Source organism: Pleurodeles waltl, chromosome 9 (assembly GCF_031143425.1).
Source record: "Pleurodeles waltl isolate 20211129_DDA chromosome 9, aPleWal1.hap1.20221129, whole genome shotgun sequence".
NCBI lineage: Eukaryota > Metazoa > Chordata > Amphibia > Caudata > Salamandridae > Pleurodeles > Pleurodeles waltl.
Window position 1 is genome coordinate 308,016,941 of NC_090448.1, and position 72,089 is coordinate 308,089,029.

A 72,089-nucleotide genomic window follows, 5' to 3' on the forward strand; every position below is an offset into this window, starting at 1 on the left:
TGTTAAGTCCCTGTTTAGCATTTTCTTTTAGAGTTTAAAAGTTTGTTAAAAGTTTGAAATTAGATTCTAGAAACAGTGTTAGATTCTTTAAAAAGTCTTCCAACTTTTAGCAAAATAATGTCTGATACAGAGATGAATGTGGTGGAACTCGACACCACACCTTACCTCCATCTTAAGATGAGGGAGCTAAGGTCTCTCTGTAATATCAAAAAAATAACCATTGGCTCCAGACCTACCAAAATTCAGCTCCAGGAGCTGTTGGCAGAGTTTGAAAAAGCCAACCCCTCTGATGATGACATCACAGAGGAAGAAATTAGTGACTTGGAGGCCAATGTCCCTCCTCCAGTCCTAAATAGGGAGAACAGGACCCCTCAAGTCCTGTCTCCAACTGTGTTAGTCAGAAATGGTGAGTCCCTCACAGGAGGGTCCCACATTTCTGAAATCACTGAGGATGCTCTCAGTGAAGATGACCTCCTGTTAGCCAGGATGGTCAAAAGATTGGCTTTGGAAAAGCAGCTCCTAGCCATAGAAAGGGAAAGAAAAGAGATGGGCCTAGGTCCCATCGATGGTGGCAGCAACTTAAATAGGGTCAGAGATTCTCCTGACATCCTAAAAATCCCCAAAGGGATTGTAACAAAATATGAAGATGGTGATGACATCACCAAATGGTTCACAGCTTTTGAGAGGGCTTGTGTAACCAGAAAAGTAAACAGATCTCACTGGGGTGCTCTCCTTTGGGAAATGTTCACTGGAAAGTGTAGGGATAGACTCCTCACACTCTCTGGAAAAGATGCAGAATCTTATGACCTCATGAAGGGTACCCTGATTGAGGGCTTTGGATTCTCCACTGAGGAGTATAGAATTAGATTCAGGGGGGCTCAAAAATCCTCGAGCCAGACCTGGGTTGATTTTGTAGACTACTCAGTAAAAACCCTAGATGGTTGGTTAACTGGAAATGAAGTGTGTGACTATGTTGGGCTTTATAATTTGTTTATGAAAGAACACATTTTAAGTAACTGCTTCAATGAAAAGTTGCATCAGTATCTGGTAGACCTAGGTCCAATTTCTCCCCAAGAATTGGGAAAGAAGGCAGACCACTGGGTCAAGACTAGGGTAACCAAAACTTCCACTGGGGGTGACCAAAAGAAAGGGGTTACAAAAACTCCCCAGGAGAAAGTGGGTGACACTAGAAACCAAGAAAAAGAGTCCTCTGTAGGCCCCCAAAAACCAGAACAGGTGGGTGGGCCCCAAGACACAACCCAAAACAAAGGTGGGTACCAGGGTAAGAACTGGGATGCCACTAAGGCATGGTGCCACAACTGTAAACAGTCTGGGCACCACACCAAGGACACTTCTTGTCCCAAAAACAAACCCCAGAACAAAATGCCAGGGGTAACCAGTGTAGCCAAGGGAGATGACTCCTCAGATGAGGAGGTCTTCATAGCTTTCAACTGGAAAATGGGCCCAACAGGTGAGTTGGAGATTCCAGAGGGAAGTAGACACTTCCACCACCTACAGGTGAATGGAATCCCAGCCACTGCCCTGAGAGACACTTGTGCCAGTCACACTATTGTGCATGACAGGCTGGTGCTCTCAAACCAGTACATCCCAGGTGAGATAGCCAGAGTAAGAGTGAGCCTAGACAAGGTCACTAAGAGGCCTGTGGCTTTAGTACCCATGGAAGTGGGTGGCACTCTTAGCTGGAGAAGGGTAGTAGTCAGTACAGACCTCCCCCTTGATTGTCTCCTTGGAAATGACTACCCAGAGGTTAGTCAGAGCCCAAGAGAGGAACTGGTCCAGTGCCAGTCCTCTCCCAAGGATTCTGGAAGTCCTGCCTCTGCAGTAAATGCAAGCAGGCCCCAGAAGAAGAAGAAAAGAAAACAGAGTAGGAAGGGTGGACAACCTTTAGCCAAGGTTACAGCAAGCCAAGGAGATTCTGCTCCAGTAGGGGAGAACTCCAAAAATGGCCCTGATAAAGTCCAACCTGACCCACAAGAAGTCCTGGCTAGTCAGGCAACTGTTAAATCTGAGTGGGTGGCTCCTCAGCTAACAGAAGAAAGAGTGGAAGAAGGGTGTTTACTACAAGATGTGGTAACCCCCCACTCTAATACAGCAGACAGGCAACCTGAACCCAAAGAGGCCTGTAACTTAGCCCCTTCCCTTTTAGGTGAAGAGCTAAAGGTGTGGTTCTGGGCACTGACAGCTGTCAGTGGCCTCTGCTGGGTGTTAGCCTTTATGGCTGCACTATCCTTAGCATGGTGGTCTGACCCCATGCCAAATAGCAAGTTAGGCCCCCTGACCCTATTGGTCATGGTGGGGTTACTCCAGCTCTGGGTAACCTCTCTGGGTAAGCTAGGGGTAACCCTGGCCAAGATAAGATTAGCAGAGGTGGATACCTCTAAGACCAAAATAGAAAGAATGGGTGGAGACATTGAAGAGGCAGACAAGAGGCAATTCAGACTAGGTCCTATCACTGTGGAAGTAGGTCAGTTCCCCAAAGGGAATGACCTGAACAGAAGGATGTAAGGCAGAGTAGGCCCTGCAACTAACCAGCCTATTTCTCCTACTCTTCCTCGCCTGACAGACTAGGAAGACTCTCCCAGCTTGGGCTGAGTCTCCTGGCCTGTGGGCTGGGGGGGGCTTGTGTAAAGAAATGGCTCCCTGTTGCAGTTACCCCCCACTTTTTGCCTGATACTGATGCTGACTTGACTGAGAAGAGTGCTGGGACCCTGCTAACCAGGCCCCAGCACCAGTGTTCCTTCACCTAAAACGTACCACTGTATCCACAATTGGCACACCCTGGCATTCAGATAAGTCCCTTGTAACTGGTACTTCTAGTACCAAGGGCCCTGATGCCAAGGAAGGTCTCTAAGGGCTGCAGCATGTCTTATGCCACCCTAGAGACCCCTCACTCAGCACAGACACACTGCTTACAAGCCTGTGTGTGCTAGTGAGAACAAAATGAGTAAGTCGACATGGCACTCCCCTCAGGGTGCCATGCCAGCCTCTCACTGCCTATGCAGTATAGGTAAGACACCCCTCTAGCAGGCCTTACAGCCCTAAGGCAGGGTGCACTATACCATAGGTGAGGGTACCAGTGCATGAGCATGGTACCCCTACAGTGTCTAAACAAAACCTTAGACATTGTAAGTGCAGGGTAGCCATAAGAGTATATGGTCTGGGAGTCTGTCAAACACGAACTCCACAGCACCATAATGGCTACACTGAAAACTGGGAAGTTTGGTATCAAACTTCTCAGCACAATAAATGCACACTGATGCCAGTGTACATTTTATTGTAAAATACACCCCAGAGGGCACCTTAGAGGTGCCCCCTGAAACTTAACCGACTATCTGTGTAGGCTGACTAGTTTTAGCAGCCTGCCACAAACCGAGACATGTTGCTGGCCCCATGGGGAGAGTGCCTTTGTCACTCTGAGGCCAGTAACAAAGCCTGCACTGGGTGGAGATGCTAACACCTCCCCCAGGCAGGAATTGTCACACCTGGCGGTGAGCCTCAAAGGCTCACCTCCTTTGTGCCAACCCAGCAGGACACTCCAGCTAGTGGAGTTGCCCGCCCCCTCCGGCCAGGCCCCACTTTTGGCGGCAAGGCCGGAGAAGATAATGAGAAAAACAAGGAGGAGTCACTGGCCAGTCAGGACAGCCCCTAAGGTGTCCCGAGCTGAAGTGACTCTAACTTTTAGAAATCCTCCATCTTGCAGATGGAGGATTCCCCCAATAGGGTTAGGATTGTGACCCCCTCCCCTTGGGAGGAGGCACAAAGAGGGTGTACCCACCCTCAGGGCTAGTAGCCATTGGCTACTAACCCCCCAGACCTAAACACGCCCTTAAATTTAGTATTTAAGGGCTACCCTGAACCCTAGAAAATTAGATTCCTGCAACTACAAGAAGAAGGACTGCCTAGCTGAAAACCCCTGCAGAGGAAGACCAGAAGACGACAACTGCCTTGGCTCCAGAAACTCACCGGCCTGTCTCCTGCCTTCCAAAGATCCTGCTCCAGCGACGCCTTCCAAAGGGACCAGCGACCTCGACATCCTCTGAGGACTGCCCCTGCTTCGAAAAGACAAGAAACTCCCGAGGACAGCGGACCTGCTCCAAGAAAGGCTGCAACTTTGTTTCCAGCAGCCTTGAAAGAACCCTGCAAGCTCCCCGCAAGAAGCGTGAGACTTGCAACACTGCACCCGGCGACCCCGACTCGGCTGGTGGAGATCCAACCCCTCAGGAGGGACCCCAGGACTACTCTGATACTGTGAGTACCAAAACCTGTCCCCCCTGAGCCCCCACAGCGCCGCCTGCAGAGGGAATCCCGAGGCTTCCCCTGACCGCGACTCTTTGAATCCAAAATCCCGACGCCTGGGAGAGACCCTGCACCCGCAGCCCCCAGGACCTGAAGGACCGGACTTTCACTGGAGAAGTGACCCCCAGGAGTCCCTCTCCCTCACCCAAGTGGAGGTTTCCCCGAGGAATCCCCCCCTTGCCTGCCTGCAGCGCTGAAGAGATCCCGAGATCTCTCATAGACTAACATTGCGAACCCGACGCTTGTTTCTACACTGCACCCGGCCGCCCCCGCGCCGCTGAGGGTGAAATTTCTGTGTGGGCTTGTGTCCCCCCCGGTGCCCTACAAAACCCCCCTGGTCTGCCCTCCGAAGACGCGGGTACTTACCTGCAAGCAGACCGGAACCGGGGCACCCCCTTCCCTCCATTCTAGCCTATGCGTTTTGGGCACCACTTTGAACTCTGCACCTGACCGGCCCTGAGCTGCTGGTGTGGTGACTTTGGGGTTGCTCTGAACCCCCAACGTTGGGCTACCTTGGACCAAGAACTGAACCCTGTAAGTGTCTTACTTACCTGGTAAAACTAACAAAAACTTACCTCCCCCAGGAACTGTGAAAATTGCACTGTGTCCACTTTTAAAACAGCTATTTGTCAATAACTTGAAAAGTATACATGCAATTTTTATGATTTAAAGTTCCTAAAGTACTTACCTGCAATACCTTTCGAATGAGATATTACATGTAGAATTTGAACCTGTGGTTCTTAAAATAAACTAAGAAAAGATATTTTTCTATAACAAAACCTATTGGCTGGATTTGTCTCTGAGTGTGTGTACCTCATTTATTGTCTAGGTGTATGTACAACAAATGCTTAACACTACTCCTTGGATAAGCCTACTGCTCGACCACACTACCACAAAATAGAGCATTAGTATTATCTCTTTTTACCACTATTTTACCTCTAAGGGGAACCCTTGGACTCTGTGCATGCTATTCCTTACTTTGAAATAGCACATACAGAGCCAACTTCCTACAAGGGCCATTGTCTTTTGCTAGGCTTTTGATCGCAAAGGAGCCGGCAAGCATCTCTAAACAATTGATATGCAATTTTGACTCCTCTAGTGACCATGTACCTCCAGTTGAGATTGGACCACACCAGGCTCCCCAGCCCGAACGGCTTGCATCTGATTCTAATACAAGATCTAAGGCTGATGCAAAGATGGTCCTGCCGTTCCAGGCGTCTAAATGGTCTATCCACCATTGCAGTTCTACGCAAGATTCTTGATCTAGGGTAATAATGTCTGAATAAGCGATATCCTTTTGAATGCCCCGGTAATGAAGTGGACCTGGAAAAATGGCTTGAATTGAAAAAGACAGAAGGCCTACTATCCTTGCTAGGGATCTGATGGATATAAGAGAATTGCCTACAATTTGAAGAATTTCAGATTTTATGGACTTTACTTTTGCTGGGGAAGATGTAGTGTAGCCGAGACGGAATCCACGAGAAAATCTAGAAATTCTATTTGCTGAATTGGAACTAGAGAGGATTTTTCATGGTTGATGATAAAACCGAGGTCGGACAGAAGAGAACAAGTTAATTTGGCTTGAGATTGAAGAGAAGAAAAATTCTGGTTCATAATCAGAATATCGTCTGTAAATGATCAATCTGACTCATTGTGCTCTGAGAAAAGCTACTACCAGTTTCATGAGTTTGTGAAGTACCATGGAGTGGAAGAGAGACCAAAAGGAAGAGAGGAGAAATGAAAAGTCTGGTTTAGCCAATGGGATTGTAAATACTTCCTGGAGTCCGGATGCATGGGGACGGTGAGATACACATCCTGTAGATCCAAACAAACCATCCAGTTGCTTTGATGGAGAGAATCTCGGAGATGTAAGATGGCCTCCATTTTGAAATGGCGATAAACGACAAAGTGATTGAAATCTTTCACACTGATGACTGGACGCATCTTTTTGTTCTTCTTTTGAACCAGGAATACTGAACTGACAAAACCTGACAAATCGAGCTGACAAGGGACAATTGCCTGTTTTTGGAGAAGGGTCTGGATTTCTGACGAAATTAGGATTGTCATTTCCATAGAAAACTGGGCAGGATGAGGAAGCACTGACTTAAAGGCTCTCAGTAAAGCTCGATAACATAACCTTGAATGGTGTTTAATACTCATGGATCCGCAGTAATCGACTGTCAATTTGGAAGAAAAAATAAAAGTTGACCTCCTACAGTAGAAAGGCCAGAAAGGCGACTTACCGGGTTGAAAGGAATATCTGGAACTCCTGTTGCATTTGTTGCGGAATCCACTGCCTCTCTGTGGGTAGAACTTTGGTCTATACTCTTGTTAAGAGGTGTTGAATACACCATGGGAACCCTGGTTATTGTACGAGCGGCCAGCAAAGCGGTTCCTGCCTTTGCCAGCCCTGGCAAAAACCCGACTGGAGAACATGTTTTTAAGGGGTTGTTGGACTTTGTCCAGGGAAGTGAAAGTTGCAACATATTTGCTAAGTTCCTTGATGACAGAGTCCCCAAATAGGAGACCTTCTGTCTTGATGCCTGAATCCGTGATGGCAAGATTCACCAGTTTGGGGTCAAGTTTTAGCAGGAGTTCTTTTCTGCGCTCATGTGTGATCACTGAGTTGGCATTACCCGGTAAACATATGGCATGCTAAACCCAAAAAGATAAGTCAAGTGGGCTAATGGGGGAATTATCCAACCTGACTGCCTCTGCCAGATGAAAAATGCAAGTTAATGGCCCCACAACATCTAAAAGGTTTGTCCTGCCATGTGGGCCTGCCTTATCCACACCTTTGCGAGGGTCCTTGCCAAACTTAGTAAAGAAGGTAAGAAGAGAAGGGTCAATGGAAGGAGTTACAGTTATTTTTGACTGCAGGGAAGGACCAGGGCATTCTGATCTTAATTTGGCTCTGGTCTGTTTGTCCAGAGGTGTGCACAGTGTGGAAGCTTCATACTCTCCAACATGATCCACAGGAAACCATTCTGTGGAATGCGGGTGAAGGATATCATTTGGGTCAAACATAGGGACCTCTTCCATATCAGTAATTATTAGGTTTGGAAGTCTCTTGAGGTGAATATTTGGCCTTCTTTGGGGGGGGGTAAACAGGTCTCCGTTATCATTATCGGACTTTCCTGTGCCGAGTCTGCATCTTGTATGTCCTCATCAGTATCAAGAATTTTTGAAAAAAATATAGGAGAGGATGTATGTTTGGATTTTGAAGTACATTTGAGAGATTATTTATTTTTTGTAATCCCCTCCCGTAAGGGAGGCCTGTGAGGAGCCATGTCCTCTGCCTTTTGTGAGGAACCCTCACCAGCCAATACTGCCATTTTAGGAATTTTTGGGGAAAAGGGGTGCTTTCTACTATCCCCCACAGACTGGCACATAATAGGCTTGGAAACCAAATTAATTACTGAATTTTCCAAATTCTTTGATAATTTATCCATAAAGGCAGACACTGCCTGCTCCACAGAGACTTGAATAAAGTTCAAATTGTCTTTATTGGCATCTTCTTCCTCATTCAGTGTATGTGAAATAGGAGAACTATCAATCTCCATGCTGACAGTCTAGTAAAACTGTAATTTCAATAGAGGCCGGTGGGAAAAGGGTTAAATTCCTCAACCGGAGGAAAAACAGCTCGACTTCACATATGGGCGGAGAAAAGGGAGGGACCAGCAAAACAAAAGGCAACCTTCTGGCAAATAGCAGTGTTAACGCCAAATTTATTAATGATTATTCATGTATTCTGAGTGTTGAATTTGCATAGAAAATTAATTAACTTAGAGAAAAATAATGCACGCATTTGAAGGTTTGCCTACCTGAATGGCCACCAGTGTTCACAAAGTGTACTTATTAATAGCTTATTCCCAGGAGAAGTCAATGGATGCACTGACTGGAGTATAAGCAGCAACAAAATTGATACCTGACAAGCCAAACTATGGGATCAGAAGGAGAGGAGCCAATCATCGACATGTAAACCATATGCTGGTAAAAGTGTAGATTGGGGGGTTGTTTTCATTGGACTAAACGCAAACATGCGATTCCTTGACCAATAAGGATGTGGGAAGTAGTTTTAGGAAATCTAACTTGACTGGACTGAGAGGAGGACGCCATTTGTCCATTTTTCCCTCTGCCATTACGCCATTTTTTTTTTCCGTCCTGAGAAGAGATGTGTTTAACTTTACTGCTTATAGAGACTTTGCTTTTTCTGAATTTTGATGCTGAATCCTGATGCCTTGCTGACCGAACTGATGTCAAATTGACGAAGACTGTCACAGTTTTCTGAACTATATTGAGGATCGTATAAAGATAATGTTATTGATTATTATGTCTATTTGCTTTTGTTTCTAGGTGCCAACCGCTATTTTTGATAGAGCCATAGTTAGATGTTTTCCAAATTTTTGTTGACTACATTCTTTTGCATGAAGTCCAAACATGCTATTCTAATCTGATGTTAGTTAGGGTTCTCACTGATTATGCTCGCTACATGTAATAACAGTTGAAGTCCTTTTCTTTGCTGAATGTAAATGTATGTTATTGCGTTTGCACACTTATTCTTGCTATTAATTTGTACTGTAACCTTAAAATGTATAGTGGCTCAAGCTTTGATTAGATTGGGATTCTTTCGCCGATTTGGTCAGCTAGTGTTGTTTCTGTATGTTTATCAATTGATTTTGAGACTAAGTTACGTGACATTAGCATTGTTAATATAGGGAAATAAACATTCTAACTTTTATACCAAGCTGTGGTTATTCATGGTCGCGAGGTCATGGTGTGTGGAAATTACTGACTCCTATTGATTGTTGATGTCATTGATTGTTATTGCTATAGATTTGTATTGGTATGGGGTTACATGGTGGGAACTACTGGAAGCACAGTCAAAAGGTCCATCGGCCTATTTGCATCTCCTTATAAGTTAACTTATTAAGGTCTGACACTCTGACAGTAGTGGGACCGGCAGCGGCAAGGATAGAAGAATTGAAAATCTGAGGCATCAGAAGCAGTTAAACTCAGTGGCGGCCCGTCCTTTAGGGCGGAGGGGCCACGCCCCCCACCTTTTGCCCCTCATGAAGAGTGTCTGTCAGGCTGAACAAAGGTGTGACCTGCTCGGCTCAGCAAAGGTGCCTTGAGGCCCTCCCCTGGGTGACGAGGAAAGCATCACCAATTGACACTCTCCCTGGGCGTTTCAGTTTAAGCCCTGAAGTGCCCAGGGCGAGTGTCAATCAGTGACACTTCTTAACAGAGTGGGGTGGGATCAGCAGTCTCACTGACCCTATCCCACTCTGTGACGAGGCTGGGACTGCTGCCTTTCCTCATTGGCTGACCTTAGAGGGAAGGCAGCAGTACCAACCCTCCTTGGACCTGGAGGCTGAAGGTAAGTGTGTGTGTGTGATGTTTTAAACTGAATGTTTGGTGCGCACGTGCATGTTTGAGTGTGTTGAGTGTTGTTAATGGATGTGCGTGCATGTGTGTGTGAAAGAATGAGTGTGTGCAATCTTTTAAAATGAATGTTTGGTGCGTGCGTGCATGTTTGATGGTATGAGTGTTGTTAATGGATGTGCGTGCGTGCATGTCTGTGTGAAAGAATGAGTGTGTGTGTGCCTCCCTCCTAAAGCTGCTAGCCGCCACTGGTTAAACTTGGAGCCAGGTAAGAAGCTGACGTTTCCCTTAACCGTCGTCGAAAATGGTGACTGTAAGGCAGAGGTGAACGTCAAATCTTCAAGAAGCAATACCGTGCGATGCAGGAGTGCTGGGTACGGTCAGCTACAAGCTGACTGGGGGAAGTGAGAGTACTGAAACCGCACAAAGAAAAGGAATGAGCTTAAGCCAATAAACTTTAAAACTTCAGTATAAGCAATAAATGGCAAAAGTATTCCGAAAATAAATTTCTCTTGACTGCGAGCAGCAAGAAAAGAGGGCTGTTCACGGTCAACATAAGTAATATGGGGTTATCTGGCTAGAGATGGGTGTATTACTATGAACTACTTGTTTCTTCTGTAGTAAAATATATATGTTTGACCACTGACTTTGTGTTGCACCACTTCGCATTTGGATTAGTTGCTCAGTGTTCACCAATTGCAGATTACAATTTGTATTCAGTTAAGCTGCCTATTCACTTTATTGTGGCGTTAGACATTGCGTTGAGCTGTGTTTTTCCACATGGTAAACTGTGCTTGTTGTTCATATTCTCTCTCACTGAACAGTTAGTCAGTCAACATGATAAAAAGTACATATTTTTTCCGTGCAGGGAACAGTTTGGCCTTGGGAGGAGAGCCTTGAAATGCTGGCCAGTTTTCAACGTTCTTCTTCCAACTCTGACCTACATGTTTGAATATTTCTCTTTAATGGGAGTTTTTTTTTTCCAGAAAGCCCTTTCGGTTCTTTAAGGTATAAAAAAGGTGCACTGCTCAGTAGCGAGGGAATTTCCAAGACCACGGTCAGGATTAGACGTTGAATGCCTGACACACACACTTGTCCCGTGAGGGTGGATATCTCTTTCTCGCAGTTGAACGGGGTCATCTTCTTGCTGGCATGAGAAAGATGAAGAGCTTGGCAGACCCTACAGTGATGAATTTTTACTTTAGTCTTTGCTTTGCAATTATGCTATAATCACATATATTTGCTGTGTACATTGCAGTTGAGAATAATTTTTGATATATTTTTCTTTCACTGCTGTGACTATTTTTAAACGTGTGTGTTGCAGGTGATATGCTAATATGAGAATATGCTAATGAGTTGTGTATATTTACTGATGAGAAAATTTGATATTTGATTAACAGTAATTGAAAATGACGTGTAATGTGCAAAATATGCCCATGTGGTGTGGTCACCATCTGCGTTAACTGTACTAAATAATGTGAAAGTGTAATAATTGTACTAATGTGCTATAATGATAGATATAAATTTATGTTATGATGCTTCATATTCTTAAATTAGCTATACCAGAGGCCTAGTCGCCACTGTGCCTTGCTTGCTTAAACGTGGAGACACGATGAGCTACCGGAACTGGAACTGGAGAAAAAGGGACCTTGAACTGTACAGAGTTCACCATGAAACCCTGCTAGAAAAATCTGCAAACTCATCAACAGACAGGAGACGATCAGAACAAATTGATACAATTATGTGTAAAGTAGGCTAAATGTACTTTCCCAGGACTTGAACAATGGAGCTACAAACTAAGAGCTGGGAGCAACAATTTTGTTACCTGAAGAACCGGATGATGTACTAATCGACAAGAGGACCAATCATGTTAATGGAACTTGATTCTCAAAATAACATAGACAAGTGGTAAACAAAGACTTTAGGTTAGAGTCATAACCCCTGATAAGGTTGACCAATGGGTAAATTGTGGGACGGACTGAGAGACCCTAATAAAAAGTCATGACATGAGGAAAGAAATCAGAACGGTTAGGTGAAAGTTGATGACGACAGGAGACGCTGTCCGAAGTGGTGAAACTTGGGCTTGCTTCCTGTGAGCCGGAGCCTTGCTGATGACTGATGACCTGGAGACGAAGACTGACTTGTTGCTGATCTATCTTGGATAGGTAGCTTTAACCTGACTGACTAATGAATGTTTTTTCTTTCTAGGTCCCAACTGCACTGTTTTAAAATGTTTTTCTCTTCTAGTTAGGTTTTTCCAAATTAATGATCTTTGACTAAATTGTTTTCGCATGAAGACCCACATGCTGATGCTAATTGGAAATAAGTAGGCTGACAAGGGCGACTTAGGGTGACTTAGACTGACTGACTTATATTTCTGAATTATTCAATTGATCATGAATTGCTATGTATTTGCTTAATGTTGGTTGCATATTAATAATGTGCTGAGAATTCATTGCTTATGTTGCTAATAAAGATTGGAAATCATGATATTGCTGAATAAAAGTTTTGGATTAGAATAGCAACTAATAGGGAATATAACAAACTAACTTCCATATGAGTGATGGTGGTTTTTGATTAGATTAATTCATGGTATTTTACGTTGATTGGATTGATTTGTTGTAGATGTCCTTTACTCGCTAAACTTAACTAGGATACCCTATGCGATTCAAAAGATTAATCAACCTATACGCGTCCCCTTGTAAGTTTATTTACTAAGGACAAGGCGCGCTAGCAGTTTTTGGTAGCAGCTTGATGGTTAGTTTCCTTAGGGAACTAGTTAAGTGCTGAGTAAAGGTTATGGTGGTAGTTTAAATTTGAGTATAGTTGTTTAGATTATGAGGTTTGAATTTTGTTTTTCTGAAATGATAATGGTAACAAAGATGATGTTTCCTTAAGTCCAGAAATGTCTTTCCCAGATCCTGGATCCCGTGAGTAAGGTTGGATATGTTCCCGGCGTATTTGAGATAGTATGAGAGTAGTAGAATTGTGCTTGCCTAAGCTTAAGCAGACCGCAGGTGAATTGTGATGTGTGTGAGGTAAACAGTAGGGAGTTTGCGTACTCCAGTTTAGAGTTAGTAGGAGTTTGCGTACTCCTAAATGGTGTGCGAGTAGGGAAGTCATCGAACTTCATATGTGTGTAGCGCTTTGTGCTCAAAAATTGTCCACGTGGTTGTTGGTGATGTACGGACCCTGTGTGGTCTAAGACTCCGGAGTATATTGACAAGTGAAAGGGACACTTGGGTATATGTTGTAATCTGTCTGGTTTAGTAGGTTGATCGGACGTGGTCAACAAGTCTGAATGAATGTACGTTGAATAAAAGAAGCTTCAACTGAAATTTGGTGAATCCTATGTGCACCAGGACACACCCAAAGATCAGTTAAGAGTAAAGTTTGCGGGTCGAATTTTACTTGCGGACGTGGGGGACTGAGAAAGAAAATTAGCTAAGGTCCCAGAGAGTGCCTTTTAGTGAAAATCTGTAAGGCCCCTGAAGCGATTGTGTCCCTTCCTGTAGTAAACCAGCGGATTTGTTTTAGTTATTATTTGGTGAAGACGCTCGCAATATAGGATTATAGGATATGCATTAGTTGAATGGATTTGAGTTGAGGGAGGCAAAGCTGCAAGACTTTGTCAGCCGCTGTGTGTTAGTGTGACGTCAGTGTGTGCCGCTCTGGGATAGGTCGGTTAGCGAGAAAAGCCGTGACCGGATTGGCAGCTGTCCGTGAGAGGCAATTGGTTGAGCGAACGGGTGAAGGGAATCTTGGGAGTAAAAGTAATTTCATTTATTAAATTGTAATACATAAAACAGGCCAAAATGAAGTTGTTCAAGGCATTTAGGAGTGCGATAAAGGATGAATCTTACAATAAGGCATCAGTAGGGGAACCAACCCCCCGGAGGATAGTCCGGCACATTTCGTAATGACAGAAAAAGGCATCGCTTCTTGCCTTTGGTTAAAGCAATGGAGCGCATTGACTAAGAATCAAGGAACCCTAGCATTCCCAGAGCATGGAGCGTTTAATTTAAGGGTTCTAGACTAATTGCGAATATCATTGTATGACATTGGACCATTGGACCGTTACCGAGACCAGCACAGTTCGAGGCTTTAGCAGTTTGGGAGCTAGTGGCCAGACAGAAGCACAAGCTAAAGACCAATAGAAGGATAAAGAAGATAGAAAAATCACTAGCCGAAGCTAGGTGGGATTGGGAACAAAAAAGATGGAGAATGGCAACCATGAAGGAGCTTAAGATGTTCCCTGCAATCACGAAAGGTGACGATTCAGACAAGGGAGACGATAACAAGGAGATGGAGAATGGGGAAAAAAAGAAAAGGGAAAAAGTCCTATGTAAATGATGACGATTCTGATGTTGAGGATTATATTATGCAGTTACTGAGAGATAGACCTCTGCCTATGACGACTTATGCAGGGGGCCCAGGGAATATTGCTACAGCACCTCCTGCTACTCCTGGGACATCCCAAGGAGCTGTGGGTGCTGAACAAACAGAAGGAGAACAGATACCAGGGGTAGTGCAGAGTACCCCAGTTGCAGGAACGCGAGCGGAAGCTCAAGTGCAGGTGCCTACACCTTCAGCACCAGTGATTTACCTGAATGTACCAACTCTTGAGACTGTTTCAAATATTGTGGTGCCGAGGGACCAGGTGCATCCGCAGCCAATACTAGTTCAGACTGACCCAACTCCAATGTTACTGCCGCCAGCACAAATACAGAATATGTCGAAGTTTAATCAGATAAAAGGGACATCAGCGGATCACGCACCAGTTATGAATCAGGCAATGGGAGTACCACTTACACAAAGTTCAGTGCAGCTCCAGATGCAATATCGCTACTGATTACTGTTGGTCCAGCGGTACCTTTATATGCCCAGAAGAAAGCAGAAACAGGAGGACAGGCAGAGATGTCACGGAGTCTGGTGAGAAGGGGAACGGAAGATTTAGTACAGTCGACATCATCATCAAGTACTTGCCCGGGTGAGCTTAAATCTCCTATGGGATTTAGCCCTCTTGTGGCATTGCCAGATGCTAATCAAAGTCTGAGGCTCGACTCCGCATGTTTCAGGAACAGGGATACAGGAGCTGCCAGCGACTAATGCAAGTAACATTTCATTACAAGGGTTGACAGCACAGCAGTTAACTAGTTAGCTGGATAGTTTACATTCTTTGCAAGGTGCCTCAAAGGGGGAAGAGCAACTGAATCGAGTAGGACTTTATATTGAGGCAAATGAATTGGTTGAAGGAACAATGGGGTTGAACAGGTTAGAATCCTATACTGAGGAAGAGCTGAGGTATCTGTGTCCGAGGATTACAAAGGAAGTTGGAAAAATACCCCAGAAATTAACGGAAGTAGCAGAGAAGCATGATATTGATCTTAAGACAACGAAACATTTGAGACGAAGCTACAGATTAGATTTCGAAGCAAAAGATTTTGAACACGAGGTCAGCAGGAATGAAGGCACATTTGAGAGATTTGCTGCAGAGTGCGCAGATTTGGGGAGCATTAGATGAGTGGGAAGGCAGATGGGCGAAAAGAAAAGATAAACAAAAGCAAGATTCAGAAGGGGAAACAGAGGGAGCAGAGAAGGGAGAAGAAGTCAAAATGTTACCGATGAGGGAAATTCCATGAGGACAGTTTGTTCATGTTCCTTGGCATCGAAGTGACATACTGGGGGTCATTCTGACCCTGGCGGCCGGTGGCCGCCAGGGCCACCGACCACGGGAGCACCGCCAACAGGCTGGCGGTGCTCCCGAGGGCATTCTGACCGCGGCGGTTCAGCCGCGGTCAGAAAGGGTAAACCGGCGGTCTCCCGCCGGTTTACCACTGCCCGTTGGAATCCTCCAAGGCGGCGCAGCTTGATGTGCCGCCGAGGGGATTCCAACCCCCCCCCTACCGCCATCCAGTTCCCGGCAGTCCGCCCGCCGGGAACCGGATGGCGGTAGGGGGGGTCGCGGGGCCCCCGTAAGAGGGCCCCTACAAGTATTTCACTGTCTGGTTGGCAGACAGTGAAATACGCGACGGGTGCAACAGCACCCGTCGCACCTTCCCACTCCGCCGGCTCGATTACGAGCCGGCATCCTCGTGGGAAGGGAGTTTTTCCCTGGGCTGGCGGGCGGTCTTTTGGCGACCGCCCGCCAGCCCAGGGGAAACCTCAAAATACCCACCGCGGTCTTCCGACCGCGGTACGGTATTTTGGCGGCTCCCGCCGGGCGCGCGGTGACCGCGTCCGGCGGGAGTCACAATGACCCCCACTGTCTTTTACCAATGATTATCCTAAATTGAGAGAGAAGCCAGTTGAATGGTACCAACAGACTGAGAGGTTTGTGAAACTCTCCAAGTGTTTGTGGGAAGACTTGAACACTTTGTTTGAGATAGTTGTGCCAGCTGACTTATGGGTCGAGTGCAAAAGGGCAGTATATTGGCCAAGAAGCGAACCTGAAAGGCACAAAATTACAGGCGCACCGTCACCTGAGGTAAGGAAAAATTATTACAAGGTGATTGAGTTTTTGAAAACTAGGATTTCACCGAAAAACATTGATTGGCAGAGAATTGACAGGACGGTTCAGGAAACCAAAGAGTCTATACACACTTATTACGAAAGATTGTTAAAAGCTCTCAAGGAGTACAGTGGTAAGGAAGCAGTTGAACCAAAGGACATGTTACATTTTGTGTTTAGATTTGTTGAAGGGCTAAGACCTGAGGTAGGTCATATGATAAAGAATCATTTGATTTGTTGGCAGGCAAAGCTGATTGATGAGGTGCTGCAGAATGCTAAATATTGTAGTGATGAGAGTGAATTAAAGCAAAAGAAGTTGAAGGAAAAGGCAATGGTGATGCAGATTAAGGCAGCACAATCAGGAGTGCAAGGAGCTTTAGTGCCGCCAATGCTGCCGCAACAGAGAGCTATCGCGTTTCAGCCTCAAGTGAGGGGTAGAGGACGTGGTATGGACATGATGCGTGGTCCGGATCTGAATACAGTGGTTGCTCAGAATGACATGCAGGGGATGAAAAGAATGTTGCCATGTCACCTGTACGTGGGACACGGGAAGCGGGAGTGCCCGTTGATGGTGCAGGAAGGAATGATTAAGCAAGGTGATGTCAGTTCAGTACAAACAGTGAGAGTCCCCAGAGTGAGGGGCCAAGTCCCAAATGTTCAAACTCCAGGTCAAAACTTTTTACCAGTACAACAGATGCTGGTGCCACGAGCACAAGTTACTACTTTAGCAACGGTACAGCAGCAGATTTCTATGGTGCCTAGACAGCAAATGCACATACCTCAAGCACCGAAAGAGAAGAAACTAGTTATGCTTACTCAGCAGGTCAATGGCCAGAGATCAGATAACAGTAACAATACAGTACACCAATTCCCATTACACAGTGAGGATGAAATAAACGATGAATGGATGAGTGACAGTTCGGATGAATGAGCCTGTATTCTTGCCGCATCCCTAGAGGTAGATCAGAGAGGGCCTTTTGTGAAGGGAAAGGTAATGGGACATAAAGTGTCATTCTTGGTTGACACTGGAGCCACGCGCTCCACAGTAAGGAGTGTAGAAGTACCAGACTTGCTCCTTTCTGGAAAAACAGTGCAGGTCGTGGGAGTGGAGAATAGGCAATTAACAAATCCTATCACAGAACCAGTCCAGATTGAAATTAGGAACTATACAGGACAGCACAGATTTTTGGTGTGCAACTCAAGTCCCGTATCTTTGTTAGGCAGAGACTTATTATGCAAGACCAAATGTTACATAACTTGTACAGATGCAGGAATAAAAGTCCAGACAAACAGTGATAATGAGGAAGAGCAAGCATCAGCCATGGTTCTTAATGAAGCATTTGAAGAATATCCTTTGATTGAGGTTTTTCCAATGTTCACTTTGAAGGAACTACAGGGAACAGTGAAGGAGAAGAATTGGAATTTCACACGGAAAGAAGTGGGTTTGATCAAAGATGTGGAGCCAATTAAAATCACTTTGAAGCCGAATGTTGAGTTTCCAAAACTTCCACAGTACAATATGCCACAGGACGTGTTGATGAAGGTGGCACAAATAATTGGGGATTTCTTAAAGCAAGGTGTTTTGAAGGAAGTATTGAGCAATCCATGCAATTCACCGATAATGGGATTGAAAAAGCCCTGTTGGAAAGTGCGGATAGTGCAGGATTTGCGAAAAGTGAATGACATGGTGGTCATGTGTTGCCCGATTATGCCCAATCCAGCAGTGATACTGTTTCAGATTCCATGCGAGGCAGAGTGGTACAGTAGTCGATCTGTCACAAGCCTTCTTTTCAGTACCACTTCACAAGGATAGTCAGTTTCTTTTCAGTTTCAAATTCCTAGATAAAGTCTACAGCTGGTGCAGACTTCCACAAGGGTACACGGAATCACCGTCCTTGTTTAACCAGATTCTGAAAAAGAATTTTGAGTCATTGGGATTACCTTGCCAGTCAACTCTTGTACAGTACATTGATGACTTATTGATTGCATCCAGAACAAGGGACAAGTGTAAACATGATTTGATTGTCCTATTGAATCATCTGGGAGACTTTGGTCATAAGATTTCCCCTGCCAAACTGCAATACTGTCAGAAATCTGTCAAATATTTGTGACATCAGATTGAGAAAGGGTTGAGGAGAATTTCCCGAGAGAGAATTACAATGATTTTGCAGAGAAATCTACCGACCTCCCAGAAGGATGTACGCATGTTTTTGGGAATGGTAGGATACTGTAGACAATAGATCCAGAATTTTGCTGGGATTGCCAAACCTTTACAACAATTGACACATAAGGGAGTTACAGACCCCATCACTCTAGATGAAGAACATATGAGGGCCTTCACTGAATTAAGAGAGAGTTTGTCCAGAGCTCCAGCGTTGGGAATGCCTGATTACACAAAGCCTTTCACACTGTTTTGTCATGAACGTGATGCCTGTTCTTTGTCTGTCTTGACACAGGTCCATGGAGGTGCTTATCACCCAGTAGCCTATTTTTCAGCTACCTTGGACCCGGTGGCAGCAGCTTTACCAGGTTGTCTGCGAGCAGTAGCCGCAGTTGGTCAAAGTCTTTCCTAATGTGAAGGGGTAGTCATGGGATACCCATTGACGGTAATGGTGCCACATTCAGTTGAAATTTTGCTGACAAGAACAAAAACACAACATTTGACGGGGGCAAGATTTTGTGCCCTGAACTGTAGATCTTTCAAGGATAAGTGGAAACTAATGCAAGAAGAGACCAGTTGTGCAAATTTTGCTCTAAAAGTAATTGACACCTTAGAGGAATTGAAAACGTTGCAAGAAAATGCAGATAAGGAAGACAAAAAGCTGTGGCCAAAACTGAAATGTATACAAAGATCGGATGAAATCTGGGTATCTGAGGAGGGCCAGATGGTGTTACTGAATCGTCTGTTGTCTCAGATGGCTCGGTATTACCATGGTCAGGCACACATTGGAAGGGATGCCATGACTAGGTTGTTCAAGGTTGATTGGTTCAATCCGAAATTTAGACAAGCAGCTGAGGCTGTGTGCCATAGATGTGTGATTTGCCAGCAGTTGAATGTGGGGAAAGGGACAGTTTAAATTTGAGCCACATTGGAAGAGCAGGAGGACCATTCAGCAGAATGCAATTGGATTTCATTGAAATGCCTGCATGTGGTGGACTGAAGTACGTGTTGGTGATTGTATGTGTGTTAAGTCATTGGATTGAAGCATACCCCACATGTAGAAATGACAGTCTCACAGTTGCAAAGCTACTGCTTAGAGAACTGATACCAAGGTTCGAATTTCCGATCTCTTTAGAATCAGATAGGGGAACGCACTTCAATAACGAAGTGATTAAACTCTTATGTGCAGCACTGAATATTGAACAGAAGCTACATTGCAGCTATCGTCCAGAAGCATCAGGATTGGTAGAACAAATGAATGGTACCCTGAAATCAAGAATCGCCAAAATGTGCGCAGCCACAAACTTGAAATGGGCAGATGCATTGCCTTTAGTGTTGATATCAATGAGAAATGTACCTGACAGGAAGACATGCTTGTCCTCACATGAGATTCTCATGGGAATAGCAATGAGACTGCCAGCAATATCAGCCAATGCTCTTGTCAATATCACAGATGATATGGTGTTAGACTACTGCAAAGTTCTAGCTGATGTGGTTCGATCTTTTTCTCAGCAGGTACAAGCTGTTACTTTGCCACCTATCCATGATCCAGGTCACAACTTGAGAGCCGGAGACCGGGTCGTGACCAAAAAGCATGTGCGGAAAACCTGCTTAGAGCCACGTTGGAGGGGTCCATATCAAGTGGTGTTGACGACTACCACAGCTGTAAAGTGTGCAGGACTGCCCAATTGGATACATGCAAGCCATACCAAAAAGGGGGTGAGTTCCCAGGATCATGAAGAAGTGTTGCTGAGAACACCAGCAGCAGCGAAGCGAGTAATTCTGCCTGAACCAGAACCAGAACAAGTTGAGCCAGAAATAGACCCAGAACTAATGGAAGAAGGATCAATCACCCCAGTAAGAGACAAGGGTGTGGAAAATCAAGAGACAGAACGTGCATTCAAGGCAGAAGAGGCCTTAAGAGATCCATGCACAGAAGAAGTGCTAACGCAAACAAAAGGGACTGAAAAACAAGGAAACGCATTGCCAGAGCCTTAGGGGAAAAGAGTTGAGCCAGGTCAAAGCAAAAGTGATCTGACTCCTCCTGAACCCGTTGCAGGTCCATCAAAAGATGCCACTTCAGACAAGGTAAAGGAGAAAAGTCCTATCTTAAAGAGATTGCTGACAGAAGGTGTAAGAAAAGGGGATAATTGGCCTGAATCTCAAATAGGCAAGAAAAAGGACTCAGTAATAAATGAGACCATAGAGGAAGAACAAGATACCACAAAGAAAGATGAACTGGGTGATGGAGAACTGACAGGGGAAAGGAAATTGAAAAGAAAGACAGTGGCAAGTGGAAAATACGCAGGACCAGAGTTGGCATACGCCACAATAAGTGATTGGCAGAACGAGTTTATGTCCTTTTGTTTTGACAGAGAAGTTCCAAATCAGTATTTTGATGCAACTTGAAGGAAAGAAACAACAGACTACGTTGCTGAATAAGGAAAGAGATTAAGATTACTGATTTATCGGAAAAGACATTGTAGGAAAGTACCATCTTGCCTGGCATGTTACCCCCATATTTCACTGTATATATGTTGTTTTAGTCCATGTGTCACTGGGACCCTGCCAGGCAGGGCCCCAGTGCTCATAAGTATGTGCCCTGTATGTGTTCCCTGTGTGATGACTAACTGTCTCACTGAGGCTCTGTTAACCAGAACCTCAGTGGTTATGGTCTCTCTGCTTTCCAAATTGTCACTAACAGGCTAGTGACCAATTTCACCAATTCACATTGGCATACTGGAACACCCATATAATTCCCTAGTATATGGTACTGAGGTACCCAGGGTATTGGGGTTCCAGGAGATCCCTATGGGCTGCAGCATTTCTTTTGCCACCCATAGGGAGATCTGACTATTCTTACACAGGCCGGCCAGTGCAGCCTGAGTGAAATAACGTCCACGTTATTTCACAGCCATTTACCACTGCACTTAAGTAACTTATAAGTCACCTATATGTCTAACCTTCACCTGGTGAAGGTTGGGTGCAAAGTTACTTAGTGTGTGGGCACCCTGGCACTAGCCAAGGTGCCCCCACATTGTTCAGGGCAAATTCCCCGGACTTTGTGAGTGCGGGGACACCATTACACTCGTGCACTATACATAGGACCTATGTATAGCGTCACAATGGTAAGTCCGAACATGGCCATGTAAATTCCATGATCCCCCGGGTCTCTAGCACAGAACCCGGGTACTGCCAAATTGCCTTTCTGGGGTCTCCACTGCAGCTGCTGCTGCTGCCAACCCCTCAGACAGGTTTCTGCCCTCCTGGGGTCCAGGCAGCCCTGGCCCAGGAAGGCAGAACAAAGGATTTCCTCTGAGAGAGGGCGTAACACCCTCTCCCTTTGGAAATAGGTATGATGGCTGGGGAGGAGTAGCCTCCCCCAGTCTCTGAAAATGCTTTGATGGGCACAGATGCTGCCCCTCTCTGCATAAGCCAGTCTACACCGGTTCAGGGATCCCCCAGCCCTGCTCTGGCGCGAAACTGGGCAAAGGAAAGGGGAGTGACCACTCCCCTGACCTGCACCTCCCAGGGGAGGTGCCCAGAGCTCCTCCAGTGTGCCCCAGACCTCTGCCATCTTGGAAACAGAGGTGTTGCTGGCACACTGGACTGCTCTGAGTGGCCACTGCCAGCAGGTGACGTCAGAGACTTCTTCTCATAGGCTCTTACCTCTCTTAGTAGCCAATCCTCCTTCCTAGGTAGCCAAACCTCCTTTTCTGGCTATTTAGTGTCTCTGCTTTGGGGAATTCTTCAGATAACGCATGCAAGAGCTCACCAGAGTTCCTCTGCATCTCCATCTTCACCTTCTGCCAAAGGATCGACCGCTGACTGCTCAGGACGCCTGCAAAACTGCAACAAAGTAGCCAGACGACTACTAGCAACCTTGTGACATCCTGGTCCCTCCTGGGCCACAGCAGCATCCAAAAACCCTAACCGCGACCCTTGCAGCTAGCAAGGCTTGTTTGCGGTCTTTCTGCGTGGGAACACCTCTGCAAGCTTCTTCACGATGTGGGACATCCATCCTCTAAAGGGGAAGTTCCTAGTCCTCTTCGTTCTTGCAAAACACCAAGCTTCTTCCATCCGTTGGCAGCTTCCTTGCAACCTCAGCTGACATTTCCTGGGCTCCTGCCCACTCTCGACACTGTCGCGACTCTTGGACTTAGTCCCCTTGTCTTACAGATACTCAGGTCCGGAAATCCACTGTTGTTGCATTGCTGGTGTTGGTTTTCCTTGCAGAATCCCCCTATCACAACTTCTATGCTTTCTGGGGGTTGTAGGTGCACTTTACACCTACCTTTCAGGGTCTTGGGGTGGGCTATTTTTCTAACCCTCACTATTTTCTTACAGCCCCAGCGACCCTCTACAAGCTCACATAGGTTTGGGGTCCATTTGTGGTTCGTTTTCCACTTTTGGAGTATATGGGTTGTGTTGCCCCTATATATATGTGCTCCTATTACAATCTACTGTAACTTTACACTACTTGCATTACTTCCTTTTGCTATTACTGCATAATTCTGGTATTGTGTACATATATCTTGTGTATATTTTTCATCCTCATACTGAGGGTACTCACTGAGATACTTTTGACATACTGTCATAAAAATAAAGTACCTTTATTTTTAGTATATCTGTGTATTGTGTTTTCTTATGATATTGTGCATATGACACCAGTGGTATAGTAGGAGCTTTACATGTCTCCTAGTTCAGCCTAAGCTGCTTTGCCATAGCTACCTTCTATCAGCCTAAGGTGCTAGAAACACCTCTTCTACACTAATAAGGGATAACTGGACCTAGCACAAGGTGTAAGTACCTCTGGTACCCACTACAAGCCAGGCCAGCCTCCTACAGACATTGATAGCCTAAAGAGACATATAAATCCTGGAGTTGACCAGCTGCTAACCGATTTTGACAAAGGAAGAAGGGTCTTGTCGTATGAAGTTAAAAGCGTGAAGAAAGAAGTATATTTTTGATTTTTGTGTTGCATTTTAATTAGGAGTTGAAGACTCTGCTTTCTGATCCTTTACAGATCATGGCCAACCTAGATAATAACGTGAGGCATATTAAGTATTGTAGATATTTCAGTATAGGAATGGCACTTGTGTGTGGAATATTGTTTGTGATAATGATTGTGGGTATGTCAATTCATGAGATTAAAGAAGCAAGGGTTACATTTGTGCATGAAGCTATTACATTAAGAGCTACATAGAAGTTTAAATTAGATGAGCGACATTTGCATGATTATACTAATGCAAGGGGAGAATTGTCTTCTAAAGTCTTCTATCGTCTATTGAGTGAGTATGTGGAAATTATGGATTATGTGGAAATGATGGATGCAAAGGATTGTCTTATGTGTACACACATGCCTTCCTCTGTGGAAGAAGGGGTTACTTATCATAGTCTACCACTGACTTAGGGTATAAATTGCAGTTTGTTACCAACACGCTTCTTTAATCAGGAGAACATTCAGTACTTTTATTCAAATTATGATTTAGTATTTTCTTTTGTTCCTATAATTAGATATTTAAGTAGAATAGCTAAGGATCACGATATAGTACTAGTTAGAGGATTCTTCGAGCCTACACTAACGTTTGGCACGGCTTATGTGCATCGCAACAATTTGACTTGCTTATTAACTCCCATGGAAAAGAGCTTTATTGGGCATACTGATGATAGGAGAAAAGCATTGAAAGAATGATTAGAAAAAGGATTAGAGAAAAGGACTTACAAAAATGATTATGTTTACACTGCTATTAAAACACAATTAAAACACAAGGGAAGATAGCTTTAGATGCATTACATGTAGGGAAGCTTTGTATATATAGGCCAAAATCAGGCACTTTATTTGTGGAAACGAGTGAATGTAGGCATGTGTTTTTGTTTCAGAGTAAATGGACGTTCATGTTGAATGGTGCTGACCCTGTGATATCTGGGATCTATTACATTTGTGGACTTAATGCTTATTACCGACTCCCTAAGGGATGGTATGGGACATGTTATTTGGGAATAGTATTCCCTAAAATATATCAAATAGATGATTTGAAAAAGATACCGAAAATGACTGAGTTACACCGAATGAGACAAAGAAGAGAAACAGCCTCTGCAATAGTAGGGGATATTTTTGGAGCAGTAATTCCTTCAGTAGAAGTTACATTGAATGCAAACAAGATACGAAACTTGTCAACTATAGTAGATAATATGTTAACTAACTTTACAGGAGCTATATTATTACTAAACAGTGAGTTAGCTGCGGCTAGAGCTATGAGGCTTCAAAACAGGCTTGCTTTAGACATAATATTAGCGAAAGACGGAGGAGTCTGCAAAATGATTAACGAAAAGCACTGTTGTTCATATATCCCTGTAAATGAGAAAGAAGTACAAAAATTGCTTACTAATTCAATTAAAAAGAGCTAAAAATAATCAGAGGAGTGAAAAAACACCTAGAAGAAGAATCTATAGGGAAAATGGAAACAGAAGAGATCAGAATGTAACTGAAAGTAACTTGTAATGTTTGACAAGGAAAGATGTAATGACATATTTAGTCATCAGAGGAGGGACTGTTGCAGCTGATATGCTAATATGAGAATATGCTAATGAGTTGCAAATATTTACTGATGAGAAAAGGTGATATTTGATTTACAGTAATTGAAAATGACGTGTAATGTGCAAAATGTGCCCACGGGGAGTGATCACCATCTGTGTTAACAGTACTAAATAATGTGAAAGTTTAATAATTGTACTAATGTGCTACAATGAGAGATATAAATTTATGTTATGATGCTTCATATTCTTAGATTAGCTATACCAGAGGCCTTGTCGGCACTGGGCCTTGCTTGCTTAAACGTGGAGACGCGATGAGCTGACGCAGACTGGAACTGGAGAAAAAGGGACCTTGAACTGTACAGAGTTCACCATGAAACACTGCTAGAAAAATCTGCAAACTCACCAGCAGACAGGAGACGATCAGAACAAATTCATACAATTATGTGTGGAGTAGGCTAAATGTACTTTCCCAGGACTTGAACAATGGAGCTACAGACTAAGAGCTGGGAGCAACAGTTTTGTTACCTGAAGAACCGGATGATGTACTCATCAACAAGAGGACCAATCATGTTAATGGAACTTGACTCTCAAAATAACGTAGACAAGTGGTAAACAAAAACTATAGGTTAGAGTCATAACCCCTGATAAGGTTGACCAATGGGTAAATTGTGGGATGGACTGAGAGACCCTAATAAAAAGTCATGACATGAGGAAAGAAATCAGAACGGATAGGCGAAAGTTGATGACGCCAGGAGACGCTGTCCGAAGTGCTGAAACTTGGGCTTGCTTCCTGTGAGCCGGAGCCTTGCTGATGACTGATGACCTGGAGACGAAGACTGACTCATTGCTAATCTATCTTGGATAAGTAGTTATAACCTGAATGACTAATGAATGCTTTTTCTTTCTAGGTACCAACTGCGCTGTTTTAAAATGTTTTTCTCTTCTAGTTAGATTTTTCCAAATTAATGATTTTTGACTAAATTGTTTTCGCATGAAGACCCACGTGCTGATGCTAATTGGAAATAAGCAGGCTGACAAGGGCGACTTAGGGTGACTTAGACTGACTGACTTATATTGCTGAATTATTCAATTGATCATAAATTGCTATGCATTTGCTTAATGTTGGTTGCATATTAATAATGTGCTATGAATTCATTCCTTAGGTTGCTAATAAAGATTGGAAATCATGATATTGCTGAATAAAAGTTTTTTATTAGAATTGTAATTAATAGGGAATAAAACAAACTAACTTCCATATAAGTGATGGTAGTTTTTGATTAGATTAATTCATGGTATTTTAATTCGATTGGATTGATTTGTTGTAGATATCCTTTACTTGCTATACTTAACTAGGATACCCTATGCGATTCAAAAGATTCATCGACCTATACGCGTCCCCTTGTAAGTTTACTTACTAAGGACAAGGCGCGCTAGCATGTGCTTTTGACCTACTAATTTCATTTTTTAGGACCTCGTGATGAAATAATAATGAATGTCTTATTTGAACTGAGAAGTGCAATCCAGAGATTTTTGTCAGCTCGGTCAGTAGTGAAAGCAAAACATCTTCCCATTGGCTACTATCGTTCGCCACTTGGGAATTGTAGTTTTCTGTCTTGACTGCTGCTATTAAAATTTACCAAGAAAAGAAAGCATAATAGGAGCCTCTGGTCTTGTCATAACATCCAAGTTCACTTAACCAGTACGAGTTGACAAGGTTACTAAATGTTCCATTATGATGCATGGTGAAGGATGGTGGAATAAAAACAATGGAGATTTTCTTAGCTTCAGTGAAAGAAAGTCTTGATTTTATTAAAGACACGGAGGCGAGTATTATGCTATCTTCTCTTGCTTTAATTCAAATAGCAGCCAAGAAAAAACTACAACTCCCAGCAACCCTAGCTGGGAAAACTACAAAATACATGTCATGAAGAAGTAACCAATCAGGATAGCAGGTAGGTATAAATGTCTTGACTGAAAGCAACAAGTCCTCTTTTCATGCAGAGCAGTTAATCAACTCTGAATAAAGGAAAAATCAAAAGTAAAATAATGCATGCCAATAGAAGCGAGAAAAAGGCCTCCAAACAATAAATGACACTGAAAGTCTTTTCATCAAAATCCGGATGAAGCATTGAATGCTGGAAACTTTGAAGCAAGGATCCCTTATGCACAGTTGTAGGTAGATCAGGTGGAGCATCCCAATGTAGATGAGGAAAACTCCTAAGACGTCTGGTTGGTAGAGGTAGAAGTACCTGATCAAAAACAAAGGGAGGGTTAAAAGAGGACAAAAGTGGTGGGATAATACTCGCATCTGTGTCTTTAATAAAATCAAGACTTTCTTTCACTGAAGCTAAGGAAATCTCCATTTTATTACAAAACACGGAGGCTCCTATTATGCTAGTTCAAAGCATAGAAATCACAGAACTGACAACATGAGAGACAGGTTTACAATAGAACGTTCTAAAGGTTGAGACATTTGACCAATCTGCCGATTTGAGAATGTCAACTAAACTCAAGCCTGCCCAAAAGGCCTTGGAAGCCATAGCTCCTCTAGTGGAATGAGCCCCAAAGATGGAAGTGTCAGTACCTGCAAGGTTCATGATCCATTTTACCCAACGAGCTCAGGTAGTGGACGAGACAGGATTGTGAGGGGACCTAAAGAAGATGAGGAGTTGAGTTTCAGAAGGCTTTCTTAAATCGTTTGTTCTTGATATATATTCTCTCAAACAACTTCCCACACATAATTCAGCATGATCAGGAAAATACGGATAAAAAGCTGACATTAGGTTAGTCGTTGTTCTTCTTCGAACCTGAAAGAAAACACCTGCAGCAGTATACTGTACAGAAGTCACCTCTAAAGCTCTAACCTCAGAAATACGTTTGAGGGAACCTAGACAGAAGAGAATGGTAAGTTTAGCAGAAAGGTATTTGAGGGATAAGAGAGAGTTAGGTTGTTGATATAAAAGGAACTGCAAAATCACAGTGACATCCCACATGGCATTATACTGAGGTAAAGGAGGTTTAGCAAAGCGTACTCCCTTTAACAGCCGGCAAATTAGAGGATGTTCACTGATTAGTTTATTGTTGATTCAAACATGTTCCGCGGAAATCGCGGACCTGTACATATTTACCGTCCTATATGCTCTACCACGGGCTGCCAGGGAGGCTAAAAATTAATGATGAGAACTACATCCGCTGAAAAGGGATAGGCACCCCTGACCAGACACCAATTATGCCAAGCTGACCAGGCTGAGTTGTACGCCTTGGTTGTGCCGGGAGCCCAGGCCTGGTGGATGAAGCTAGCAGCTTCCTGCAAAATTCCTGGGGTTCTCCAGGAAGACCCAAAACCATCCATGCCACTAGTTGAAGGGAATGATTGAGTACCAATTTGTGAGGTTGACCCATGGGATTCAACAAAAGAGAGGGGAAGAGAGGAAGGAGGACAGGGAAGTCTATTAGCAATTCCAGAGCTGAAGGGAACCAGGGCTGTCCTTGCCAAAAGAGGGTGATTAGTAAAATTCTGGTGGATTGGCGGCGAATCTGCGCCAAAACTCTGGAGATCATAATGAAAGGGGGAAAAGCATAATTTGTTTGATTGGACCAGTCCTGTTGAAAGGCGGTGAAAGCCAACGCCTGAGGATCCAGTCGCCAACTGTAGAAGTGAGGGAGCTGGGAATTCAAACGAGAGGCAAAGAGGTCATTCGAGAAAGGACCGAATCTGGAAAAAATGTTTTTGAAAACGGAAGGGTGCAGCTGCCAATCGCTGGAGTCTTGAAGATATCTGAAACACCAATCTGCGATTGTGTTCATATTTCCTGGAAGATATTCCGCTTGCAGAGAAATTTGATTTTGAAAACAAAATTCCCACAGACTCTTTGCTAACTCAGCAATAGGTTTTGACTGCGTACCTCTGAGATGATTTATGTATCGGACCGCCGAGAGGTTGTCCATCCGGAGGAGAATAGAACAGCTTACCTTCTCTTTGGCAAATGTTTGGATCGCAAAGGAACCTGCAAGAATCTCTAAACAATTTATATGCAGTGACAACTCCTCTCTTGACCATAGACCTCCAGTCGAGAACTGAGCACATCTTGTGCCCCAACCAGTCCGACTTGCATCGGATTCTAAGACAAGATCTGGTGCTGTAGAGAAAATTGCTTGGCCATTCCATGCGTCTAGATGATCGAGCCACCATTGGAGTTCGACACGAGATTCGTGGTCTAGCAACACTAGGTCCTCGTATCCGAAACCTTTGCGAAGGTGCCGAATTTTTTACCTCTGGAGCGCTCGACAATGAAGGGGACCTGGAAATATAGCCTAAATAGACGAGGCAAGAAGACCGATTATACAAGCCAATCTCTTGATTGTAAGTTGTGATTTGTTCAAAACCAATCCTATTTCTTTCTTTATGTGGGAAATCTTTTGAGATGGAAGGTGAAGGGTAGCCTTCACGGAATCTATGAGAAACCCTAGAAACTCCATCTGCCAAGACGGAATAAGATTGGATTTTTCTCTGATGATGAGAAAAGCTAGACTTTGAAGGAGAGAAACAAATTTGTCTAAGTGTTCCATCAAAGTGGATCTGTCCTGGTGTAAAATAAGAAAATTGTCTAGGTAGACCATGATTCTGACACCTTGAGCTCTCATGTGTGTCACCACTGGTTTTCACACCTTGGTAAAATACCATGGGGCTGAAGAAAAGACCAAAGGGGAGGCATGTGAAGCGGAAGAATTGGTCGTCCCATTGAAATTTAAGAAATTTCCTGAAGGACTGATGAATTGGGATGGAGAGATATGCATCTTGTAGATCTAAACGAACAATCCAATCTTTTTCTAGTAACAAGTCCCGGAGATGGAGAATAGTTTACATCTGGAAGTGATGGTCTGCTACAAAATTGTTGAACAACTTTAAGTTTATGACCGGACTACATTTTTTTTTCTTTTTTTGAACCAGAAATAGAGTATTTACAAACCCTGAAGGATGAGTGGAGCATACTTCGATTGCTTGTTTGAGAATGAGGGAGTGTATCTCTTGAGAGAGCAATTTGTCTTGTTCTGTCGAAAGAATCAAAGGTTTTGGAAGACAATGTTGGACTGGAGTGGAATAGCGCTATATGCAGTAACCTGAAACTGTTTGTAATACCCACGGATCTGTTGTCAACATCTGCCAATTTGTTAGGAACAAGGCTGTCCGTCCTCCCACCAACAATGGACCAGAAGTGAGATCTCTTACCTGAGTTTTGAAAGCCTCTGGATCTGAAGCCACGTCTGAAGGAACGGTTCCTCTGAGGATAGAACTGTGGCTTGAACTCCTGTTGATAGGAAGTGGAGCCTCTGGTCTGATTGACCGCACCCCTGTGGGTGAATCGGCCGGCAAAGCGACTCCTGCCTTTGCCGGCTCTGCCAAAAACATGCGAGTGAAATATCTTCTGCATAGATGACTGAGCTTTGTCAATTGATTGAAAGGTGGCCACGTATTTACTAAGCTCCTTGATAAAGGAGTCCCCAAAAAGAAGTCCATTGGCCTCAAGTCCCATTTCCTTGGAAGCTAGGTTGTTTAACTTGGGATCAATTTTTTATAAATGACTTTTCCGTCTTTCCTGTGCCATAGAAGCATTTGTGTTGCCAAAGAGACAAATCGCCCTTTGGGCCCAATTTGAAAGAACGACCAGGTCAACTTTCTTTCCCTCCATCCTGGCTTCTTCAGCCAAATCCAAGATTCTTGTAAGAGGACCGGAATGATCCAATAATCTGTCCTGGCAGTTGGTCCAGGCCCTGTATACCCCTTTTTTGGGGGGTCTTTCCCAAAATTCATAAAGAGCATCAGAATGTTTGGGTCAAACAGCGGAGTGGCGGTTATATTATTAGGAAGGGAAGGTCTGGGACATTCCGATTTCAACCTGTTACGCACCAGTTTGTCTAATGGTTGGCGTAAGTTCTTGGAGACGTACGCCGCCACATGTTCGCAGGGAGTACACTCAGTGGAATTAGGGTGACGGATAAGCATAGGATTAAACATAGGTTGACCTGCAAAATCCAATAAGGAATCATTATTGTCATTTGATCTTGATGACTCTCCCAGTACATCTAGAGAAGTTTTACGCCTCTTCTCCACAGGCCCTGACCAGATCATTATGTCTGGATCATCCTTATCCGTGTCTGTATCAGCCATATCATCATCTGTATCTCCCAAGCGAGAAATCTGAATGGGGAAGGAAACATTAGAGAAAGTACTTGGTTGAGTAGAGGATTTTTTAAAAGGAGAGTCCGAATGAGAGGCTACATTGTCCGCTTTTCGTTTTTTTATCTTCTTGGAAGCAGGAGATGTGACATCAAAGGACAAAAGTTTTTTAACTGAGGCTTCAAAGGTCTTTGAAAAATCAGAAATTGAGCTTGAGACAGCTTTCTGAACGGAATCCTTAATAAAGTAATCCAAATTCTCTTTAAAATGTTGAGCCTCTTCATCCTCAAAAAAATGTTCCATTATAAAATTTATAAAATATATAAAAAACAATAAATAAATAATGAATTATTTTCTGGTAGCAAATAATTACAAGGAAAAAACAAAACAGTATAAAAAATTATGTTCCTAGAGTAAGGGGTTAAGAGGCTTGAAAGGCAGAACCAGGAAGTGGATGTCTGTGTGAAAAAAACAGTTCAGAATCAATAGGAGGCGTGGTTCAGCACTCCTATGTCGGCGAGCGTCGAGAAAGCAGCAGCCTGAGGGAACGAACAAGGGCTTGCCTGTGAGGGGATTCCCCAGATTAAGGAGCCGTCACGCTTGAAAGAGAGCCGCAGAGCGAAGCGGAGCAACAGCTGACTCCAGAACAGCTGATTGCCTGAAGCGCTGATTGCCTGAAGCGCTGACGAGCCGGTAAGAGTGTAACGGCCGAAACAAGCCCATTACACAGCACACACTGAGGGCGCTCAGTTTAGAATGTTATGAGCGTGGAAACAGTAAACAACTGTCAGCAAAATTGACTATGTTACTTTGCTTGGTCTCTTGTAAGAGAGTTTCTGATGTGAAAGCCTTAGATTTATCTGGCAGGTTATATTCTCCTGAAGGGGTTTCCTTTTCAATTTCCAGGAGGACTAAAACCAATTGCAGGTCAGTATCTTATCCTTGGTATCCGAGTAATTCAAAGTTATGTGTGGTACAATGTTTGAAAGATTATGAATCAGCCACTGAAGAATTCAGACAGGATATGAATGGGCAATTGCTAATTTCTATTCAGAAACCGCTTAGACCTGTAGCCTCTGCCACTTTAGCAAGGTAGATTAAATGGTTAATGAGTGAGGCAGGTATTAATACCCAGCATTTTGGTGCTCATTCAGTGAGAGGAGCTATGGCTTCCAAATCTTTTGGTCTTGGTTCTAGTTTACAAGATATCATGAAGACAGCTGATTGGTCTTCTGAGAATACATTTCGTAAATTTTACTTTAAACTTGTTGTTGATGTTGCATCTATTGTTATGGATCAGCTTTAAAAGAGCATAATCCGAGCCTCAATTCTATTAAGGACACGGAGGTGAGGATTATCCCCCCCGATATGGTTTTGGAAAGTTTATTCAATTGTATAATTGTATATAAAGATGTATACCCACCCTTGAATTGTTGATGAGATGCTGATTTTGAGCTCTGTTTTTTATCATTCTTGGGAATGGTATTATAATTATGTATCCTTATTTTTCAGGATCTGATCAGAAGAATTCGTGAAATCTTGTTGAAGATCACTGTTGGTGTGGTTATCGTTGAGTTTCTACTTCTGCGCAGAATTCGCTTGGTCCTGGTTGCCAGTTCGGTTTGAATCCGCAGTTTCGTTTTTCAAGAGAGAAGTTCCAGTTTTATTCGGTTTCGGAAGGAATTCGTGTGCAAGTGGTCTGAGGATTATCTGTGATACAAAGAAAGAGGAGTGACGTTGGGGTTCCGGACTCTTATGTGTGGAGGTCACGTATAGTGATTGGTACATGTGACTGGTGGTTGCTAATATTGGGAAATTTAGTTTTTCTTTAAACACTTTGTAATTGGCTGCTGTGAAAGTTAGTAAAAGAAAGAGAAAGCATAATCCTCGCCTCCATGTCCTTAATAGAATTGAAAATTCTTGTCGCGTCAGCTAGAAAAAAAATTACTCAGCTGTCTCCTCTGAGGTATCTAGGTTAGCCTCTCCACAAAATAGGACACACGGTTTGAGGAAAGTTGTTACCTGCGAATCTGATAGATTTTAATCTCAATTAATTTGTTTTTTATAGGAAGGAGGATATCGTGATATGTGTAGAGTGCCATTCGGCATCAACAATTCTATGTTGCCGCACATTACCACGGCACCAAGGGATAAATAAAGGGCGGAGTGGCCGCTCCTAGCATGCCAGCAGTGTCTGTCATGTACTTCCCGTGCCCCGCCTAAGGCCTACCTGTATGCCTGCGTCAGAGCGAACACCACAATATGCATTTTCATGTGTATTTTGATTTGTGCTTCATTTCGTTCAGTCTTGTTAGAATTTAGAAAGTTCTTGCTCTACAATATTAGATGATGTCATGGTGCTAGGTGCTGGGCAGTTGCCTGCTGCACTTCGCTATGACTGCATGCTTTGGCGTGGGTCTTTTATCTCTGCTTATAAACATACAACTTAATTTTATTAGGAAACCTCCTGTGATTTCGGTTCTTTCTTTGGTGGATTATTCGTCAAACCCAATACTACACTTCTATAAATTTAGCTCCCCCAGCAGGACGTCGGAGGCGTATAAACTAGGCTCATATAGCGATACTATGATGCGCTGTGGTGTTATGAAACGAGCAGTTAACTCGGTTCTTGTTTTTAGAAGAACTTTCTTGTAGTGAGCTTTGGCCGCGTTCAGTGCACGGAAAAGTGGTTTTACCTTTGACCCCGGTTCCCACCCTTCTTACTGTACAGCGTTATAGCCTTACTGTACAGTACCTTAACTCTGAATAAAATACTGCCTTTTGCCTGACCTAAACAGTGTGCTTGAGAAACGTGGCGGTCTAGTTTTTCATTTGTCTTTAATCTCGTCCAATCACCGTGCGCCAACAAACCCGGAGACTTCACCAGGTATCCAAAACTTACCAATCGAAGAGCGTGTCGTGGAGCATCTGGCAAACTGCGACCAATAGACGAATGGAGCGTTTTGATGTCTGTCCTAGGGTAGCCAATGGGATAAAGAGCTGTGGGCGGCCAGAGTCGGCTGAGTGAAGGTTTAGGATCCAGAAGCCGGTGCGGAGTTTCACTTCGAAACCGGAGCAACGACGTTCAGTGGCGTGATGGACGCTGTAAGGATCGCGGTCCTGCTGCCGACACTGGTATTATTAGTTCACGTGCCAAGAGCATCTTCGGCGTTGCGTCAGGGAGATTGTGAAGGTGAGGAGGCTCAATTACTACAGGAAGTTGCATGTGCTTTACGTTCGCCAGCAGACAAGGCGAGTTGCTCTTCCACTGCTATTTCGAGAGATTTCTCGAGTAAATTCCAACTTTCCCATACCCTATTTGTACGCCGAGCATCCCCCGCAGTGATATCTAGGCCCGTCCGATATCCACTTTTCAAGAGACCTCCACCCCCCTTATCCCTGGCAGAACCTTCCCCAGCGTATTTGCTGCCAGAGACCCCACCGTCTTCTAGACTGACCGTCTCCCAGAGCCCACCCTCTGCCGCGACAGCCTCACTGCAGCCAGACATCTTCACAGCCAACGTGCCGCTGGCTAGTTCCCACACATGTACCTGCTTCCAGACATGCCCACCTGACTTCAAGAAATCCTACTCGGCCCACCGTCTTCAGACACCCACCTGCTTCCAGGTATCCCCTTTATTTTTAAAAAAAACAAAAAAAAAAAACAGGTGTCAGAGCACTCATGATATTCCTAATTAGGAGTTATTGATGTATCCAGTCTTCTTAGTCAATCAATCACCGACTCATGTTCATCTCAGAGTCCAGATTTTATTCTCAATGTCTGGAACTCTCCATAAGTATAGTACAGAACAGCCAACACGTGTTTCATCCCATGAGAAGTTAATCTCTTAAGGACTTCATCAGGGCTTAAGTTCTATGTTGCATCCAAAATAAAGTTGCACCGAGGTAAATTCCATATCAATCTACAAAAAAGAATTATAGACATGAATCTATCATGCTAAGGTAAGCGTCACCGTGTGGATTCTATGTCAAAAAAAGAAAAGAAGAAAAGAAACACCTTTATTTTGATGCTGACAGAATCCTTGTCATTCTTGGGTCATTATTGGATACAATGACACGCGTATAAAAGGCTTCTAATTTGTTTATTCGGGGGCTGTGATTGGACGGGGAACCAGTGGCGGATGGATGGATGTGAGTCGGTGATTGAGGAAATTCTAATTGGAAGCAAAGCTAATGTTTGAGATTGTGAAGGGTAGCTGGAAACTAGGTGTAATGGGTATAATAGTGAGTAAACTGGCAACAAATTTGATTGCGAGGCGTGGGTAATCAGTGAAGTGAACTTGTGGGGAGATGCGCATAGTACTTGCTTGTAGTGAAAGGACAAATATGAGCTTGGAGAACGAATGCTCCTAAGATTAACCCTTTAAAACGCGTAGAGTGCTAGCAAAGGATCCCGCTTAAACATGAACTTGTAGAATAGCATTAGTTGAGACTGTGAGTGGTTATGAGGCCACTTGCTGAAGAGCTCATTGGTTGAGCTGTCGGCGGGGACTGAGTTGGTGCATCTGTATGGTGTTTTTTACTTTTCTGTATTTACTTAATCTACGTCTACGCTTAAAGAAGCCTCTTCTGGCCATACTCTAAATATAGACCGTAAAGGCTGGGTTGGATTCCACTGAACAGAGCAATGTAACATTTCCTTGGAACTGAGGACAGTCTGTAACCAATCGGTTCCCGCTGTATTTCTGCACAGTAGACGTACTCGAAGCACAGAACTGAAAGAATTGTAGAAAATGGCATTGCCCTTAAACGAGTCAACAGTTGACTTCGGAGCTACATATATTACTTGCAACCCATAGTCAGTTAACAAACTTGTCATTACGTGCCAATTCAGAGAGAAACATACATTCATGGCACTAAATGTTCGAATATCTTTTTTTTTTTTTGTGTGGTTTTTTTGGGGGGTCTGCCAAAAGCCACAACCTTTTCGATTTTACTCAAATTATCTATGGGATATATACTTATATGTGGGACCTTTAGCCAACCCTTTTAACTCCTTCCCTTGCTAACTTCACTGTGAGTGACCGCGTTCTGCTCATTCGCATGCAGCACTGCACACAAAGTAATTCTCTTCAGTGCCACAAACTGATCAAAAGTGTGTGTGTATATATGTATGTATATATATGTGTGTGTATGTATACACACCCTGCCGACCCCACCCCCAACAGTTAGGTTTTACAAAAACCTTGTAAAAACAACAATTGACTAAACCAAAGGGTTGGAAGCCAATACCCGACCTATTGGCTTTACCAGCGCTTCTAGGTCTGGCATTAGCCATACATATACATACATTTAGCCAGGCCTCCTCATTCATTGATCTGTTTTTGTGCCATTCATATATTGCTCCTGGCCACTTCAGCATTCCCGAGGTGTAATGGTTCAGCCTACTTTAGCCATTGAATAGTTTCACTGCGACGGCTTCACCACAAGGCCCACACACAGGCCTGCCAGCTCTGCCAAAAAAGTGTGTATGTATGTATGTATGTATATATATATGTGTGTGTGTGTGTGTGTGTATATATATATATATATATATATATATATATATATATATATATATATATATATACACACAAAAATGGCAAAACAAGTATTGAAACAGTTATAAGGCTGACAGCCAGCGTCAGACCTACTGACTTTGCCAATGTTTGTTTTAAATATGTTGATCATTTCTGTCTTAAAATGCACTTTGCAGTAGAGAAGAGCTGAATATTGTGTTTTCTGTTTTTCTTGACAGTGTGCATCTCCTTCCTGTCGAGGTTTTATCAGTCCCTGAAAGACAAAAATGTGGAGTTCTCTTCAGCCGTTGTCGAGAAAGAGCTGGTGAAAACCTGCAATGAAGCAAAGGGGAAAGAAAACAGATTTGTAAGTATGGCCCAGCTGTAGACTCTTGGTTTCTTGTAAAAGAGCCGTTTTACCAGCTCCCTCATGGCTAACAGTCGTGAGCCAGTTCAGTTGACTAGATAATGTTTTTTGTGTCCTAAGCAAGAAACTCTCCGTTATCTTCTTTCTTGTGCTAAATTCACTTGGTTTATGGGCGTCCATGAATTCCCCCCCCTCCCCTCGGCTGTGTGTACACTTCGCTGATTTGGAAGCGCAAGGTTACATTGAATCAAGGCAAACCCCCAGCTCCCGTCCCTGTGTCTGCTTGTCCTTCATCAGTAGAAGGTGTGTGCATGGTACCAACGCCAGGGTTTTGAACATACAATAAGTCTGTAACTAACTCCTCCATTAAATACAGTGATGGTTCCAATCACTCCGCCAAATAATATATTTTTTTCCCTGATTTTTTTCTTCATCAAATTAACGTGTGTGTATAATCAGTTTGTAGAGGTATTGGTTTCTGCTTGTACCAGCCCCACTAGGTTTAACGCCAAATTAACCACCTACGAAAATAGGATTAATTTCCTTTATTTTTCACAAACGCCATACCAGGAAGCTGGTGCGTTTCGGCAAACGCCTTCAGTATCTGTCTGTATTTGCTTCCCACTTGCTCTCAGGCCTTGATTAATTCGGTGCTTACCGTGGTTTCATTGCCGTGTATTGAAGTTAACGTCTGCAAGCGGTTGTCTTTTCATTTATGTGATGGCAGAAATGAGCCAGCAGTTGGGCACGCTAAGATAATTTGATCTACTTTTAGCAGAATATCTCTACCCTTAAACCATGAGGTTTTCAGTTTGCATGCTCGGTTTTGCATTCCTGGTCCTGTTTCGTTGGTCGTTCTCAGAGACTATCAGCAGGCTTTATAATACTATTGTTGGGATTGCAGCTAGTATTTCTCGATAACACTCCTCATTCCATGGTTGATTTACTGGATTATTTTACAGTGTAAATGTTTATTTTCTGGCTGTCAAAGTACTAAAGAACCTAAAACAATAATATGTTAATCCTTGACATATTTCATAATGAAATACGTATTAACTTTCAACCATCTGGAAACATCAGAAGAAAGAAGGTATAACTAAAATCAGTTAATTGAGCTATAATGTTAACTTGGTTACCAGGATGGTGAAAAAGATCAGAACTCTAAAACTATTTAGCGAGCTTTGGAAGCCAGTGTAACCTGGGCAAAATGTACTCTTCACTAGTTGGTTTACTGCACCATTCTAAAATGGTTGAATACTCGCTGTCAGAATGTCTAAGTGGCTGGAGTGTGCAATCCTTGTAATGCAGGCATGACTAATCTTGCAAAGAAAACATATTTGTAAGTACTGATTTAAAAAATATGTGCCGTGAAACAAACCTTTTTGTAGCATAAACAGCCGAGAGAGAAAAATAATTTCATTGGGTCTGCCATATGATTACTGTTAGTTCAGATCACGTTTTAGTGTATCACAGGCTTTCCGTGGAAACGAGCCTGGCCGGCCAAAATTTAATGTGCTCTTCAAACAACCTGAAAGTTTATTTAGGAACAGAAAACCTCAATCAATTCCATCTTTTAAGAAATCCATTTGAATGATGTGTCTTCCAGCCTCTAGTGTCCCTGAGCATGGCTGAGTTCATATCATTCAGTCTACACCTCTATAGATGATGATGATGTTTGACATCAGCGCACTTTTTGAAGGAGACTGTGCACAGATACAATACTCCATAGCACCCCCTTATATAGCTTTAATATTGATAGAAAGACTAATGATTCTAATTTGTGACTGATCGGGTTTATGACGGATGTAAACAAATAAACAGATGTGCCAGCAGATGTGTACTCTGTAAGAACCACCCATCAAAACAATATGCTAGTGTAAGAAGTTAACTGTTTCCATGGCCACCACACTCGTGGTCATAGAGTATCCAAAACAATAAACAAGGCCAGCCCCCGTTATTGGTAATACTGTAAGTGATACAATTGTATTATTGTAACTGAACTGCATATTTAGCAGGGGTCTTCAACCTTTTTCTGTAGTGAGAACTACTACTGATTATTCAAAATCATTGTTAACTACCGAAGGCTAAGCAACTCGTGCATTACCAGAAGCCCCCACGCCCAGCTTAATTGACTTTCAGACTAATGTCTTTAGCACTAGATACTGTGGTTTGAGCAAAATACTTTGACTTGGGGTACTATGAGAGGGCTTTCATGTGTCAGTGAGAGCGTAGTCTTTGTGAATGGGGTATACTTGTACGGTGGACTGAGAGGCTGTCATATGTACTTGTGGCAGAGGACATACCTTTTGCAAAAACGTTCAGAATATTTTTCTGCACTTTCAATTTCTCCCACTTAAAACAATTTCTACTTTTCACTTATAAATATGACTGTTGAGAAAATTAAGCTGTAGAGTTAACTTTATGTATATGTATTGCAAAAAAAAAAAAAATCATTTGAATGTTCTCCCATTTCAGTGTCACATTTACAAACACCAAGCATCTTGTTCGCAGTCCCCTGTAGACATGGTACCATCATTGTAACTGAAAATACAGCCATCTGTTTAAATGGGAGGAAATGTGAGTGAAGAAACATGTTCCATAAAACACTAAGACGTAATTGGCTTAAGTGAAAGTGGAGAATGATATTAGGGCTTAAATATTTTCATTGAAAAGTTTTTGTCACTTTAAATTTATCCTATTTAAACAAAATGAGTTTTTCAGTTATAAATGTAGCTCAGTGTTTATCTGCCACTGGGAGCAAGTGACTTGCTGTTCGTAATGCAACACTTTGAAATGGGAGAAAATTAAAAAGAAGTGTTCATCATTAAGGTAACTTATCATTTTAATTTTCTCCCATATAAAAGCGTTCTCACCTCTAATACGGAGTCAACCGGATTTTTTAATTTTTAAGAGTTAAATACCTCAGCGATTCAGTTCTTCACCTCCGAGCCTCAGCCTGCCCCATACACCTGACAGCCCTGCTCTCTATCAGGATCTGCTAAAAAGCAAAATGTGACCCTGTGATTTAAAAATGAGCTGAAGGTGTCTGGGAGTTACTGGTAGCTCCTGATCGACTGTTGGGAGACACCTGATATAGCGCTTCATATTCCTCAGGGTGTATGCTTGGTTGCAAAATGTTTTGGTGTTGGGTGGGACTGAGTGATTCTGACTTGGTTCATAACACCTGTGCATATTCTGGATGAAAGACGAATGCTTGAAAGTGTGGGAGAAGTATTTGGTGCTTTGAGTCATCAGCAGTGAAAACCACACTTTGTTGCATTTAAAGTAAGGTGCTGGATGACTGCATGACTGCACACAATGTGTCTCTCAGGAGGTATTAGCAAGTACTTGGTGGGTTAGAGGTGCTTGCTGTAAGTTGTATCTGTACTGCATCCATGTCTTATCAGACAATGGTGCACAGAGTTCATTAGTGGGTCTGCCATGTCATTGTGTTTTTCTCTCTGCAGTTTGGTAAAGACTTCTTTATACGGTTCCTGGCAAGTGAAGTTTATCAGATTTGCAAGTAAAGCAATGATTTTTTTTGTCCATTGACCTCTGTCTCATCAGTATAGTGTTCTAGCACTATTTGTTGTAGTTTGTATGTTTACTGGGCCATGTAAGGGAATATCTTTGTAAATGGCATGGTTCACTAGTTCAGCTTTATTTCTCTCTATTCTTGGAAAAATGACCAAGCAGCCAAATAGGGGATAACTTGACAAAACACAAAAGCTTTCAGTGGGCGTATCTCCTGTGTAGAGTAGGTTTTTAATCAGAATATTGAAATGAAGGTGTTAAACAGCCTGAAGTAAAACCATGCAAATAACAAATTTAGCAAGGGCTGCTTACCTTATTATCCTTGAGTAGGATGTCGGCTATTACTTCAACTCAGTTCCGAAGGTCTGGACTTCTTTAATTTTTAACCCTCTCTTTTTATGCAGAAATCTGACTTTATTATTTCTTCCAGTGCTATTATATTGGTGCCACCAGCGACGCAGCAACTAAAATCACCAACGAAGTGTCTAAGCCCCTGAGTCACCACATCCCAGCTGAAAAAATCTGTGAGAAGCTAAAGAAACAGGACAGCCAGATCTGTGAATTGAAATATGGTAAGTTCTGCCCAGAGGAAGAAGGCAGTTGATTCAGATGGTTCTAGACTGCTTATGGAAACTGGTGGAGGAGGAGAGGCTACTGAGTAGGTAGTCTGAGTCTGTTGGTTAGCAACTTTTAAGGAAGGGGTGACTAGTACGAGAGAGGAGTTCTGCAGTGCCATTTGCAGAGGCCGTGGCCATCACAAAATGTAACGGTTGGTAAACTCCTAAAGTCAATATTTAGGTGATGGTTGGTTAATTTAAGAGAGATTTATGTTGAATGATGGTGGATTAAACAGATGCCCAAAGCCAAAATTTGGTCTTTTTAAACTGCTAATTTATGTAAAGAATGTTGCATTTTTTGGGGGGTTGCTGTTCACGTTTTTAAAGAAAAGACAGAATACTTGGATTTATACCATTTTGTATTTAAAATGCTAAGCTCCACATTTTATTTTTTTTGCTCCTTGTTCTGTAATTAGTTTAGTGTTTCCTAACAATTAAACGTAGCACTGCCCAGGGACGGATACTCATTCTTGGCCTCTTTAGGGAGCTGGGAACTAGTTGCAGAAAACACTCACACACTCTTTGCCGGGTTTTTAGATGCAGCTTCAACAGACCAGGTCTCCGTTGCCAGTGTTCCTTCCCTAAAACTAGACACCTGGTCACTTGATCTTCCCCCCCCCCCCCCCACACCTCCCCCACCAAGTGACCATGCCCTTCAGCCCCTGTAAGTCCATAGTAAATTGTACTCCTGGGGCATGGGTACTGACGAGAGCCCCTCAGAGCTGCAGCACAACTTGTGCCATTCTGAGGGACCCAGCACCAACCTTATAGAGACTGCTATTGCAGGCTGCGTGACCAGGTACTTCCAAAATTGAAAACACGTCATGGCACACAGTCTGCGCCATGCCCTCTAAACACTGCATGCAATATATGTAAGTCACCCCTCATTTCAGAATAAGCCCTCACTGACCCCAGTGATGAATTTATTAAAAAATGCACACAGACAGTACCTTATAGGTGCCCCCTGAAAACCTGCCAGCTACTAGTGTGTTGACTGACTGGTTCTGTCCAGTTCAGCCACCACAGAGGCGTTTCTGGCCCTCTGAGGTGAGAGCCAGCACTCTCGACGAACTGAGACAAAAGCCTTCCCTGGGCAGAGGTGTGACCTCCTCTCCCAGGCAGGATGGACATTCAAGAGCAGGGAGCTTCAAAGGCCTTGCTGCCTTTGTAATGCCACCCAGGTATCTTCAGATGGCAGAGATGACCAAACTCCCCTGTCCTGGCCCCACTTTTGGCAGCAAAACAGGCAGGAAAATTAGTTAAAATTAGGAGTGCCTACTTCATGCCAGTCCCACTTCTAAGGTGGACTAGCTGAAGTGGACCCTACGTTTAAAATTCATATTGTTTGGAAGGTATTGGGCCGCTAGGGTTAAGGTTATTCCCACTTCCCAGTGGAAGTGGTCCTAAGAAGGGTGTAGTCACCCTAAAGGTGGTCAGCCCCATTGAGTTTTTAGGTGGCACCCCTGAACCATATAACTCTGATTCCGACAACGTAAGAAGGCCAGGACAAAGAAGAGTTGCACCTGCAGAAGAGGAGAAGCATCAGCTGACCTGGACCCAGCCCTTCCGGCCTGACTGCTGACCTTGGAGGATCCTGCAGAAGAAGCCAGCTCGTCCAACCTTCAAGAAAGACTCAGTCTCCCTTGGGCACCGGACTTGCAATAAGAAACTCCAAAGAAAAGGCACTCCAGCTGTTGGAACCCCCGAAACCCAACATGAGACGTGACCACTGCACCTGTCGTCCACTACCGGAGGTGAAACCAACAGAATGTGCCAACGTGGGTCCTCAGCTGCCCAGAGACTAGTCTCACCCATCTTGTACTCTCCAGAGATGCCTGTAGCCTCTGCGCAAATGACCCTCCCCCACAGGCTTTTGGAGAGGGAAAATCCGCAGCTACAGCAACAACTGCACCCGTGACCCTTGACTTCAGCCAAGGTGGTCACCGGTACCAGTGATGTTCCCCTGCTCCTAAGAGCCTCGAGTCCACCCTTGCTGGACCCTGCCACAACGCCTGTAGTCATTCTTACTGCGAGTGCTCCCGGACGTGAAAACCAGACAACTAAAGACACTTCTGCATCCACCGCCCCTGGGCGCAGAAGAGGACCAAAGGTGCACCTACGTCCCCAAGCACTCAGTCTGCTACCTACCTGCTTGTTGTCCCTGACTGACTTTCTAGCCAGAGCTCGCAGGCCTGTCTTCACAAGGACCAAACTCCCATAGGAAACCATTGGGCACCCAATGTCTTGCTGCCCAGTGCTGTCCGGTGTGACCTGTTGGTGTGGTTCTGATCAGTGCCCACCTTAACTCCCTGAGATTGGCTTCGTAAGTTGTTGTTAACCCGGTGTTTGTGAACATTGTTTTCCTCCATGGGGTAACATCGAGAGTACTATGAAAATTGCACTGTCTAGTTCTGAAACTGCTAATTATTTATGCATAAAAGTCTACTTACCTGATTACGAAGTTTTTGGGTTTGAAATGTATGTAAAAATAATTGTTGTTTTTTCTGAATTGGAGGGGGCCCTGAGGAAGGTGACGTGCTTCTAGCTATCATTTGGCCTTTTACACAGGAGGCATCGGACCTGGTGCCTTACAAGCATCCTCATAAATCCAAGAAAAGGAAGACTATCAAAAGGCACCCCCGATTCTATGTTAATTAATTTCGGAGGCACATCAGTTCACTCTTCAAAACTTCCATGTTTGCTGCTGTGCTAGAATATGGACAGGAAATCCATGGGCTCATGCACCCATTGCCTTGCTTTGCCCAGAATGGTCAATTACCAAAAACTTAATTTTTTTTATTTATTTTTGTTTATTTTTTTACTGACCGTATACAAAGGCGAGAATTACTGGTCTTCACTGGAGGTGAGGGAGAACAAAGTGTGATTTTTCTTTTGGATCATTGGAAGTTGGTTTGTGGACTATGTGTTGCAGATGTGCTTGTAGACCTGGCATACGCATCAGCATTCTCAATACACAAATGGAACATGTAGTGAGGTTGATACACATCATATGAATTGGCATACAGTATACATGCAGAACTCTGAGCATAACACCCGCTGCTCTATCGGCCAGACTGTTCCATACCATTTCGAAGTGTGAAGAGGGTCTAGTATGTCGCCAGGGCTAAGTGAGAGTGGGGTAGTGTTGTCCAGCAGGATGTGTGAGTTACAACCCAGCCAGCCATGGTCCCCACAACCTATCGTGCATTATTTCATGTGAGGTATTTAATGTTTTCGATTTCTTGGCTATATCTGGTTTGACTATCAAGTAGTCCAGGGCAATAAATCTACGCTAAGGGAGGATTCCTCTCCCGATCAGTGGATTTAAAGGATGCTCAACACATAGAATTCCTTTATAATGTCTTTGAATCTGGACCTGTCTTCAAGCAGATTTTGAAAGGCCAGGCCAAGTAGCAGCCGTACTGTGCTGCAAGGGTATAGAAGAATGCCTTTATCAAAATTCTCATGCTAAGAAGGAAACTGGATTTAATTAATCTTCCTGGTGTAGAAAGTTTCACATGAATTTTGGGTAATATTGAAATTTAAGGCTGCCAACAACTTTGTGGTACTGTATCAGTTGGGGGTGGTATCTTTCCTGCAGCCGTTTCCTAGCCACCCAAATATTTTTTCAGGATTTTCAGCTAATTCCCATGCTCCTGTTCTGTTAATACCCGCAGTTTCTTCACTTTGAAATCGAAAACTAGCATGTGTCGTTTTTGCTTCTTACTTTTGATTATCTGCTCTGAGAATTAGATTTTCTTTATTGCTTTTGGGTAAGGATCTTTTATTGTGTACAAACATCACATAACGAGTAAATCGACAGCAAGTGTAAACATTTTAACCGTTTCAGTGTAGCATTTATTGAGCCATTCAGATATTTAAACTGTTTTTGCTTCCATCCTTCCTAGAAGTAGAGTAAGACTTGCATCTGGCTTGCTGCAGTCTAGAAGATTGTAGATGCAGTGTTCAATTGTGTGTCCTCTCAGCTAATTCATTTTTGACAAATTATTGGTTTTAGCCCCTTCTCTCCTCCCTTGCATGTGATTGGTTTTCTTTCCCTTTGTCTTCTACCAGCCCCAGCTGTCGCCTCCACTGGATACCAGGCACTGTCTTCAGGTATTTCCTTTGCCGAGGTAGTCTGCCTGTAGGCAGGCAGTGAGTTGGCATATCAGTGTTTTTACCATTCCGCCATCCCCACTCCCAGTGACAACCACAGTTCATGGTTTCTGGTTGATTTCACTACAGTATGAGTTTGGGATGAAGTATTCCTTAGCTAAGTTGAAATGTCTGACATCTTTTTCCTTCATGGACTGATCTTTAAAGGTGTACCTGTGCAGGATAATCTTATGTGGCAACACTATCTCTGTAGTACCTCTCCTTTCCCCAGCACACTAGCACCAATCTATCCACCTTTGTGCAGAATAACAAACTGGTGGTTTGGAATTGAGTCTTTAATTTTGTTCATTTGTTGCAACTTTTTTTTTTTTTTTTTTCCCCTCAATAAATCATGGGTATCGCACAATTTCTGAATTGGCCATTTTTTTTTTTTTTTTTTTAAATGCATGGAAGTTAGTCCGGAGGTAGATTTTTCTTTGATACATATATCAACATGATACGTTGTTTACATTACATTCGATCAAATGGTTGCCTTTCTTATGAGACTGAGTTTTCTCGTTTCTTAAGGACTCAAACTATTAAGATGTTTAGGCAATCGGCCTGCTGCTTTTGATTCTAATAATTAGTAAAATCCAAAGCAGCAATAGTCAGAGTAAATGTCTATCTTTAAGGACCAACAAAATCGTTTGTAAAACGATTTGCCACTTGTTTGTATGGTATGGTGAGATTTGCCATTGCAGCTTTTGTGTAATTGGCTTGTTAAATTATGCTACCTCTAGACTTTAAGGGCATATGTATTTTCAGCGCATACTGATTCAACAAGTTGTTTATTCATCAAGTCGGTCCCATTGCTGTCTTGCCTATCTATTTTGCTGTTTATATACACTGATCTTTTCAGCTGTTTGCTGCTCGTAGATTATAAGATTGGCTTCCTCAGGCTTTGTGTGCCGACAGTGTCAAGGTCTAGTACCTCAAATTACGGGTTAGCTGTTCAGCTACAGTTGTAAAGGTATTCTAGTGACACGGGTATAGCATTTTGAGGAAATTAAGATATTTTAAGTGAAATATAGGACTAAGGAAGGGGCTGTGCAGATCAGTGTGGTCCATGATCATCCCAGGTACCCTTCCTTATTCCTTTTACCTCTCATCCCCCACACCTACAGTCAAACCTTTACAAGTTTGGCAATTGTGCAAAAGCATGAAAGCTAACCAGAATTAAAAGCTACTAATGACTCGCCCACACTTAGAACATAGGTGACATAAACCAGGCCTTCTTTTAATACCGTAATTAGCAATATCTTTTTCATTCAATAAAAAGGATGAACTATTGGATTAGTTAAGGAGAGAATATACAGTGTATATGTAACTTTGCTGCATGTCAGCTCTGCCCTAAATTATACTCCATGGTTGGTACCTGCAAATAGTATAACGTTTGCTAATGCTTCAGACTTTCTTCACATAGACAGGAGAGTTGAAGGAATGTGGTTGTTATGAGTGTTACTTGAAGGGATCTAGAGTAACATATCCACTAGAATGTTGTTCCTCCCAGATGGAGCACACTGACTAAAAGTAAATGCAGGATGCACTTCGAAGGGTCACATTTATGTATATTTGGAGCGTTTGCTTGCAACTCATACATGAGCTTTTGATTTTGTGAACTGCAGTTCAGATTTGAAAATCTGATTTCCCAAGTGAACAAACATCCACGTGACAGTTTCGGGGTCTGGACATTGTGAGTCTGCAAACCACTGCTATCTGTGATATGAAGCCAGCAGTACAATCTAGGCACTTGGTGGCCATTTTAAATCCCATCTCTTTCAAAGGTGGCAAATAAAAGGCATCCTAAAATAATTTAATTCAACAGGCAACAAATACTTCTGGAACGTATCCAAGGTGCCACAGGATGCTGAGCATGATCATTAATAAAGGACGCACCAGTGAGATTTTAGAGTGCGCTGCTGTTAATTCAATCAGAAGTCTGTGATTCTTTCATTACATCAACTGTGATGTCATCTTTGACATCATGTGAGGTCCAGAACAGGGCTTGTGTGAGTTATAGCATTGTAGCTCATCATAACTGAGTAGCTTTCAGGTTTTGGATCATATCCAAAATCTCTTCTCAATGTCCATGTCAGTTGTTTAGTAAATGTATGTTTTGTGCAGCATCATACGCTCATACCTAGTAAAGATTCGCCAAAGCTTCTACTTAGTCGTACAAAATCATAACTGGGTTAACCTCCCCTGGAGTCAGAAAACAATCTCATCTCAGGCCCTAGTCACATACTGACCAAACATCTCCATACTTGTCCAGGACAGAGTGGGGGGCATGCTTCTTGGGTTGGTTCTTGGTTATTGGTTGAGGGGCAGGGTGTTAAGTTCACAAATTTTCCTGGTGGTGCGTGGGGCCTTGGAAGAGTAAGGTACAGAATCTTAAGTAGAGGGTTGTGTTGCAATAAGTAAGTGGTAGCCACACTGTTGCTGGTTGCAAGTGAAGTAATGTTGGTGTTGGGAGAGATGGCTTTCAATGTGTCTGTGTGGCAGTCCATGTACATCATTGGTTCTGGTGGATTGACTGGATGAAAAGTGTCTGGAAGTATTTAATTTTGGATTTGAATGACCACAGTGAGCGATAAACCTCAAAACTGTCTCTTTCCTTTTAACCACCACCCCATCATCTTACCTGTGTGTTTTTTTGTTTGTTTTTTTGTTTTTTTCGTATTGAAATTCTTTGCTGCTAACTTCAGACTTTTGAAACTAAATAAAAATAAAAATGATGTACTTGTTTCATTTGTTAATTGAGGGGTACCAATGTTTTGAGAATTGAGTTTACCTCCGTTTGCATTCTTGGTTCAGCCTTTTGGAATTCTGTATATACATGGATCCTTAATGGCTAGTGAAATTGATTTAAAAGTGGTTTAGATCAGCTCTGATCAACTGTTGTAAAGTTTGTAACAAACAAAACTATCTTATATGTTTAAAGTGGAAACGCTGTTTCTTTAAATTTTGTGAGTTTACATCTAATGTGCATCTCAAGACTTTGCTTCGTCATCTGATGGAATCTATTGTTTATTCCTTAGATAAGCAGATCGACCTGAGCACTGTAGATCTGAAGAAGCTAAAAGTGAAAGATCTGAAGAAGATCCTGGATGACTGGGGTGAAACCTGTAAAGGCTGTGCTGAGAAATCTGACTACATCCGCAAAATCAATGAATTGATGCCAAAATATGCTCCAAATGCAGCCAACGCACGGACTGACCTGTAATTAGTGGCTCTGCCTCTACCCTGGCAGGGCTTCAGGCGCATTGCATCGGACCTTTGCAGTGTTGTCGCCATCTTACACAAGTCCATGCGAGGCAAAATATGGACATGATTTGTTCTGTATTTTAGTTGACGTTCTCAGCCTGCGTCTGTTTTTTTTTTTCGTTGTAACTTATTTTTAAGAGGACCATGGACCACATCCAAACGTATTCCTGAGAGCTGCACCTTTATTCTGCCATTACTCCCAATGGTTAATATCGGTGTTTTTTGCCTCTTGTGTCTTTACAGTTTGTGTGTACAGTAAGGGAATTTGTTTTCTATTAAAAAGATTAAAGACCACACTTGTCTTGCTTTTGAGAATCTTCATACATAGATGTCTCTTCAGAGAGGAGCATTTCTGCTCTCTTGAGTGAAGTATGAAACTGTACTACTCAGTGTCTTGACAGCAAGAGCAAAAGAAGTCTTGGGGAGAAGCTTCTGTTTATCAATACCAAAGGCTCCCTGAGCCCTCCCATTGAGACTATAAACTGCTTTTACCCAATCTTTCTGCACAAGTGCCGTAGCCACAAGTGCTTGCGAGCCCCCCCCCCCAACCTTTCCCCACCCAATCCTACTGGCGGCTACCGTTCCTATAATTATTGCATTTATATAGCACTTACTAGAACTGCTGAGGTGTAGAAATGCTTTACGGTCGGTGAGTACGCTAACCCAGAACCAAAGGTTAGTGGTTAATTCTGTAGTATTGTTGGTTATTGGATTAGTCATGTGCTTAAAAAACATTCCATTTAGACATGATCATTAGTGTGGCCTATAAGGTTACAGTAAATGCCTGAGCTAGATATATGGGCTGGTGGAAGTTGGGTATAGTTAAGTTGCGGGAAAAGATCTATGAAATAAAGCACGAGCCACTTGCAGAATTACAGTAAGAAATTAAGGAAGGTAGGATTCGAGAGTGAGGAAGCTACAATTAGAAAAAGACATGCAGAGTCTGGAAGGTAAGAAGAGGAGCACTTTGAACGGATATAAATCAATCAAGTAAACATAGGTGAACTTATTCATTTTTTTTTTTTTTTAAATGCTACCATAGCCTTGAATATCTAAAGCTTGGTACGGTGTGGCGCGGACACCTTCTTTAGGAGGAGTCTCATTTAATGACCTTCCCTCACTATTAGGAGTAAAAGGTTGCTTCACTTTACAAATGAACTAAGTGCTGGCTGAGATAATCTTGTCAATGTGCAGTCAGATATATACCTTGCTTCGGTTACTAATCCATTCTGGGTTATTTCTGTGGCATAGCAGAACAACCGCAAATACAAAAGGTCTCGCGTGATAACATCCCAAGTGACTGTCGTGCTTGTGACGCAGTGCGATACTCTGCTTCAGTTACACATGTAATGAATGTAAGGGAGGCATGTGGGTTCCATTTTGGAAACCCCCTTGCCTGTTCCTGTCCACAAAACGAGTGAGATTGTTTTCCCAGATAATGGCAATTGTGTTGCTAACATTCCTGAAGCAGGCAAGAGTGCAGACCTAGAAACTAAAGTGGGGACAGAAAAAAACCGGCCCCTGTAGAACTCCAGCTGGGTCCTTTTGCTGAGTGGATTGGGGCTGCTGATCAGCACTCCTGTAGCACTGCCACTTGGTAGAGGGCGGGGCATTGAGGCCAGCCCTTTGTCTCTTTCCTGCTCGCTGCTGACATCCAGGTGCGCAAAGCTCACTCTTCTTTGTGCCTCTGTTCCGGGTATTTCGGCCTGGAGACCCCTGCTGTGAGCCTCCATCTGAACAAAGGCTTTAGAGGTACATGAACAAGGAAGCCACTCCAAACCAGTTGTGTATCTAAAGTATAATAAGGAGCAGCTGACTGCTTCTCAAACTTTTTAGCACCACAACACAAGTTTTATAACAAACTTTCAGAAGCCACGTAACTTTAACGGACATGATGTGAGCGTTTTTTTTTTGTCTGTTTGCAAAATAATAGGCATGCTTTAAAATTGCTCTGAATTACCACAATAACATACTCGTAACATGATTTTTTTGTGTTCCTCTCTAATTAGAATTGTTTGTGAATATCATGACCATAACTTTCGATATGTCCTTGTCATACTTTGGCCAAGATAGTGATTGTGCCTAAAAGTAGTAGATGTCGACCTGCACTGGAGTGTGCAAATGAAACACGTCAGAGAGAAGGGGGAATCCGTGGCATACTTTCACAAAAATCACAAGGTTTATGAAAAATTATGGTGTTAATACCAGTCATTTTAGCAAATTTGGTAGCCCTGTCTGCAGCAGAGTATGAGTTAAGGACTCCTTTTTGTGCCAAAATGAGGCCCAGTGGGAGACTAAATAATTAGCTCCAAATATAAGGTTGTTGAGCCAATACCGGGACTCCAACCTAGTTCTCTAGACCCAGTGTTCTAGCTGTTGGGTCACATCCATAGTTAGTCAATTTATTCTTAAAAGTCATACATACGTGGGATGATTGTGTATGGTACTTATAGAGAGCACCTTCTGTTGAAATGGTTTCGGTTATAAAAACTTACAGCAGCCGCAAATGGTGGAAGGTTTGTCAGCAGTCTTGACTAGAAATATTTGCAAGGGTTTGTTTTTAAACTGAAATTGGGTACCTTTGCTCCAAGAGTGCTGGAACAGTTTTCACAATGGGGTACTCACAGGAATGCTACATAGCTGAAGTCATATGGATTGTGAAAAATCCTAGCTTCACACACGGAACAAGTGTACCAAATGTAATCAACAGGAGGATGGTATGGATTTACTATGTAGCAAATGGTGCATTTTGGAGTGCACTTTTGCAAATATATCATACAAGCATCATTTGGTAGCGCACTGTCATTTAAAGACAGCACACTTCCCTTTGAAAGGGCACTGTACTTGCACAGACTTTTACTGCTGTAACTAGCGCACAAAAAAATCTGTGGAAATCAGGTTTCAATATTTAGCATTTGCGCAATACCAACTAAAGTGTCTTGATTTTGCATTGATCCTATTAAAATCTGTTTCCCTCACACTTAAAAATTACAAAAAGGACTTTATTTTTTATTTTTTTGCATCCCCCTCAACTGCTAATATATTCTGAAATTGTGTACAGTTCATTGACCAGTATTTAAATGTTTGTGTGTTAAGAAAAAAAGATGTCCTACAACCTTTTCTTTTGCATGTATTGACCCAGAAAGGCTGTCCGATGGTTCACTTTACAACCTCCTCCCACTTTGCCATCAGCAAAAGAAAATACCAATTCCCCATGTTAAAAAAATTAAGCAGTTATTTGTCATAAGACATAACCTGAGTTTGTTCTCTGTTTTTGAAGGATGTCAGAGCCCCCCCCCCATTTTAGAGGCCATGGGGCATGCAGCGGCTTCTGGGCCAAACTGTTAAGGTTGTTTACTCCTGATGTCCTGGGCCCAACCTACTCCAGATCCCACTCCACTTGACCAAGAACTTCTGCATTTGACTCTGTGGTAGCTGTGGTCGAGCAGTCAAGGCTCCCGTGGGAAGTGGGTGGGAGTTGTAGCTATAGGTCAGTGGACACGACTCATCTCTAGCCAAATACTACTTTTCCTAAGAAAAAGCAGTATTCTATTTCTAATTCTACAAATGAACAGATGCAATATTCAAATGCATCAACACAATCCCTTTTGAGGCCGCAGCTTTAGGAGTAGTCGAGTGAATCCCTGTCCCACCCTCCTTCATGTAAAGTGTTCAGGGTTATTCCCCTCGGTGGCCCGTCATGCAATGCAAGCTATTAGGCCATTCTCACAAGTTTTTTTCCTTTTGACCGTTTAGGAACTTAGCCATACTGTCTGGTGCCACAGCCCAGTTCTTGCCTTACTGTAGGAGGCTGGCCTGGTTTGTAGTGGGTACCAAAGGTACTTACACCAGGTCCAGTTATCCCTTATTAGTGAAATTAAGTCAGTGTCTAGAAGCCGGCTGACTTAGGGGTAGCTGTAGCTGAGCAGCTAAGGCTGATCTAGAAGACATGCAGAGCTCTTGCAATACCACTATGGTCACACAGTACTCACACACATGAAAGAAAATACTCAGTGTTACAAAAATAAAGGTACTTTATTTTTAGTGACAAATGCCAAAAATACCTTAGAGACTATACTCCCTTAGGAGGTAAGTGATATACACAGTATATACACTTGAATGCAGAAATAGCTGTAAAAACAATTAGAAAACAGTGCAAATAGTGAAAATAACAATTAGTTGCAATGGGCCTAGGGGGAACACAAACCGTATACTAAAATCGTGGAATGTGAAAGTCTGTCTCCCACCTGGGCAAGTGTAGTGTGTAGAGGGATGCTGGAGGTGTAAGAAAACACCAAAAGTAATAGTACGCACCCCGGGAAAACAGGAGTAAATCGCAGTAAGTTTCCTGAAACACACAATTCGTGATAGAAGATTATGCTGAACCAGAAGAGACTGCAAGATACAGACGATAAATTTCTGGACCTGAAGATCTTTTGGAAGAAGGGGACTAAGTCCAAGAAGCACTGAAGAGTCCGGGAAGAATAGGAGCCCCTGCTAACCCGGATGAAGGTGCAAAAGAAGAACCACCGGTGAGAAGACCGTTATGCAACCAAGACAACAGATGCGGGTTCCTGGTTGTTGCAGAAGATATCCCATGCCGGATGGATGATTGCAGGCAGGTTTGCATCTCTGGATTCTGCCAACAAGCCTTGGCACACGCAAACTCAGAGAGCCCTCAGAGGACCAGAAAGCGCACAGGTGTCCCACAGCACTGGGGCAAAGAAGGTGCAATTGGAGTCCCACACAGCCAGAGCACCACTCAGAAAGCTGTGCGTCGCAGGATGGAGTGCTGGGGGCCTAAACTGTGCTGTGCACGACGAACTTGGAAGGTCACACACAAGCCTTGGCAACTGCAAGTCACACGGTTCATTTGGGGGGGGGGGGGGGGGTTGGGTATAGGGCGGGCAGGGGATACAGGGTACTGTCTTGCATGGGGAGGCAACCTTTTACCTCCACTAAAGTTGGACAACTGGACCTTGGGACTGTCAGGGTCACTTTAGTCCACCACCTGTGTTGCTGGATCCACGCTCGTCGTCTGGGGAGGGGACACACGTCAACGGTCATCACTGCAGAGAGGTTGCCTGCTGAAGCAGGGAAGTGGCTGTCACTCGACAGGAGATTCCTTTGGTTCTTCTGGTGCAGGCTGAAGACATAAAAAGTATTGTGATACACTGTTCCAGGAGGAAAAAATGAAATGAAAACACACAAGAGGGTCCTCAATTGTAGCGATGCAGGACTCTGGGGCATGGCACCATCATCATAAAAGATCTCCGGCAAAGAGCCCCCCCAATTGGGGTGGAGCCCGTCAGACATTGCAGCGCCGGTCTGACGAGGAGCTGTACCAATGATGAAGCATGACATCCTTTGGATGTGTGAGGTTAATTGCTCCTACAATTGAGGACCCTCTTGTGTGTTTTCATTTCATTTTTTCCTCCTGGAACAGTGTATCACAATACTTTTTATAGCTTTATCTGGGGACATACACTGGACCATAACACCCCTCTATCCCTCTTTTTGTGGGCAGGCTGAAGACAGGCAGTCCTCGGAGGATGCACAACCTGGAAACCGTTGCTGGCAGGAGCTGAAGATACAATTTTGCAGAAGTCGTCTTTGCTTCTTTGTTGCAGTTTGTAGAGTTCCTGAAGGTTTCAGCTACGGTTCCGTCAGTAGATGATGAAGTAAAGGATGCAGAGGATTCCTGCTGGAGTCTTGTATCCGAATCTGAAGAAACACCCAGGAGAGAGACCCTAAATAGCCCTGAAAGGGGGACTAGTCAGCTACACAGGTAAGCACCAATCAGGGGTGGGCTCTGATGTCACCTGCTGGCACTGGCCACTCAGATGCTCCCAGAGTGCCCCACCATCTTAGAATCCAAGATGGCAAAACACAGGGACACTCTGGAGGAGCTCTGGGCACCACACCTGGGGTGGTGATGGACAGGGGAAAGTCCAGTTTCGCACCAGAGAAGGGACTGGGGGGGGTCCCTGAACCAGTGTAGACTGGATTATGCAAGGAGGGCACCACCTGTGCCCTTCAAAACATTTCCTGAGGCTTTGGAGGCTATCCCTCCCATGCATGTAACACCTATTTCCAAGGGGAGAGGGTGTAACACCCCTCTCCCAAAAGAAATCCTTTGTTCTGCCTTCCTGGACTTGAGATGCTCAAGCAACTGGATGGCAGAAACCTGTCTGTGAGGTGGCAGCAACTGGATCTGTCTGAAAAGCCTCAGAAGGCTGGTATGGCAGCACTGGGGTCCACTGTGGAGCCCCCAGTGTGTATGGGATTGTACAACCAATACTAGAATCTGTATTGGGGTACAACTCCCGTTTGTTAGACACCTTACATGGCCATATTCGGAATTACCATTGTGAAGCTGGACATAGGTTAATACCTATGTCCAGTGCACGTGTAAAATGGCATTCCCGCACTCACAAAATCTGGGAAAATAGTCCTGATGATGTGGGGGCACCTCTGCTAGTGCTGGGGTGTCCTCACACACAGGTACTTTGCACCCAGCCTTCAGGGTTGGAAGGCCTGACATGGGTGACTTATAAGTGACCTGGTGCAGTGTAAATGGCTGTGAAATGGTGCATGCACCATTTCACACAGGCTGCAATGGCAGTCCTGTAGAAGCCTTTGCATGGGCTCCCTATGGGTGACAAAAGTAATGCTGCAGCCCATAGGGATCCCCTGGAACTCCTATGCCCTGAGTACCATATACTAGGGACTTACAAGGGGGCACCAGTATGCCAATTTGGGATGAAATACTGGGTTACCAGTATGTAGTGACAAATTTGAGAGGCAAGAGAGCATAAGCATAGTCAAACATACTGACAGGCAGAAATTGGAGGTAACCTGCCAAAAAGAGGGTACTTTCCTACACTTACCGTCTCTCACAGCAAAAAGGTTCAGCAATTTAGTGGATGCCTTCAAACATGCATCCGCAAGTCCTGATTAGTGTGGAGTGTTCTCGCTGCTAGCGGACCATGCAGCAGCACTGATTGCCACAGGTTCTCTTTTCAGAATCGCACTACCAGAGGTCTTTTGAGTGTCTTGAGCAGCTCCCTGAGAAGAAGCAATAAACTGTATTTGTTCAACAGAGATGGGGGATTCTTTCTTCATCTCCCGGCTGGAGCCAGTGAGGATGTGACGTCTTCTCTGGCAGTCGTCCTTGGAGAGTAGGGCACAGTTCCCTTGCAGCGTGGGTTCACATGCAAGTCATTGCCTCAGTCTCTCCTTTAGATGGTGACCACAATTCTTTGGCAACAACTATAATAGCAACCCCTCCTGGCATATGGGTTGCTGATTGTCCACAAGAATGAAAGAATGAAAATAGATTACACCTGGATGTCGGCCACAGTGATGCATGAATCAGAGGGTTAATTCCAGACCCCCAGCTGCACTCTTTTTGAAACTCTTACCAGCCCCTTCTCTCTTCTAGAGATGTGCCCTGGCCCTTTCTTTGTGATCTATCACCGAATCAAAGAGCAGTCCTTTCAGATGTAAAAGGAGTCTCTTCCGTCCTTCCTTCCAGTGTGTCCCCACCCAGCTCACAGAAATGCAGCAAAGCACAAATCTGTCTAGTGGAGGGGTGGGCGTTCCTCTCCTCATGCCATTACCAGGCAGGCCTAGGCTTGACAAAATGGAACCCACGGTCCTCCATACAATCTACCATTACAGGCACAGTTACTCTGTGTACATTCACATCACACTTTGTGTTCAGCACTAATACCTCTATGAGTTGTACCTGTACATGTACTCATGCACCCAGAACAAAAACTCATTCTGTGCGCTGTGCAGCACTGAAGCCCTTTTATCTTTAACCATGGTGTGCTCTTTCAAAACACATGCACTGCCTGCTTACACACTTACTGTGTGCGCTGCACAGCTCTTCACCCTTGGGCCCATATTTACACTTTTTTTTGCGCCGCATTTGCGTCATTGTTTAATGCAAAAGCGACACAAACTTACAAAATATAACTGTATTTTGTACGTTTGCACCACTTTTGCATCAGTGATGTAAATACGGCGCAAAAAAGTATAAATATGGGCCTTAGTGTATTGTACTTCACACAAGCTCACATACACACAGCACATGCTGTCCCAGTGCACAGCACTATAGCTCTCATAAGGTATTCCTCTCAGGCATACATACACCCACCACGTCCTAACCATACATGTACTGCTCCATCCTTATACTGTACCCTTCCCAAGCGCAGAACTCCACATCTACCTGATGTAGGCCATGGGTGAGTTAAGCATACAGCAGTGTAACTTTTGAAAAGGTGAGTGAGTCTGTAGGTCTCACTCCAATGACACAGCGTAACAGGTTCAGTACACGGTATGCTGCCTATTTTCTGGTGAAGGTGGTAGCCTTCCACCACTATAAGGGTAGCGTTTTGGGCACCTCTCAAGGTCTAAAAAAGTGAGACAGGCCTTTGTCATACCGCACACGCATAATCTGTGACAAAAAAAAAAAAATCAGCATTAAGGAACCAGAAAACAGTAGCGTAGAGTAGGGTACTCAGGGCAGCGGTACACGTCTCTTAACATGCAGAGGACTTTTCCATCCCAACAAAGCACAGCAAACGTGACAAGACAAAAAAAATTCAAGGCATCTTTATTACTCCTTCAGCTTCTAAAACACCAGGACCTTAGCGACCCACCAAAAATCGGCTTGTGGCCGATGGGTAATGTGCCAAATGCTAACTTGTCAGCATTGTAGCTACGCCAGCCCTGCTAGCAGCATTCCTTGCACTGTAAGCACTCTGTGCACTTACCTGTTGGGAAGGCCGGGGCAGGGGCACCAAGGCGCTGGTGAAGAGAAGGCATCCCGTATGGCCCTTGGAGAGTTGGGGGAGGGGGCAGCACAGGGTGGAGTTGCATACTTTCACTGGAGAAAGTGAGGAGGGGGAGGGCATGGTGCTGTGGCGCATGATGCCTGGGTCCGGCACCAGAAATAACCCACTTGTGAAATGTTCACACACAGTAGCTGGTACCTCGCGGCTTTACCGCTCCCATTCACCTCTCGCATGGTGCTGTTGCTTCCCTCTTTGGTGTTAACAGCCTTCCTTTTAGCATCCGTTGCCCTATAATTCGGGTCTCTTTCTATGCCACCTACTTCGGACCTCTTAAGTTCATACTGTACATCTTTCACAGGGTCTCTATATAGCATCCTGATTTGGCAGGATGGAGTGCTTAACTTAAAGTCTAGAAAAGTGTTGCAATGTATGTTCTTTCCACTAGGTTTGTGAAATGGACGTTGGAAGTTAATTTTCGAAGTCATTGATTGAGATGAATCAAGATGTAATCCAAGATTTGAGTTCCTGCATATAAGGATGATTGTTTTTTTGCATGTTGAACTCTCACCATTGGAAAGTATATTCCCTACATTTGGTACCGTTCTTTAGACTGCTTTTTTACAGCCCCACTCCTTGTTACTTTAAGGTGCCTCCCATTAGACATTTAAAGGTATACTTTCTCTTGCAGGGTGTCTTTCTTTCCAAATCTTAAATTTTTTATCTTTTCAGTCTTCAGTCTGTAGTCGTCCATATTTATTTGTTAATTTTATCCATATACATATGTGTTTTATAGCAAAAAATATGCTGTGACTAGTATATTTCCACATTTATTTGGCAGATGAATATTCACTAACACGTAAATGGCGCATTGTAAGCGATAATATTTTTCACACCACTACATTTATCTGAAAACATTATTGTCTTAGCAAAAAGGCATGCCCTTCTGCAGCTATTTCTGCTTTTTAGGTCTGGCATTACCGTTTGGTTGTACTACACTTCTATGTACAATATGCATACTTATAGGCGTTTTCATCCAGCCCTCTTCATCCATTGAGCTGTTCAAGTGCATTCAAATTTCACACCCACCCACCACAGCATGCAGCAGTGGTTCCGCCCACTTCAGCCATTGGCTCTCTGAGCATGGCAGTGACAGCATTTTGCTCCTGCACATGTGCATAGCCACTTAAAAACGAATCTCATTTAGTGTCAATCCTGGTAAACAAAGTTATGTTTTAATTTTATCTTCTTTGTACATGCGATGGTTCGTTTTTTATTTACTCCTTTTACAAACCACTTTTATAAAGCATTTTTTTTTTTACCTCATTACGTTTAATGTCAATTCCATATAGTTGCGAATTTACTTGCTTCCTGTCGGTCTGCAGAGCTATTTTCTGACACTCATGATTCACTGCAAAACAAACCACACAAAAGGCATTTTTTCCACTTCTAAAATAAATACACACACACACACACACCTTCCCCCCCCGCCCCCCCCCCATCCATTAACAACACTCATCAACATTCAAACATGCATGCACGCACCCAACATTCATTTAAAAAACACACACTTACCTTTAGCTCGGAGACCCTAGGAGGGTTGGGACTGATGCCTTCCCTCATTGGCTGAACTTAGGTCAGCCAATGAGGGAAGGCATCAGTCCCAACTTCGTCACAGAGTGGGATGGGGTCAGTGAGACTGCTGATCCCACCCCACTCTGTGACGAGGTGTCACTGATTGACACTCGCCCTAGGCACTTCAGGGCTTAAACCTGAAGCGCCCAGGTCGAAGTCAATGGGTGATGCTTCCCTCGTCAGCTGGAGGAGAGCCTAGAGGCACCTTTGCGGAGCCGAGGAGGTCACGCCCATAGGAGCTGTGACCTCTTCAGCCCAGCAAAGTTCAGCTCAGGCAGCCAGGAGTCTGCACAAATCGCACATGTCTTGCTCCTGGCTGCCTGACCTGAACATGAAGAGTGTCTGTCAGGCTGACCTTTGTTCAGCCCCACCGCCACTCTTCATGAGGGGCAAAAGGTGGGGGGGCATGGCCCCTCCGCCCTAAAGGACGGGCTGCGACTGGTTTCAATGAGCCTCAATGGGCGTTTGCAAGATTTGCAGTATAATTTTTTACGCTAATCCTGCAAACCTCCGAACTAGCGTAAAAAATCTGATGCTAGTTCCCTAAGTACTGCTGTGGTGCACCGTATCTTAGATTCAGCGCCCACATGGTGGCATTGGGGGGTGGGGGTGCGCAAGATAAGTGGCAATGCAATGGGTGCAGCGCCACGTTTCTTAAATCAGGCCCTAAATTCATCCATTGCTGCATGATCACTCACAAAAATATGCAGGCAAGTTGCTTCATTCTAAAGTAATAGATCCATTCACTTTATTTTTCAGAGTTTGTGATCTCTTGATATAATAAAATGGCAAATGTCATTGGTTCAAAAGTGCATAGTCGCCTGTACACATACCTTTATCCAAACACACTTTTTGTGCCATGCTTATTTTAAAAAGCTAGTTTGGTGATTTAAACATTCCCTGATGGAATCAGGTGTTAACCACAGGGAACAAATTTGAATCCTGGCAGGACAGAACTATTGTCCTTCCAAGGCTGGTAAACTGAACACAATTAAATTGGGTTATTGAATTACCTGTTCCTTAGAGCACTTAATAATTGCTGTATGAACCCATGTCGGAATAGTTATTTACATGTACATAGGTATGATCCCAGCACTTATTGAATGTGTCTCTTATATTACTTCTGAAATTCCAGGCATCATTGACCCCATGAATGGTGGGCATATTACAGTGGTAATATCCTGCTCCAACCAGCTGGGTGGTAGACATTTTTGGGGACTCAGCCTTTTTTTTGATTAGGCAGTAAACCATATTATTTTGGATAAATACAAAATTGTCTTGTTGAATTTGTTGTCTGGATGCAAACGAGTCACCTCTTTTTATTTCCTAAACTAATGGGATGCCCTATAATAGGATGAGTGAGTTAAAGAAAGTTGTATGGAAAACGAGCACAAATGACACAAATGCCTATATACAAAAAAAAAAAAAAAAAAATAGACCGGTTTTGCATAAAAAAAATGAAGGGCCTCATTATGAGTTTGGCAGTCTTCAGACTCTGTTGGTCAGACCGACAGGAGGCCACCACTGGGATCACAGACTCAGATGGGGTGGCAGTGGTCAGTCAGGGCGGTGCCTATGGCAGCACAGCCGTGCTGATCACGACTTCACTTTCCACCAGTCTTTGCATGGTGGTTTTACCACCATGGAAAAGCTGGAGGAAAGCCAGTGGTCATAGGCAGTGCAGACCCCCACCCCATTCCCCTTCCCCCAGCACCCTCGGAATGTGCACTTAAAAAGGCCGAGGCCAATGCTGCTGCACTGTTTCCATCAGGGTGACCATTGGGAACGCGTAATACGATGTTTACGCAGGTCAGCCTGGTGGAAACATTGTAATATGACAAGGGGTGAGGCCACCGGGTTGACGACAGCCTCATCTCCGTGGCTTTGGCGGTCCGACGGTCAGACAGCCAAAGTTGTAATGAGGCCATAAGACCCTTTTGAAATAGGCACTATCAGGGAGAAATGCTTTTATTTCTCCTTTATTTTCTGACTTTGAGTGTGTGTTGCACTGTACAGCACACACGCTAAGTGGAAAAAGTTTTAGTTATCATAAGCATATTATTCTGTACTGGAAGGGTACCCTTCCAGTAGAAAACCTATACTAGACTCACACAGACATCTTTCCACTGTCGTGCAAAGGTATGTTTGTGGTGCTCGGCAGCCTGATTGTGCACCAGCGCTAGGAAAGGAGGAGGAGAACACCATATCTCTGTAAATATGGTGCTGTCCTGATCTCTCCTCACACAACGCAACACAGCATTTATGCTCCAGCACTTCTTTGCCTGGTAATCTAGGAAGTAGACCCCTAAGTATCTTATCTGATGCAAGATGTACTATGACTAGATTTATTAGAGCAGTGTATACTCCCATTCAATGAATTATAACAGCATGACAGTTGAGTTTTACACAGTATTTGGAGTGAGAACAAACCAAGGGAACCATACTTACAAAAATGAAAATAACGGGGGTGTTGCACTTTTTACAAAATACAAAGTACATAAAATACAGACTTTGTTTTTAATTGTGGCAAACAGCACCAACTGCCGCAAAGAGAAATTAAGAGAGGAAATACCTTTATGATATTTAAGATGCTGCAAAATAGCACCACCTGGCATTTTATGTAATCTAGTTCTTAGAAGTGATGTAGAAATGGGATTAAATCATAAAAGAACCTACAGTTCATTACAAAAACATGTAAACTGACCAAAGTACTAAAATATTTTAATCAATTGTGGTTGGGGCCAAGGAAACAAACAGCCAAGGGGGAAGAAATACACGAGAGAGCCAGCTGAAAAAGACGCACTCTAGTAGAGTGCCTAAACACAAAGAAAGAAGTATTGCCTACAAAACGAGCAGTGAAGGACACAGGTAATGCATTCATGCTCCAAGAGAGGGGCAAAGGTACCCATGGCATGCCTAAAGCAGCTCACCAATCAGAAGTAAGCAAATGATAGTGACAATGAAGACAACCAATAGTAAGCAATGGGCCATCTCTAAGCCCACTGATAGAAAACAAAAAGCCTAAAAGAGATAGTGTGTGTGCTGTCTAAGCGAGACCTAAAAATGCAGCCTTCTGATACTTTACATGCTAGAGAAGGGCAGCCTGTTACGTCGCCATCATTAATCAAAATGTTGTTAATATTTCTTCATCCTATTTTTTGAAGCACCGTGACACTCCTTTGGTCATTGTTGTGCTATGTAATATACATATAATATGTTACTTCAAATATTAATATTGTATTTTTGCATTGCAAGTACCATTTGTTCCATTGCATAACAGCTAAAATTAAGGAATTGTTTCTATTATAGAGACTTTTATGTTCTGTTGCGACTGAGAAATGACTTGCATTTTCAGTAGTGGGCTACTGCTGTGCACACCATGACACAGCAACTCCCCAGATGCCCTCCTGGCTTAACACAGGGGTCATCTACAAGTGCTCTGCAAGCCTACTGTTGCAAGCCACTCTCCTGAACTCCAGGAGGTTCCGATTGGGCAACGATAGTCCTCTAATCCCAATAAGAGCTGACAGGGCAGCAATGAAGGACGCACTGCAATCCTAGGGATTTCCTAGGGGATGGGGGGTTGGGATGAGAGAGAAAGAGAAAACTACCAGGACTTCTGTGTATTCAGATTTCTCTACTCCGGGCACTGCTGGGCTCAACGATATCTGGTTCTGGAATTGGGATACTGGCAATCAGGATTATTCAGATACATGAACTTGGATTTCCCTGTAAGGAAACCACACTTTAAAACAGAAAAACTAAACAGATCTTTAGCATTAACTAACATCAAATCAACATACCGAAAATTCACACTAGAAACATTCCCACGTGTGATTCTAGAATTATACAGGAATTATCATGAACTGGAATTATCTTGTACAAGGATTTCCACTGAGTGAAAATAATGGAGTTAATCACAACAAAACAACTTCAAATTCTTCAATAGTTCAAGAGTCTCAAGAGTTCAAGATTCATATGCAAATATGCAATTGCAATCACATTATAGTTTTCAATTGTCTCAAAATTCTAAAGAACACCAACATTAGATTCTGATAGAGAAAACACGGATTGAAAACCAACTATGAGCACACAATCCAGGAAGGCACAGCTATTACAAGAAATACAACTTTTCTCTAATGTCTTTTCCAGTCACAAGATTGATCTGAATATTATTGCTGGCTTTAGATAAGTTTGATTAATCAGCACTGATCAAGATCCCAAATTAAACATAAAAACTAGTGTTACCTTGTTTGGGATGACTTGTGTCTTTTTGCCACCGTAAGAAAGCTCGGTGTGAGAGATTAATTCCATGCTGCCCACCTTTTACAGATACTATGGTAACTGCAGAGAAGATCAGAAATACTAGGTCGGAACTATAGAAGAGCGTCACTGTGAGGAGAAGCCTTCACTGTGAAGGTATGGATGCCGCTGCGAAGAGAGGACTGCCAAGCAAAGGGAAGGCTGCCTATGACTTGAGACAGGCAAGTATTGTTTCCAAGTTAAACAAGGGTAAGCAGGATTTAGTCTGAAATGCCGTCTTTTGTAGCCGGCCCGAACCAGGTGCAAGAAAACAGATGGGGAAAACAGAGGAACTTGTTAGTCATTATTGTAATTCCACATGTTTCTCAAATGTTTTTCCATTAGGAGGATTTATTAAAGAACCAGCAGTTATCAACAGTAGACATGTGCCTCCTGGATTACCTGGGTGAGGCCCAGGTGGTTGTAGCCAGTTGATATGCACTTCCTGGATTACCTGGGTGAGGTCCAGGTGTTCAGAAGTTATCTTGACAACAAGAATTGGTCTAGATATGCTTTAAACATTGTCATTATCTTAATAACTGAGTTGCCAATTTACACAAGGTTTCAAAGGCATAATATGATTCAATTTTGTACTGTGGTGAAAAGAAAATAACAACATCTCTTATATCACTCATAAGGGGAAGAGTAAGGCACGACTAAGGCATGACTAATCCTGCGCACTGCTGGGACCATGACAGTTGCCCCTCCCAAAGGCCGGCCAACAGGTCGAGGTTTAGTGGGAATCAGAGCATAGAAACATTGGATCAGACGATGGCCATGGACAAAGGAGGCTGGTTCCCAAGACCTTTCAGAAGGGGGTTAACCCTTCCAATCAATCCAAAAAGAATTTTTTTCTTAAATGCGTTTTGCGTCTAAGATACGTTGTACTTCACATTCTTTATGATCTCCTACCACCACTGTGGGAGGAGGTATATCCATTTGTGTGTGTGGATGACTTAGTTTGATAAGAGAGACGTGAAACACTGGATGCATAACATATTCATCTGATAAGTGTAAAAGTACTGTGACAGGTGTCAGAATAGCAATAATCTGAAAAGGACCTATGAATCATGGTTGAAGTTTTCTTGGGCCCTCATGTTTGATGTTGCAAGTGGATATCCAATTATGTCTCCTTTCTTTTATTTAGGTTCAGGAGTCCTACGTTTATAGTCTTGTGCTTTCATGATTAGTTTGTTTTGCGCTAAACATTTATGGGCTTGTTCTAGTGTGTCTTGTAATGTCAGTAACCTTTCAAAGGCTGAAGGCATTAGCTCTGGTGTGTTGGGTAACATCAATGGAAGGGACCATAGATCGAAGAAGAAAGGAGATCACCCCAAGGCGGTATGAACACTAGTGTTATAGGAGAACTTGGTCAATGGTAGGGCCTGGTACCATTGTCTAGTGAGAGTGGAGGTTAAACACCTAAGGATCTGTTCTAAAGACTGGTTGACTCTCTCCACCTGACCATCTGTTTGGGGATGAAAGGATGTTGTAAGAGCCAACTCAATTCCTATTGTAGTACATAGAACTTCCCAGAATTTTGAAGTGAATTGTGAACTGCAATCTGAAATAATCTTAGTTGGTAATTCATGTAACCTAACAATTTGTTAGAATATATCACTATACTCCAAGGTTGAGGGTATCTTTCTGAGGGGAAAGTGGGCCATTTTGTATAACAAATCTACCACTACCAGAATGGTGTTAAATTTGTTAGATTCTGGTAAATCAGTGACAAAATCCAAACTAATCATATGCCAAGGAGCTGATGGAATGGGTCATGGCTGTAGAAGACCAGAGGGTGCTAAGTGTTGAGTATTATGATCACATACAGGGCAAGAATTTGCGTACGTCTGAACCTCTTTTTGAATATTTTCCCACCAGAAATTTCTTAAAGTTTTCTCTAGGCTCTTCTGGATACCTGGGTGCCCAGCTAAGGTTGAGCCATGGTGCCATTCTTTGATTTGGTTTCGCAAATCTCCTTGTGGTATAAACATCTTTTGGTCATGAAAAAGGTAACCTTCTTTTATGCTGTGTTTTGGGTTCAGCAACCAATCCTGTGTCTTAACTGTTTGTAGTGCCTTATTAATTTCAGTCAAGAAAGTAACGGCTGTTGTCATTGCCACAATCTTTTCAGAGGGTATAATACTAGAGAGAGGTATAGAGTTCTCCTTATCTTTTTTCTGCCCTAACCCAGACAAAATGTCTGATTGTAGTCGCTTTGTTCCAGGATGATAAGTGATAAGGAAATTGAAATCCCTAACAAAGTGTAGCCAGCACATTTAGGGAGGTGCAAGAGCTTTTATTGAAGTAAAGAACTGTAAGTTCTTATGACCTGTGAAAATTGTAATGGTGTGTTTTGCCCCTAGAGGTGATGACACCATTCTGCATAAACTACCTTGACGGCCAATAACTCTCTCTCTGCCACTGTGTAGTTTTGTTCAGCAGGAAGTAGCTTTCGAGAATAATACGCTTAAGGGTGCAGATGGCCAGTCTTGGAATTTCTCTAAGATAACATCCCAAAAATGGCTTTTTGTGAAGTGTCCACCTCTACAAAGAATGGCTGATCAGGATCTGGATGTGACAGGACGGGAGCTGTTGTGAAGTTCTGCTTTAAGGTTTGAAAGGTATGTTAAGCCATTTCTGACATTATTAATGTTTGTCCTTTCTTTAATAACTGAGTAATTGATACCACAATATCTGAAAAACCTGCAATAAATCTCTGAAAAAAGTTGGCAAAACCAAGAACTCTCTGGATCTCTTTAACAGAAGTAGGTGAAGGCTAAGAAAGAAAGAATGGCTTCTACCTTTTGTGGGGCCGTTGTAATACCTTCCAGGGACAGATGGTAACTCAAAAATTCCACTGACCTGGAGTGAAATGTACATTTATCTAATTTAACGTACAGAGAATTCTCTCTCAAAGGCAGAAGAATAGTCGTATGTGCAGGACATGATCCTGCTCAGTCTTAAAGAAAATCAAAATATCATCTGTGCAGACAATTGCACGAAAGAACAAGAAGTCATGGAGAACTTCATTGATAAAATACGGAAATGCCGCTGGGGCATTACAGAGACCAAAAGGCATTACAGTATACTCAAATAGGCTAAATTGTGTTCTGGAAGCCATTTTCCACTCATCTACAGCTTTAACACATATGAGGTTGTAAGCATTGCATAGATCTAACTTTGTATAGATAGTGGAGCCACGTACTTGATCTAATACCACACGAATGAGTGGTACTGGGCAACTACTTTTAATGGTGACCTTGTTAACTGTGCGAAATTCGATGCAGGCCTGCCATTCCCCATTCTGTTTTGGGACGAAATAAAGGGGTAAGGAAACGGAAGAAGTAGAACTCCTTACGAATCCTAGTTCTAGAATTTCATCCAAATGGTTAAGTAAATGTTGGGCTTCTGGCTCGGTAGAAGCATAAATTCTACTGCATGGGACTACTGCCCCAGGAATGAGATCGATATTACAATCATACACCCTGTGAGGTGGTAACCGGGTAGCTTTGAGAGGATCAAAGACGCCTGAAAAGTCATGATATTCCTGTGGTAATGTGATAGAGAGGGTGAGAATGATGTGCAGTCGCACAATGAATTGGTGTGACTAGTTTCTGAGCTTCTTGAAAACAAGTTGTCCTACAAAATGGGGAATCCAAGGTTATAGTTCTCAGGACCCAATCTATGTTTGGACTGTGATGCTCTAAACAGGGGATGAATAGAATTGCACCAAAAGTTGGTGCGTCAATAAGATCAAATATTACATGTTCTGTGTGACCATTATCCCCAACCAAGGTCAGTGGTGTAGTAGTAAACTGCTATCACAGGTTCTGGTTCTGATTTTGTCACTCAGGAGATTCCCAATTTTTCAGCCAGGGATAGATCAAGGAAATTTCCATTGGCCCTGGAGACATTGAGAACAGGAAGATTATGCCTTTTTTCTGGAGACAGAATGCAATTCATTCTAATGTTTATGTGTCTTGGGACTCGATTAATAACATTAGTCACATATTGCAAGATCTGAGGAACTATAACTCTTGAAGAGGCGATCTTCCTGCCCTGTGTCATCTGTATCTATGCAAGCTACGGTCTTTTTATTTTTAGGTTTGGCAGTACACTCTTGGGCAAAATGACCAGGCTTGGCACAATAAAGACAAAGATTAGGCTTTGTCCTTCTCTTCTGATGAAAAGGGCCCCTTGATACCTCCAATTTGCATGGGTTCAGATTCAGATGCCTTATCATCCCTGTCTTTTGTTTCTGTTTTTAGGACTACCACTCTTGTGCCATTTTGTGGCTACTCACTTCTACGTTCCCCTAGGCTATGATCCAGTTTAACAACCATATCAATGAATTCTGTGTAGTTCTCGGGTAATTCTACAATGTGGGCCAGTGAGTCTTTTAATTCATCCTTATGGTGTCTATAAAACAAGGATGTACATTTTTTTCCGCAGGCAAATGTGTTTCAGAAATAAAGTGATTAAATTGAGCAATGTAGGTTAAAAAGATTTTTAGAGCCCTGACGCAAATTTAATAGCTCATTGTCGCGGGACTGAATGAAAACATGTCGCGCAAAGAGGCTATTTATCACTGCTTTAAAGGCTGTGAAATTGTATAGGATAGAGTCATTAGATTCTATCATTGGAATGGCCCAATTAGCAGCCACACCACCCAGATGAGAAATAATGAAGGCGGCTTTGGTGGCATCAGAGTTAAAAATCTGGGGCTCGCAAATGAAATGTAATTGTCACTGACTCATGAATACTGTGAATCGTGTGTTATCTCCATTAAATCTGTCGGGGCTAGCCAGAGGAACTGGACTAGGAGTCATGACTGTAACATGCAAGTTTTGTTCTGGTCAAGATGAGGGAGTGGGTGCCATGGAGAATTTGTAAGTATTACCAAATGTAGATGGACTTAAGACTCAGTGATTCACTTTCTGTGAAGTATCCCTCCACTGTGTGGATTCAGTTTTGCTTCTGGTTAACTCCTCCCCTAAACTTGCATTCTCTTCTTTTAAATGTTGTGCTTCTATCCGAAATGTGCGCAATATATCAGTTATCTAGGTAGTCTCAGAAGGCGTCTCTGCTAAGGCTTGGAGTAAGGTGTCCATGGTGATGTCGTCACCCAAAAGGAACACTGTTTTTGTGGCTTAGTATTCTGTTGCAAGCCACAGGTGGTTCAGATGGGGTGACGATTATCTCTGAACCCCAATAAGAACTGACAGGGCAGCAACACAATGCAAACCCTAGGAGTTTCCAAGGGGAAAGGAGGGGTTGGTTGGGATGAGAGAGAAAGAGGGAAATACCAGGACTTCTGCTTATTCAGATTTCTCTTCTCCGAGCAATGCTGGGCTCAAGAATATCTGGATCCCGGTTCTGGAGTCTGGATACTGACAATCAAGATTATTCAAATACAAGGGTCTGCTCTCAGAAGGGGTCTCTGCTATAGCTTGGAGTAAGGTGTCCATGATGATGTCGTCGCCCCAAAGGGAATACTGTTTTTTGTAGCTTAGCTGTCTGTTGCAAGCCACCCACCTGAACTCCAGGTGGTTCAGATGGGGCGACAATAATCCCTGAATCCCAATAAGAACTGACAGGGCAGCAATGAAGGACACAATGCAAACCCTAGGAGTTTCCAAGGGGAATGGGGGTTGGTTGGGATGAAAGAGAGAAATACCAGGACTTCTGCTTATTCAGATTCCTCTACTCCAGGCACTGCTGGGCTCAAGAATATCTGGATTCTGGTTCTGGATTCAGGATACTGGCAATCAAGATTATTCAAATACAAGGGTCTGGACTCAGAATTCCCTATAACGAAACCACACTTTAAAACAGGGAAAAACTAAACAGATCTTTGGCACTAACTAATGTCAAATCAACATATCAATAATTAACACTAAAAACATTCCCCAGTGTGATTTGATTTAAGAATTATCCAGGAATTATCATGACCTGGAATTATCATGTACAAGGATTTCCACTGAGAGAAAATAACTGGGTTAATCACACCAAAACTACTTCAAATTCTTCAGTAGTTCAAGAGTCTCAAGAGTTCATGGTTCATATGCAATTATGCAATGGCAATCAGATTATAGTTCTTAATTGTCTCAAAAGTCTTAAAACCACCAACATAATATTATAATAGACAAAAGACAGATTGTAAACCAACTATGAGCACAAGATCCAGGAAGGCACAGCTGTTACAAGAAATACAACTTTTCTCTAATGTCTTTTCAGTCATGACATTGATCTGAATATTATTGCTGGGTTTAGATAAGTTTGATCAGTCAGCGCTGATAAAGATCCCAAATTAAACAGAAAAACTTGTGTTGCCTTATTTGGGATGACTCTTGTCTTTTTGCCAGCACAAGAAAATGCGATGCAAGAGATAAATCACAAGCTGCCCGCCTTTTACAGGACCTGTGGAATCTGCGGAGAAGATCAGAAATACTAGGTTGGAACTCAGGAAGCGCATCGCTGCAAGGAGTAGCCTGTTCCTGTGAAGGTATGGATGCCACTGCAAGAAGAGGACTGCCACTGCGAAGGGAAGGCTGCCTATGACTGGAGACAGGTAAGCGTTGTTTCCAAGTTAAACGAGGCTAAGCAGGATTTAGTCTGAAACTCTTGCTTTTATAGCCATCCCGATCCAGGTGCAAGGAAACACATGGGGAAAACAGAGGAACTCGTTAGTCATTATTGTAATTGCACGTTTCTTAACTGTCTTTTTTCCATTAGGAGGATCAATTAAAGGACCGTCAGTTGTAGACAGTTAACATGTGTTTCTGGGATTACCTGGGAGAGGCCCAGGTGTTCAGAAGCTATCTTGACAACAAGCATTGATCTACATCTGCTTTATAAATTGCCATTATGTTTATAACTGAGTTACCAAGTTACACAAGGTTTTAAAGGCATAACATGATTCAAACTGATACTGTGATGAAAGAGAATAACAACATCTATTATATCACTCATAAAGGGGGGGGATAAGGCATGCCCACGGCATGATTAGCCCTGCTGACAGCTGAGACCATGATACTTACCTACACCTGGGTGCAGTTACTAACACCAAAGTCCCCACACCACTCTGGTTGCTGACATCACTAAGGTGCTGAAATGTCTTGTCTTTCCAAATACCAGTAGTAAGCAAGCACTGTACCAGTGCCCCTGAAGCCTTTACTGGCTCCCTAGCTTTAATGCCATTGTTATTTGCATGCATAGCCTCCCAGCTCCAACATAGGCCCACAAAAAAAACAACAAATCCAGTATGGCTATTGGCTAGTCCTTATGATTCTGCTCACTCAGGCCCATATTCTGAGTCACTGGAATAGTTTTACGAATCATCAGTAGTTAAAATCTTCAACCAACCATTCTGTCAAAAGGAGGCATGAAAACAGTTTTTTTAGCTTTAAGTATGTGTTTTTCTCACCCTCTCAGCACTGAAAGCCACTTCACTGGTTAAACTTCTAACCCAGAGGAAGCATAAGGGAGGTGCAACTATGAAAAATGCCTTTATTTCTCTTTGTTTGTTGCTTTTTCTTTGTGTGCTGCATTCTGCAGCATACATAGAAAGAGGAAAACACCTCTTGTGATTGTTTTTGTGCAGGAAAGTGTCCCTTCCTGACCAAAAACAATCATCCCTGCAATGCAGAAACCCTTGCACCATGGTGCAAGGGTGACTGCGTTGATGCATGGCAGCCTATCTTATAGATGCAGCGCAATCCTGCCCTTTCCTTTTGGCGCAGGGCAGTGAAGCAAGAAGGCTTGCGGCGCAGCCCTGTGTCAAAAGATTGTAAATATACCCCAGAGATACTGACTCTAAGGAACAGGAGGCTGGGCACTAAGTGAAAGCACTAAGCAGAGAGTAACATGTGACCTAAAAGGGACGGAAATGCAGCTGACATTAACCTCAAAGCTAAGGCTTAAAGAGGTACTTAAGGGGCGTGGTTTGGTGCCATAAGATGGCAGGTGGAGTCTCAGTGAGCTCTGGCCGCCTGACTCCTGATCTGGTAGCTCATGCTGCTGCCTGGCGACAGAAATTGATAAGAGCGGCGGGATGGTGTGGCCCAGAGGCGGTGGCACCTGAAGAGCTAGGGGAGAGAAGTGCTGCTTCCCCGAGTGCTACGCGAGCCGCGACACGAGACGTGATGCACCTGCTGGCTATCGCACACCAGCGAGGGCAGACTGGGCCTGAGCATGGCAGAGGAGCCTGTCTCACAGTGAGGAGTGGAGATCGGGGGGGGGAGCAAAGTTGAAGCGAGTGCCCCACTCATGCCTTTTTATTCTGCTTCCTCCTCCTTCCTCTAGCCCCATTGATGAGGACACAACGTGGGAGGCCCCTGACTGGAAGAGGGGTGTTACACGGCGGGGCCCTCCTGACGGACTTGGCGTGCTGACCTGAGGCGCAGAGAAGGAGACTGAAGGTGCGCACAACCACGACAGGGAGGCTTTGGCTGCGGGAGAGCGGGGACTGTGAGGGGGCTGGGCAACGGCTTGGGCCCCCCGCTTTCTTGATGTTGGCTCACCCCCCCTGCAGACTCCCACAAGCGCACGGGAGATGGGAGTGCGTGGTCAGCTGAAGCCCTAGGTGAAGGCAGAGGCGGTTGAGGATGGCCCCGAGTGAGAGGAGTGTCAGGAAAGCTATTGCCAGCGTTGTTAAGTTCTTCCCTCAGCAAAAATGATTCCACTTTTCCTTGTACCCACGTTGGTTGCAACGGCGTCCTCACTCCCGGTGGCTATTACGGAGGCTGTTCTTAGAACTAGCTTCTTCAGGTTTAACTGCCATTCAAGATGGTGGCCGCAAA

At 43.4% G+C, this 72,089-nt stretch overlaps 1 protein-coding gene across 1 annotated transcript; it reads left to right on the top strand.

Annotated features, from left to right (window-relative positions):
- The first annotated feature begins 34,087 nt into the window (after window positions 1-34,087).
- MANF (mesencephalic astrocyte derived neurotrophic factor) lies at window positions 34,088-48,843 on the top strand. The gene is made up of 4 exons (XM_069206787.1): window positions 34,088-34,284; window positions 36,850-36,977; window positions 40,942-41,083; window positions 48,322-48,843. The coding sequence occupies exons 1-4, from the start codon at window positions 34,188-34,190 to the stop codon at window positions 48,504-48,506; spliced, it is 552 nt and encodes a 183-aa protein (XP_069062888.1). The 5' UTR covers window positions 34,088-34,187; the 3' UTR covers window positions 48,507-48,843.
- Window positions 48,844-72,089: the final 23,246 nt, after the last annotated feature.

Bases quoted from the DNA above. Each gene is read 5' to 3' on its own strand.
- MANF (XM_069206787.1), top strand. From the start codon at position 34,188: ATGGACGCTGTAAGGATCGCGGTCCTGCTGCCGACACTGGTATTATTA. The intron at 34,285-36,849 runs GTGAGGAGGCTC...TTTTCTTGACAG, and splicing joins GCGTCAGGGAGATTGTGAAG to TGTGCATCTCCTTCCTGTCG. The intron at 41,084-48,321 runs GTAAGTTCTGCC...TTTATTCCTTAG, and splicing joins GATCTGTGAATTGAAATATG to ATAAGCAGATCGACCTGAGC.